Below are 57,046 nucleotides of genomic sequence, written 5' to 3' on the forward strand. Positions count from 1 at the left end.
CTTTTATCTGAACAGATAATACAATCAGAAATACACGATTGTTTCCCCATTGTGACGCGAGGCTTTGATCAACACAGTGTAACGTTACACTAGTCAATGAGAACAATTATTCGTACATTTCCTCGAACTGTTAATTAAAGGAAAGTCACTACCTAGATTTGAGCCAATGTTTTATGTAGTTCAACATGTTAGTATTCCAACCTCGTGAAAGCGACAAACACGTTTTAATTTTCGTCAGTGACGTCTGAAAACCCGTCCACAATGACTGAGTTACCACATTTATTCAATAAACCGTTTTCCCATAACGTTATCGAGCGAATTAAGGAATGTCGACGTAATTTTTAACAACATAGGCTAAGAAGCTACATTTTGTTTCCATCAAAATAATAATTATTGCGAGTTTAAAAATGTCGCAAGAGAAAATATAAATTAAACTCCAGATCATTTTCCATCAATGGGTTTCGATTTAACTTGTTTTGACTGCTATGATTAAGCAATAAGGGCAGACCTAATGGCTGTTCTTTGTGGTATATGCCCAATATACCACGGCTGAGGGCTATTCCTATGAACAGCCCTTAGCCGTGGTATATTGGCCAAACACCACAAACCCCTGAGGTACCTTATTGCTATTATAAACTTGTTATCAACGTAATTAGAACATTTCAATTTAAGTTTGTGTCATTCCCGTGGTACAAGTCTAATATACCATGGTTTTAAACCAATCAGCATTCAGGGCTCAAACCACCTAGTTTGATACATCCGACAGGAGAGTTTGAGTGATGAAAGTTGGACAAAGGATCTCGCAATCTCTGTACGAGAAACATTTGGATTAACTTTAAATAACGAATGTTGGGCTATTTTCTGGCAATTGTTCCGTCATATGCCAGATGTGATAACTTCAAACCGTTATAAATGGCCTATTTGTGAGATTTACTTGTTTCAATAGGCATAGGCTACTGACAAAAATCTGGGTTTATAATTGCAATTCAACTTCTCCATGGTTTTCTGAGCTAGATGCAGGTAGCCTATAGGCCCTGATAGGCCAACATCTCATTCCAGGGAAAAGTTCACAATGAAACTGACACTAAATGTGGAGGATGATACATTTGCTATAGAGCTGTGACCATGATCACAATTGATAACTTCCAATTTAATTAACTAAACATGGGCATTAATAATTGCATAATAACACAAGGTTACAACAACAGAGTTATAGGCTATTTATTAAATCTGTTTGCCAGCTCCAAGTGGCACGAATTGACTCCAGTGATATTGCCATTTCAATATATTTTATTGTATCAATTGGTAGGCTACAGTAGCCTGCAAAGGCATCGAAATGAATAGCCTACTTGATGGCCAACAGATGCACATTTTAATGTAATTTTCATTGTGGACTTTTTCCCCATAGAACTGAGCATGAGTAAAACCCATCGCTTGATACTGTTATACAAAAGAAAAGACAATTAGAATGCAGTTTACTTTAAACCATCTCTAAGCAAATTTATCTAAAGAGCTCTAGTGCGCCTAAAGTCATTTTCCATTGCTTTATTGCCGTTATATCAGTTCTAGCACGTTAACATGTTTTATGAAAAAAGGGTGGATCCATAATGACCAATCTAAATAGCCTACCTGCAACTGGTAAGAAGTTGTCACGACGTGTGTGTGTTTCTCTGTCTCCAGGACATGTTGACTACACCACTTGCGTTACATGCGTGAGCCTTGCAAATAAAATGCATGTTATTCAATAATTTCATCTAAACTGCTCGCGTGCATCAACGAGCATATACACGCGTGGCTGATTGAAAGATGAACCGAGGTCCACACTCCAGTCCAGTTGGTGGTGGTAATGCAACTTAAAGTTGGTTGCCAGCTGCCATATAAAGCCTGAAGAGGAAAATAAGAAGACTGAAGGAGGAGAGATTACTAGAAAGTAGCTAGGTTTACCCTTTTATCTGTGGATTAATTGTCGGAGTAGAGGACCTTGTGCATTGCAAAACATTTCATGTTTTATATCTCAGGACAAATTAGCTAGCAACAGCAAGCTAGCTAGCTAAATTGTAATGAATGTTTCATGCGTTTCAACCTGTCCCCAAATGAATATAGTTGGTTCAGAGTTTGTTTTGATATTTCAACCTGTGCTCTCCACCACTTACTCACACTTACTCACCCCCAGCAGCAGTAGCAGGTCACAGTGAATTATATATAATTTTTCAGAGAAATACTATGGCCGCCATGGTGCAATTTAGAAGGAGACCAAAATCCGCGACGAATACATTTTCGCCCGCGGCATCGTTTTCAAAGTAGCCCAATTTGGTGGAAAACCTGTGAGCATGGCATCATTGCTTTGAGTTGACAGCCTGCACATGCACATTTCTGCGCGAGACGACCGTTAGCCCCGATGACATATTTCTGCACATTCCCTTAGCTAGCCAACGTCGCCATGACATCGCCTACAATTGTGAACAAGATTTCTATAGAAGCAGTTTCTGCCTCCAATCTTCATTCTGTACTGTCTTTGACTGAGCTATAATAAGATCGAAATCAATCAGGTGGTTGTTCGACGAAACCAACGTCATTGATCACGTACTTCTGATAAAGCGATTGAGGCATTGGCACATTGCTTTGAAGTACAGTGCTTAGCGATTTTGATGATGCCTCGGAGCTCCGGGATCAAACGTAACATATGGGAATACAAGGTTCATATCTTGTCTAACCAAGCTTTACAATGTATTTGACACAACGAAATTAACAAAATAGCATGCAAACGTTACTCCACACCGAGTTCAATCGAATCGGGCCTGGCTAGCTATCTCAAGTATAAGTAGCTAGCTGTGCTCGTTTCACCCACCCGATGTGGTATTAGCTGGCAGCATGCATAATGCAAAGGTTGGTGTTAATTTAATTTACACAAATTGTTAATGTTGCTAGATAGCTTACTTGCTACTTTGCATTCTAACCAAGAATAAGAGTGGCAAGTGCTTCTAGTTGTAAGCCATGAAGTCAACGTGTCCTAGCTAGATAATGTTAAATGGCTAACAAAACCATGGCTAGCAAGCCCCAGAGCTAGTCCATTGCACTGACCCAGACCCATATATGGGCCTGTACAGTGACAACCCCGAGCACTAGGCACTTAGACTTGAATTAATTGTACAGGTAGCTAGGTATAGGTATTAAGCCTTTATAATCATTGTTTTTGCACCATGCCCTTGTTCATTATCAAACTTTTTCACAGGGCCACTGTTAAATCAACGTGTGGGACACTGAACTATGCAGCATGTATGTCTCCAAAAGGATCTCCAATGCCTATTTTGTCTGTGAAAGAAGGCCCACTTTGACCTCTGCCACAGAGACATGCCCACACAACTTTGCCGAAATGCTGCCCACGGAAATGAGCTTGAAGATTTTTAGTGAACTGGACATTGACAGCTTATGTAGTGCATTGTTGACCTGCAAACTGTGGCACCACATCATTGAAGACAGCGACCACCTCTGGAGGAATCATTGCCTGACTGTGCGAGCTTTCTGTCAACAGGAGATTGATGGGGACAGACAGTATGGACTGTCATGGAAGGTGTGTCTGTTGGTTTTTAAACAGCTTCACCTCAGTTATGCTAGACTACTGGAATACCTGCCTATAACATCATTGTCAGATCGCAAATATCATAGACGTATCATAGACATCACACTCCCCCCTTACAAAACGTTAATACGATAAATGGCACTCATCCAAAGAGCATTATCTCAATAACAAATGCCTTTGTCATTCTTTAATTATTTCTCATTAGGTCACCCTGGTGCGGAACTACAGGAGAGGTTTTCTGAAGAGCGAATGGTTAAGGGGACGATACAGCAACATTCATTCTGCCGATGAACTACTGGACAGGAACATGTGCTCATTGGATGTCGAGACTTGGGGCGAGATTCTGGAAGCAGAGCTGGAGAGATAGATGCAAATCCCATAAAGAGCTATGAATGAACCTTTTAGATTTTCTTTTATAATTATGTCTTAAGCACTTATTGATTCGTTTTATACCTTTTATACAGTTTTATGTGATTATGGTTAATAATCACAAACTTGTATTTCTTTTTTTGTTATACATTAATATATGGTAGGCTATATTCCAGGAAAATAACGATACCCTTTAATGAATTCCTAAATCAGTGATACAATTGGGCCTTCACCACACTGAATAAAGTGGGCTATTAAGATGTTAATTTGCATTTACAGTATAGCACTAAAGTTTAGCACTTTTACTACTTGGCAGTGTTTATTAGCTATTTAAACTCCTTTGGTTGACAGTGTGTATATGAGTTATACTGTATACAATAATACTCATAATGCACTGTATCAGATATATGGGGCTGGAGCACTATATTTTCTATTTTAATTAATTTTGACATGACTGTTCATGTGTTCACTTCATGTAACAGCCATGCATATTCATGTGTTACTCACTGTAGGCTATATCACCATACATTCATTGAAAGACATTATTTTGATGCACAAACACATTTGGTGTGGTGCATAATATCTTCAATAGTCTAATTCAATTATTGCAGATAGTTTAAATATGGCAATTGACTTTGTCTTTATAATTATGGTACTATCTGCCACTGTATCAAATTAAACGGCAATGAAACTTCGGGTTCTTTAACAAAGGTCCACTTTTTCAGCAGCATGGACAGGGCCAATTCAAATCAATTGATGGACTTTCTACGGTTTCTAACAAGATCCAATGTCAGCACTTCGGACAGGGATAGCTAACAATATTCAAAGGAATGGATTCAGACATTGAACATTAGGATAGATAGTTCACCCTATAGTGTTAATTGTTGATTTATAGTTTAATACAGTGTGTGGGCCTACATCCTGCTGGTATGTCCGTGCAAGCATATAGCAACCTAAAAACAAAATATACTGAGTGTACAAAGCTTTCCGTGACATAAGACTATCCAGGTGAAGGCTATGATCTTTTGATGTCACCTGTTAAAAACACTTCAGTCAGTGTGGATGAAGGTGAGGAGACAGGTTGGATAATTATTTTTAAGCCTTGAGACAATTGAGACATGGATTGTGTATATATGCCATTTAGTAGGTACAAGACAAAGATTTATAGTGCTGTCAGAAAATATTCATACCCCTTGAATTGTTCCACATTTTGTTGTGTTACAGCCTGGCCTGAATTAAAAATGGATTCAATTTTTTTTCTTACCCATCTATACACAATATCCCAAATTAAAAAATGTTTTTATAAATGTATTAGTATTTTTTTATATGTTTTATTTGCATACAGAAATATCTAATTTACATAAATATTCACACCCCAATAAATATTATAATCACCGTTGGCAGCGATTACAGCTGTGAGTTTTACTGGGTAAGTCATAAGAGCTTTGCACACATGGATTGTACAATATTTACATCTAATATTTTTTATTTATTCTTCAAGCTCTGTCAAGTTGGTGGTTGATCATTTCTAGATAGCCAATTTCAAGTCTTGCCATAGACATAGATTTTAAAGGAGATTTAAAGTCAAGACTGTAACTAGACCACTCAGGAACATTCAATGTCATCTTTGTAACTCCAGGGTATATTTGTCTCTGAGTGTTTGTTGGAAAGCAGACTAAAGCAGGTTTTCCTTTATGAGTTTGCCTGTGCTGGCTCTATTCAGTTTATTTTCATCCTAAAAAACTCCTTACTCCTTGCCGATGACAAGCCTACCCATAACATGATGCAGCCACCACCATTCTTGGAAATATGAAGAGTGGTACTCAGTGATGTGTTGTATTGGATTTGCCCCAAACAGAACTCTTTGTATTCAGGACATAAAGTACATTTATTTGCCACATGTTTGGCAGTTTTACTTTAGTGCCTTATTGCAAACACAATGCATGTTTTGGAATATGTTTATTGTGTACAGGCTCCCTTTTCACTCTTTCATTTGCAGTGCATTTGAAAAGTATTCAGACCCCTTAACTTTTTCCACATTTTGTTACATTACAGCCTCATTCTAAAATGTATTAAATGAATTGTTTTCCTAATCAATCTACACACAATACCCCATAATGACAAAACGAAAACTTGTTTGCAAATTTATCAAAAATAAAAATCTGATAACTTATTTAGATTAATATTCAGACCCTTTGCTCTGAAACTAGAAATTGAGCTCAAAGTGCATCCTGTTTCCATTGGTTATCCTTGAGATGTTTCTACAACTTGATTTTAGTCTATGTAGGGTAAATTGGACATGATTTGGAAAAGCACACACTTGTCTATATAAGGGTTTGTGTGTTGAATGAAGAAACAATTTTAGAATAAGGCTGTAATGTAACAAAATGTAGACAAAGTCAAGGGGTCTGAATACTTTCTGAATGCACTGTAGGTTAATGGAATATTTGTTTCTGTTATTCTGTTCCTTCTTTTCACTCTGTCATTTAAGTTAATATTGAGGAGTAACTACAATGTTGTTGATCCATCCTCAGTTTTCTCCTATCACAGCCATTCAACTCTGTAACTGTTTTAAAGTCACCATTGGCCTCATGGTGAAATCCCTGAGCGGTTTCCTTCGTCTCCGGCAACTGAGTTAGGAAGGACATGACTGGGTGTATTGATACACTGTCAAAAGCTAATTAAAACATCACCATGCACAAAGGGATATTTAATGTCTGCTTTAAAAAAAAAAGATCTACCAATAGGTACTCTTCTTTGCAAAACCTCCCTGGTCTTTGTTTATTTTACCTTCATTTAACTAGGCAAGTCAGTTAAGAACAAGTTCTTATTTTCAATGACGGCCTAGGAACAGTGGGTTAACTGCCTGTTCAGGGGAAGGACGACAGATTTGTACATTGTCAGCTCAGGGGTTTGAACTTGCAACCTTCCAGTTACTAGTCCAACACTCTAACCACTAGGCTACCCTGCCACCACCGTGGTTGAATCTGTGTTTGAAATTCACTGCTTGACTGATGGACCTTACAGATAATAGAACGTATGGAGTACAGAGATGAGGTAGTTATAAAAAAATCATGGTAAACAATATTATTGCACACAGTGAGTCCATGCAATGTATTTATTTTTACTCCTGAGCTTGCCATAACGGGGTTGAATACTTATTGGCTCAAAGACATTTCAGCTTTTCATTTCGAATGAATTTGTAAAAATATGTGAAAACATTATTCCACTTTGACATTATGGGGTATTGTGTGTAGACCAATGACGAAGCGTTGGACTAGTAACCGCAAGGTTGCAAGCTCGAATCCCCGAGCTGACGAGGTAAAACATCTTTCGTTCGTCCCCTGAACAAGGCAGAGTTATTAACCCACTGTTCCTAGGCCGTTATTGAAAATAAGAATGTGTTAACTCACTTGCCTAGTTAAATAAAGGTTAAATAAAAATTACGGCTGCAACAAAACACTTTTTTTTAATTCAAGGGGTGTGAATACTTTTTGAAGGTATGGTAAGTGCCTTTGAGCGGGGTATAGGCGTAGGCGCCACGGGTTTGAGTGGGTCAATAACTTTAACGCTCAACATTAGTAGTATATCAATAATGGTCCACCACCCAAATGACATCCAGCCAATTTGACACAACTGTGGGACGCATTGGAGTCACAACTGGCCAGCATCGCTGTCGACGCCTTGTAGTCCATGCCCAGACGAATTGAGGCTGTTCTGAGGGCAAAAGAGGGTGCAACTCAATATTAGGAAGGTGTTCCTAATGGTTTGTACACTCCGTGTATAATTACGTGCATTCAGATCAGATCTTTATTTGTAGGACTATATATGGCAGAAAGCTATGGATAATTGTAATCCGTATGGTGATTATCCTCAGTGAGGAACTGTGTGGGAGGGATGCAGCCATCATTGTTAGTGATTTTACCCTTTTCGCCAGCTGTACACGTCACAGCATCCTCTCTGGTGCGTTTGGAAATGCACCATCGCTGCATCATTCCGCTTTCTCTATAATAATTATAGGGGGCCCCGAGACCATAAAAGGCTACGTTTCAATCATGGTCGACGATGTTCCACCGATTATAAATATTGCCATCGCTCTAAAAATTCAACCGAATGATGGACCGGTGTTTTTCAAGGTGGATGGGACCAGATTCGGCCAGAGCAGGACAATAAAATTGCTTACAGGATCGAAGTATAAGGTTGAGGTGGTTATGAAGCCGGCCAATGCTGATGCCACGTAAGTACAAAACACTCTATATCAAGAAAACTACTGGAAATGTGCATTAGTAATATTGAATTCGTTTACAATACACACATTAAATTCACCAGTCAGCCTTATTATAGCTTATTACATTGCGTCTGTGGATGCAGCATGATGCATGCGCTATATCCTGCCTTCCCTGAGTGATCAAATGTTGTTTTTCTGACATACAGGCCAATGTGTCTGCATGGTACTGTACCACCAAATGGGTTGACTGCAAAATCATGTCTGCATACAGGCTATTTTACAATGCATAGGCTACAGCCTGGATGCAATAGCATAGGCTACAGTAGCCATCTGGGGGCCTACGGATATTCTGCGTTAATAAATAATGTGTTGTCACAGTGTGTGAATGCATTTTTAATCAAACCAAGGAGGGTGATGACAGAAAGTGTCCTTTGCTTGTTGATTCACATCTCAACAATTCACTGCCGATAGGAAATAAAACTAGAATAACGTTAAAAATGGGTCTACCATTAGCCTACAATCAGGTAAGCTACAGGCCCATTGGGTGGGGTTGGGAATGATGCCCACTAACTAAAGGGTCTGTTTCATATATTCCCAGCACCATGAACATCGGAGGTATCACCATCCCTCTAGAGCAGCAGTCCAAAGATGAGGAGTCAGTGGTGTACCATGGACAGTACGACACAGAGGGAGTGCCTCACACCAAGAGTGGGGACAGGCAACCTGTCCAAGTCAGCATAGAGGTAATCCAGTAGAATACTCCATCCTAATTGTTTAACTAAGCTGTAACTAACTGACTTGTTGATAATTAACTGGTGTCTTCTGGCAATATAAATGTATATTTTCTCATATTTAGACCTAACTCAAAATAGTGATATTATCAGCACTAATAACTCATCAATTCTCTTATCAAAACTCTTTTCAGACATTTCAAAATGCATTTGTTGTAAGAAATGTGCTATAGACAGTAAATACAGTTTGATTGATTTAAAGTCATCTACAACATCATCTGATTGAGGCCCCTTCAATTTATGTCTTTCTTTTCTCTGTGTGTTTTTGTGTCAGTTTGGAAAGGCGGGCCAATTCGAGACAATATGGCAGGTAAAGTACTATAACTACTACAAGCGAGACCAATGCCAGTTTGGGAACAAATTCACCAACATCGAGTATGAATGCAAGCCCAATGAGACGCGCAGCCTGATGTGGATTAACAAAGAGGTGTTCAATTGAGGAGCACCAATCAACTCCTCCTTCAAACAAGCAGAGGAGATGAGTTGCACACAATAACTATTTTACCATCAACTTAAGAGGAAAAAGCCTTACTGTAGGCATGCGTTTCAAGTCACTGAGCACCATAATTGTCTGTTTTAGAGAGAGGGAGGCAGTTATCTACCAGGCTGATCTCGGGGGTTGTTCGTAATTGGTTGTAATCAATAAACATAGTCAGGTTATTATCAGCAATATCATTGGGAATCACAGCTATACAACATCCGCTGTGTTGACTCTCAGCTCTGGCCACACGAGCTGAAGCTGTGGCCCTCCTGGACCAGGATTGAAGACAGTTGTGGGTGGAAATGTATATAACCTGACTTATTACCTGTGAGGTGTGTGTGATGTGAGTTGTATGAATAAATTGACATTATATTTGTGTTATCCTATGTGTTAGTTCTAGTGTTGTTTAAGCCTTTGAACATCTGTTTACTTCTGAACAGCACAATTGTGATTAGCCTATAAAGGGGGAGACAGTTTTTTTGTTAAAACTTCTCTATTATTTTATGGAAATATTCATATTCTTTAGTCTATTAAGTACTCTTGTTATGTTGTGGGTCACTATCATTGTTTTGTCTCAGTTTTGTCTATAAATGCATGGCTGAATAATCCTATGCCTAAAGGTTTTGTTCTTCAGATGCAGACTGATATCAGATTGCCTAAACTGTTCAGTTCTGTTATAAATGTCATTGAAAAGTGTGAAAGTAAATAAACCCATACCAGTTACTAGCGTACTTGATTAACATAATTGTGCATTAATTGGAATAAGTAGTTTGTTGTTGCTGTTGTTTAAATTGATCCAAGTGTTTACGATCCATGACTCATTTCAGAAGCCTGCTTATAGACTACAGTTGTGCCATTGCTTCCTTGTCCTCATTAGCAGTGTAAGCTCCCTTATTCACATGCCCACTTGCACATTCTGTTCCATCCAATCAGTTAGAATAATTAGGCCTCATCTTTTAAATCTAGTACAGTATGGCTATTCATGCCTGTGAAAGAGAGAGCTGCAATAGTCAATCTTACAACCGAACATCTTTATGGGCAAGTCCGTTGGTGAGGCATTCATATTCATTGGTCGATTTTTCCACATATTTAAACATTACTGTATAGGTCTACGTTTAGAAACTGGATGAGGACATAGGCCTACGTCGAAAATCATTAAACTCATCGCTTAAAAATTGCATTGATGGATAGGCTACAATTTTATATGAATGTCACAATACATGGTTGGCATACATACATTAAAAGAAAAAGACAGAGTACCCGGATGTACTGTATAGTCGCACCTCCCCCTATTCGCCTTTCAACCTCGCTCGCTCTCTACACCAACACAACCTCCTCTGCGGTTCCACGGTAGCTACTGCAGTGAATCCGTCATCCGTAAAGAGAAAAGGCGAGAGCAAGTCAAGCTGGTCTATATTTATTACAACTAGAAATATTTCCCTGAAACATAGTCTTAATTGATTGTGCAACGTCGTCCTTTCAAATTGTTTCCCTTGCTCACCAGGTGAAGACACCCAACCGACAGAATGGTAAGGAAAACTATAGCTTGCTATTCTCGTGTTGAACCAAATGTGTACAAAATCTTACACCATACGCATGCATAGCTCTCAAGCCTATCCTACATCTCGCATGCACTACGTACTATTCTTCTGACCAAATGAGCTTGAAAGCGTTTTGTCGCGTTACATTTTTGCACGCACAATTTCATGTTTACAGATATGACAATGTGGCCAACGTTGTGTTTTGGTGATTTATCGCATTCTGGTGTGTTCTGAAAAGCTATATTGAGACTTCTCAAATGTGTGACAAGTAGCTAAACCAACCACCTAGCCAGTTAGCTAAGCTATAGGCACATGAATAATGGCGCGAGCTCGAGGGGGAAACGTGAAACATCGTATCGTTTCTTCCGAACCCGCGAGCAGGCAACACTAACAATATCGATAGGCTATCACGCCTTCCATTTGCGCATACATTAGATGCGCTTGTCACTTTGTATCGGCAATATTCCGCTTTATAACGCAGGTCCAACTGGGCTGGACGAGCACTAGTTACAACATAGACACAGCAAATGGGCACTTTTCCTGGTTGTCACTTAAGAGAGCTGCACGGTATGTCAAGGTGGTCCCCAATCAATACAGCTAGCTAACTCCTCATGGAAATGTGTTAAAGAACAGGACCGTTATAGTTAGTAAGTCACTTTATAAATGTTAAACTACGTTTCCAGGAAGAAGCAATTGCTTCCCAAAGATCCACCTTATCGTACATGTTCTATATATTACCTCTCGTTACAATATTTTATTTTTATTTTTACTAGTCCTGGTACAGGGATCTGAAGAAATGGCTTTAAAATTACATGCATGGCAGAAGACCAGATACAGTTTCAATACTACCTCAGTCATATCAATTTGCATTGAGTTCCAATAAAAAATATTGATAGTTCACTGACCTATTACCATTTCCTGTTACTCCCAATTTCCAACAGTCATAGGCCTACATTAATTTGCACTTGCATAGCCCATGTATGGGGGGTTTGTAGGCCACTTGATTATTAAGCATGCATACCGGCCTTTTTGAAGCACCTGTGTTTTTAGCTCAGACCAAGTGTGCATAGCGGTTTCAGGAAAACCACAAATGCATCAACCACAAATAAATGCATCAACCACAAATACCCTATAGGATCTGAATAATTGCTTCTAACAAATATAAAGCAACATGTAAAGTGTTGGTCCCGTGTTTCATGAGCTGAAATAAAATACCCCCCAAATTTACCAAAAAGCTTATTTCTCTCAAATGTTGTGCGCAAAATGTGTTTACATCCCTGTTAGTGAGCATTTCTACTTTGGGAAGATAATTCATCCACCTGCCAGGTGTGGCATATCATGAAGCTGATTAAACAGCATCATCTTTACACAGGTGCACCTTGTGTTGGGGACAATAAAAGGCCACTCTAAAATGTTCCGTTTTGTCACACAGCACGATGCGGCAGATGTCTTAAGTTTTGAGAGAGCGTGCAATTGGCATGCTGACTGCGGGAATGGCCACCATAGCTGTTGCCAGATAATTCCATGTTAATTTCTCTACTATAAGCCACCTCCAACGTCGTTTTCGAGAAATTGACAGTACGTCCAACTGACCTCACAACCATCTGTAACCACGCCAGCCTAGGACCTCCATGTCCAGATTCATCACCTGCGGGATCGTCTGAGACTGGCCACCGGACAGTTGATAAAACTGTGGGTTTGCACAACCGAAGAATCTCTGCACAAACTGTCAGAAACCGTCTCAGGGAAACTCATCTGCTTGCTCGTTGTCCTCACCAGGGTCTTGACCTGACTGCAGTTCGGTGTCGTAACCAACGTCAGTGGGCAAATGCTCAACTTCAAATGGCACTGGCACGCTGGAGAAGTGTACTCTTCACGGATGAATCCCGGTTTCAACTGTACCGGGCAAATGGCAGACAGCATGCATGGTGTTGTGTGGGTGAGCGGTTTGCTGATGTCAACGTTGTGAACAGAGTGCCCTATGTCAGCGGTGGGGGTATGGGCAGGCATAAGCTACGGACTACAAACACAATTGCATTTTATCGATTGCAATTTGAATGCACAGAGATAACGTGACGAGATCCTGAGGCCCATTGTCGTGCCATTCATCCGCCGCCATCACCTCATGTTTCATCATGATAATGCACGGCCCCATGTTGCAAGGATCTGTACACAATTCCTGGAAGCTGATAAATGTCCCAGTTTTTCCATGGCCTGCATACTCACCAGATATGTCACCCATTCAACATGTTTGGAATGCTCTGGATTGACACGTACGACAGTGTTCTAGTTCTCGCCAATATCCAGCAACTTGGCACCGCCATTAAAGAGGAGTGGGACGACATTCCACAGGCCACAATCAACAGCCTGATCAACTCTATGCGAAGTAGATGTGTCACGCTCCATGAGGCAAATGACGGCCAAACCAGATACTGACTGGTTTTCAGTATCTGGAAACCACACCCCTACTTTGATTTTTTTATGGTATCTGACCAACAGATGCATATCTGTATTCCCATTATGTGAAATCCATAGATTAGTAACTAATGCATTTATTTCAATTGACAGATTTTTGTTACTATGAACTGTCACTCAGTAAAATCGTTGAAATTGTTGCATGTTGCATTTTATATTTTTGTTCAGTGTACTGTATACTCATAGGCTGTCGCTGTAGGCAGCCAGGACTCGGGATGACGCTGATTTGGTTTTAATGGATTCTATTGGTAGATGGATTGTACACTCAAAGCTATCTCTTTGAAACCACATTCCTATTGTAAGCAGGATCTCAGTGAAAAATGTATGAAGTTCTTTGCGCTTGACAGATAATGCTGTCATGATGCTCACAAGCAAAATGTGTAGCCTACTACCAGCCTTGGCATATACTCTAACAGTTTTTCAATACAATGCGTATCAGGAGACTGGCTTGCCTTTTCTTAACCCTTAATACAGATGTTTTAGATAAAACAAAGGGGATGGTTTTTGAAGAAAATACTCCTCACTTTCCAAACCCAGTTGTAGTAATGTGAGTGCTAACTGGTAACGATGTTGAATAGGCCTAGACATTTTTTATTTAGAATGATTGTTGACATATGAGTTGCCCGAAGGGAAGGATGTTGAAAAGAAAGTAACAAGATCATTGTTCTTTTTATGTTTGTGGTACAAATTACACAATTGAGTTAGGCCTAAATCCCACCCATCTGCCCTCCCACCATTTTGCAATGTTATAACTACAAAACTAGCTTTACTTCTACAACTCTACAACTCCCACCACACAGACATGACCTTACACCAAGTAAATGGTGTAATCCTAAACCCCTCAATCCAGTTTAATTTAATGCTCTGTGTGACCTGAAGTCAGAGGCACAGTACTATTGCAGCATCAACACTACTGTGCTAGTGATTGAAAACACTTTGGCTTCTTGGAGTTGAGGTTAGACGATATAAAATTAAGAAAATGTGAAATTCCATGTTGCTATTCGCCAAACCAAAAGTAACGTACACCAGTCGTAGTGACGTGTCGTAGTGACGTGTCGTAGTGACTAGTCACGCGCACTGGACGTTCGAGCCTAATAAGAAAATCCTGGTCTTGAAACAAATTGAATTATGCTTTTCTTGATATTTCCTTTTATGACTTCAAATGATGGGATATGGAGCCTATATGCATGCCATATTTTTGTTTCTATTGTATCCCAAGCTTAGCTAGATGGAAAGACTCATGGCCACGTCTTTCTGGTTGTCAATGATCAGTCTTGTTATGTCGGGCTTTGTGGTCGGCAGCAAGTCGAAACAGGTATCCTACTTTTTGCTGTTTTTGTATTCATCACAGAGAAAATAAATTTCAGCTTGAAATCCAGATTCAGATTTGCCAAAGAGTCATCATCAGCACATTCTGGTTGATGTGTGGATTTACACAATGTAGCCTCGCTAGCCAGTATAACATTTGGCAGACACTTCTATCCAAAGCAACTTACTGTACATAGATTTTTAGTATATAGTGCATTTGGACATTATTCAGACTCCTTGGCTTTTTTCACATTTTGTTACATTAGAGCCTTGTTCTAAAATGTATTAAATTGTTTGTTTTTTCCTCATCAATCTACACACAATACCCCATAATGACAAAGCATAAACAGATTTGTAGAAATGTTTGCAAATGTATTAAGTAAACTGATATCACATTTACATAGGTATTCAGACCCCTTACTCAGTACTTTGTTGAAGCATCTTTGGCAGCGATTACAGCCTCGTCTTCTTTGGTATGATGCTACAAGCTTGGTACACCTGTATTTGGAGTTTCTCCCATTTCTTCTCTGCAGATGCTCTCAAGCTCTGTCAGGTTTGATGGGTAGCGTCGCTGCTCAGCTATTTTCAGGTCTCTCCAGAGATGTTCGATCGGGTTCACGTCCGGGATCTAGCCGGGTCACTCATTGACATTCAGAGACTTGTCCCGAAGCCACTTCTGCATTGTCTTGGCTGTGTGCTTAGGGTCGTTGTCCTATTGGAAGGTGAACCTTCGACCCAAGTCTGAGAACCTGCTCCAGAGCGCTATGGACTTCATCAAGGATCTCTCTCTGTACATTACACCATTTATCTTTCCCTTGGTCCTGACTAGTCTCCCAGTCCCTGCTGCTGAAAAACATCCCTACAGCATGATGCTGCCATCACCACAGGGATCGTGGCAGGTTTCCTCCAGACGTGACGCTTGGCATTCAGGCCAAATAGTTCAATCATCAGACCAGGGAATCATGTTTCTCATGGTCTGCAAGTTCTTTAGGTGCTTTTAGCAAACTCCAAGCGGGCTGTCATGTGCCTTTTACTGAGGAGTCTGGCCACTCTACCATAAATGCCTGATTGGTGGAGTGCTGCAGAGATGGTTGTCCTTCTTTTTAAACTATGCCACTTTGTTTACATACCCTACATTACTCATCTCATATGTATATACTGTACTCTATACCATCTTGCCTATGCCGTTCTGTACCATCAATCATTCATATATCTTTATGCACCCTTTAGACTTGTGTGTATAAGGTAGTAGTTTTGGAATTGTTAGGTTAGATTACTCGTTGGATATTACTGCATTGTTGGAAATAGAAGGACAAGCATTTCGCTACACACGCATTAACATCTGCTAACCATGTTTGTGACAAATAAGTTTGATTTGATTTCTGGAAGGTTCTCCAATCTCCACAGAGGAACTCTAGAGCTCTGTCAGATTGACCATCAGGTTCTTGGTCGCCTCCCTGACCAAGTCCCTTTTCTCCCGATTGCTCAGTTTGGCCGAGCAGCCAGCTCTGGGAAGAGTCTTGGTTGTTTCAAACTTCTTCCATTTAAGAATGATGGAGGCCAGAGTGTTTTTTTGGACCTTCAATGCTGCGGACATGTTTTGGTACCCTTCCCCAGATCAGTGCCTCAGCACAATCCTGTCTCTGAGCACTACGGACAAATCCTTCAACCTCATGGCTTGGTTTTCGCTCTGACATGCACTGTCAATTGTGGGACCTTATATACGTAGACAGGTGTGTGTGGACATGATTTGGATAGAAACAATCAATTGAATTGTCCATATGTGGACTCCAAGTTGTAGAAACATCTAAAGGATGATCAATGGAAAGAGGAGGCACCTGAGCTCAATTTCGAGTCTCATAGCAAAGGGTCCGAATACTTATGTAAATAAGGTACATTTGCAAATATGTCTAAACCAGTTTTTGCTTTGTCATTATGGGGTTTTGTGTGTAGATTGAATTTCAGAATATTTTCCACAAAATGTGGAAAAGGTCAAGGGTTCTGAATACCTCCCCAATGCACTGTATATGTGACCCGAGCAGGAACTGAACCCATGACCCTTGTGTTGCTAATGCTTCTTACCAACTGAGCCACAGCAGTGCGCTAAGATATTCAGGAGATGATGCGTTAAAATGTTTTAACTTGGATTTAAATGGATAGTTATTTCGAGGCATTTAGTATAGTCCATGCCCCCTTTTGGCTAGATGTTCAGTCAAGGCCCAAGTCTTTATCTAATGAGGAAGTCAAAGCCTTCCTCTCAGCCTTTTTCAATTCCTTTCTGTCCCACAGAGATGCGGTAAGGCAAAGGCAATAGATTGCCCTAATTTTCAGCTCTGGTGGAATCCAGTTCATTCTGTTGTTCTCATGCATAATGGAGAATGCCACTTCTTAGGGATAAACAGAATGCCTAGAGTGGGCTGGACCGAGAACGGGTTTCAAATCTACCTGCCGTTTTAGGGGCAGCAGGATATTGTACCAGTCTGTTCATTTTGTTTCTCTATTAACGTACCAAGCTCACATCAACATATTAGCACATCATCACTTTCATGTGTCAATGTTGAGATGGTAGTATACAATCGTGTCTTTACATGAGATTGTCACCACTCAACAACAATTTTTCCTCTTTTCTTTCTAGGGAAACGAAGCAAGTTATCCCTTGGAGATGTGTACACACTGTAAGTTTTTGAGATTATCGCTGGCAACAATATCAGCTGTGGTCTGCCCTGTATGTAATGTTCATAAATGACTGGAGTTTAATCTTCATTTCTGCATGTAAATACATAAAAATGAATGTAAATACATTGACCGTTAACAATTTTGATGTCAAAAAGTTTAGGCTATTGGATTGCATTGTCTCTGGGTTTAAAGAGTGACCGCCCAGTCAACTCAAAGGCCAGAATCTACCATAGGCGTTGCAGTTCACATAAGTCTGGGACACTGGTCTGGCTGGGGGAATCAATATGACAGCCAACATTGAGCAGACCAATATATACATCACCACACGCTATACTGCATTCTTCAGGCCTCAGCCCTTCACCGTGTGACCCAGTCTCAGACGCTGCTGGGAGGCGTGAACACTTTGCTGCCACGGCTAAAAATGCCCCCCCCTCCCCTCATAAAGGTCAGTTTCAGGGCTGGTGGGAGAGCCTTATTTATTTTTAGTCTGAGTAATATTCCATTTTTAATTGGTTTGTCGCTCTGCTGCGCCATCCCTCCACCCTCATCAATCCACCCCCACCCCCCAAGAGAAAAGGGGGCTAATTAGAGTTTCAGGACTGAACTTTCAGGGTCTTTTTCAGGAACTCCCTCCTGTGGAGGATTGTGGCGTGCAGAGCCGGAGCTCGGACGTCAATGTTGGCCGGTGTCGAGTGTGTTCTGGGGGGTGGGAAACCGGCGCAGGGGGGCCACCTCTGCACCTCCCTAACGAGCTGTTACGCTAGGTGATTTACGATGGCACTTTTTACTTTACTTGCCTTGAAACCCAAAACAGTCTCCCTCTCTGTTTCTCCCTGCCCAGTCTTTTACAGAATGTGTTTGACTGGAAAAGCAAATGCCAAATGCTCGGTTTTCAGTCATTTTGAGAGACCTGACTATAATGTAGAGTGCAAGTAGACAAACTTTCTGGAGTTGATTTAGGGGTCCCACTTCATAAAGACTTGCCACTTTAATGCTGGCCTCAGTTGGATATTTTCTCTAACAGCTTGGGCTTATGGACCAGCTGACACAACCGCCATCATCAAAACGCACTTGTGTTTACAGAGTCACGTCTGGGTTGCGCACCTGCAGGACAATCAAAAACAAGAGACTTCGACAGGTGTCTCGAACCTCAGCCAGCCGATGGACTTCCCCACAGTGGGGTATTTTGGGGAGTCTCTTCCTCCCTCCCTCCTGGGAGCAGGGCGTGGGCAGCTGTTCACCATGTCAAGAAGGCGCACAGCCTTAAATCAGCTGTGCGCTCCGAACTGGCAGGGTCTGAACACTGGTAGCTCACCCAGATCCCTAGTCAGGGCGTTCATTAGTGGACCCCTAGAATGCTGGTCAGTTCAGTCTTTGATCCCGAATGGTGAAGGTTGGATATGGGGAAGCTTCTACTTGGGGGGTTAGGTGACTCCCTGTGCAAGGCTGACGCTGTGGCTTAGCAGACAAAAGTCCACTGGCCCTGCATAGACTGTTTTTTTTTTGCTTCAAGAAAACAACACGGTGACTCCCTGCTTAACACCTTCAATTGAGATGCAGACTTCTGTTTTTCTGTAGTAGTACCCACTGTTCAACAACTGACCTGCTCAGGTCATTCAGCACCTCAATCAGACCTTTTGAAGTAAATTGTATTGTGTCAAAACGATTTGAGATGCATCGAGAGTAAAAAGACTCGTCAGTGTTTATTCACCTCCCCCTCCCCTCCCTGAGAGCTTTGGTCGTAATGAGCACCAGTCAAGCATGGTGGTGCAGCATGGGTACACACACACACACACACACACACAAATATGCATGCATATACACAGAGGCCACCCTGTTCTTTGGAGCAATTCATGATCTGTTCTTCATCAAACTGAGTGTCTGCATCTATATAGTAGACAGGTTGTATTTACTTGTTTTTTTGTACACATAATCACACAGGCACATTCCAATCACAAAAACATGATGTATATACAACTAGATAATAAACCATCTAAATTGAGGTTACAAATCAGCACATCAAGACAAACTAACTTCCCATATATTGTAGAGCAGTGGTTCTCAAACGTTTTATAGTCCCGTACCCGTGCTTCAAACATTCAACCTCCAGCTGCACACCCCCACTAGCACCAGGGTCCGTACACTCTCAAATGTGTTTTTGTCATCATTGTAAGCCTGCCACACACACACTACATTTATATGTACACTACATTTATACTACATTTATATGATACACACTACATTTATATGATACATTTATTAAACATAAAAATGAGTGTGAGTTTTTGTCACAACCCGTCTCGTGGGAAGTGACAAAGAGCTCTTATATGACCAGGGCACAAATAATAATAATACATTTGGCTATTTAGCCATCTTATGTATAAAACCTTATTTTTTTAATCAAAAATTGTGAATTAGAAGGGTGTGTTTGAAACGATGCACATAACTCTGCAATGTTGGGTTGTATTGGAGAGTCTGTCTTAAATCATTTTCCACACACAGTCTGTGGCCAATATTTAGTTTTCATGCTAGTGAGGGCTGAGAATCCACTCTCATAGAGGTACGTGGTTGCAAATGGCATCAGTGTCTTAACAGCTCGATTTGCCAATGCAGGATGCTCTGAGCGCAACCCTATCCAGAAATCTGGCAGTGGCTTCTGATTTAAATTACATTTTCACAGAACCGCTTGTTGCAATTTTGATGAGGCTCTCTTGTTCAGATATCGGTAAGTGGACTGGAGGCAGGGCATGAAAGGGATAACGAATCCAGTTGTTTGTGTCGTCCGTTTCGGGAAAGTACCTGCGTAATTGCGCACCCAACTCACTCATGTGCTTCGCTATATAACATTTGACATTGTCCGTAAGCTTGAGTTCATTTGCACACAAAAAATCATACAATGATGGAAAGACCTCATAGCCTCAATTTTGTCCCGCACATTGAATATAGTTGTGGAGAGTCCCTGTAATCCTAGATTCAGATCTTTCAAGTGAGAAAAAACATCCCTCAGGCCAGTCGTGTGAGAAACTCGTCATCATGCAAGCGGTCAGTGATGACTAAATGATGGTCAGTAAATACTAAGCTCGTCTCTCAATTTAAAAATAGTGTCAATACTTTGCCCTTGATAACCAGTGCACTTCTGTATGCTGTAAAAGCATTACTTGGTCGCTGCCCATATCATTGCATAGTGCAGAAAATACGAGAGTTCAGGGGCCTTGCTTTAACAAAGTTAACCATTTTCACTCTAGTGTACAAAACGTCTTTTCAAGCTTTCAGGCATTCCCTTGGCAGCAAGAGCCTCTCGGTAGATGCTGCAGTATACCCAAGTGGTTGGATGCTGCAGTATACCCAAGTGGTTGGATGCTGCAGTGTACCCAAGTGGTTGGATGCTGCAGTGTACCCAAGTGGTTGGATGCTGCAGTGTACCCAAGTGGTTGGATGCTGCAGTGTACCCAAGTGGTTGGATGCTGCAGTGTACCCAAGTGGTTGGATGCTGCAGTGTACCCAAGTGGTTGGATGCTGCAGTGTACCCAAGTGGTTGGATGCTGCAGTGTACCCAAGTGGTTGGATGCTGCAGTGTACCCAAGTGGTTGGATGCTGCAGTGTACCCAAGTGGTTGGATGCTGCAGTGTACCCAAGTGGTTGGATGCTGCAGTGTACCCAAGTGGTTGGATGCTGCAGTGTACCCAAGTGGCGTCGGGAGCAACTGCTTGCACGCACGTTACCACTCCACTAGGTCTCCCTTTCATGGCTTTTTGCACCATCAGTACAGATACCAACACATCTTGGTCACAAAAGTCCATTTGATGTCACAAAGCTGTCCAGTGCTTTAAAAATATCCTCATGTTGTTCTGGTTCCCAGTGGTTTGCAGAAGAGGATGTCTTCCTTAATTGACCCCCCATAAACGTAAGGGAGATCTACCAGGAGCTGTGCCACGCCTGTTGTCTCATCCAGCTGTAACGCATAGAATTCACTGGCTTGTATGCGAAGCAGTAATTGTTACAAAGCATCTTCTGCCATGTCACTGGTGTGTCGTGAAACAGTGTTGTTTGATGAAGGCATTGTCTAGTTTTTTTTTGCCTTTTCCCCCCAACATTGTCCCAGCCATATCTGCGGCAGCAGGAAGAATTAAGTCCTCCACAATAGTATGGGGCTTGCCTGTCCTAGCCACTCAGTTGCTCACCATATAAGACGCTTCTAGCTCCTTCTTAATGGTATCTTTTATACATGTCTTACTATTCGAAAGTCGTCTTAATTCTCGCTCAAAAAAACTCCCGTGGCTTATTTTTCAAACTGCCGTGTTTAGTTTCTAAATATCTACGCAAGAGTGAAGGTTTCATCGTGTTGTGAGATAGTACTTTTGCACATTTAACACACTGTGGCTGAGGAAAGGCACTACTCCCAATATAAGTGAACCCCAAATCAATGTAGTTCTCATAATTTTTGCCCCTCTCCGATGGTCCAGCGTCCCTGTCTGTTGTTGGGTGTTTTCCCGGGTAAGGGGACTGTAGCTCTTCGGCTGCATCAGATTCACAACTGTAAGTGTCCATGCTAACTGGGCTAGCAACAAATGTAGAATTACTGATGCTAACATTGGATGTGCTCGTGGAAGCAGAACAACTTGTCGTCGACAGGTGCAGGTGTAGTACTGCTGGTAGTAGCAGTACTATCAGTAGAGTTGGTATGTGTCTCTATGGACGCGGGCCTTACTTATTTAACCATCAATAAACATCCATTTTCGAGCAAACGGAATGAGCTGCAGCTATGTTTGGCTACATAATGACCGTTAGTGGAATTCCCTGAGAGAGTAACGATTAATGTGATTGGATGTAAATTATTTTACTAGGCTACCTGTATTTGACACTGTTGTTATTTCGCTGAACACTAGATGTTTCACTGCCAAAAATAAATTTTAACCGAGGCTACTCTGTGAAGAAAAAAAATCCCGCCCAAATGTTTAGCCCCGTTGGAAAATCTAAATGGACTGTTTGAAAATGTGAATCACATTTTTATTTGGCGTACCCCCAACGGCATTGCACGTACCTCCGTTTGGGAATAGCCATTGTAGAGAGAGAGCTGAGAGTATTTATTTGGCTGTTTGGGAGAGCTGCAGTGCTTTGATGCGCCCCAGTGGGAGCTGCTTTTTCAGTAAGATCAGCGGCGTGACTGGCCCACATGTAGGAGGGGTTGTGTTTCTGCGGCAGAGATGGCAGCCCATTGAGATGGCACTCATCGTAGCCCCTTCACGTAAATGGCAACATAGTCACCGCTACTGGCTCATTATCTGCCTCTTTTCAGACGCGTGTTTGGTTCATAGGTGTGCTGTTGACTAGCTCGTTGGCTAACTTGCATAGCCCGTTATATCTCTCTAAAGGGGGACATTATTTGTTTACAGGTCTCTAGAGCATGCCGGTTTCTAGAATGACTATTTAGACTCTTATGGGGCCAAATCTTGACACCTGCCTGAATGCTAGTAACACAACAAATGATTGATAAACCCATTTGTAGAGGTAACCCTGTTCCTAAAATACCATAACCTGGGCTTGATTCATGAGGACTCGAAGACGCACACTCAAGCGCACACTTGACTGCACTGGCTTCCGCATTCACTTCCTTGTTGTTGTGTAGGTGTGGTCATTGGTTGTGAGGGAGATGAGGCCCAGTGAACCGAATTATGAAACCTATGTGAATGTAGCACATTGTCTCCTTCTGCAGCTCAGTTTGTGTTGAAAGCCTCTCCAGCTGGCTGTCTGACTGCAGCCCTCAAAATACCCTCCCCCCTTCTGTATGTTAGCTAGCTGGGTTTCCTTGTTGCTAGGGGTTTCCCGAGGGGAGGGCAGCACCAGCCGTTTAGCTGTGTGTGGAGTGAGGGGTGTTTCTCTCTTCTCTCTGCTATAAATACTTTTTTCCCTCTTATCTATTTGAGCTACACTCGTGGATTGTATACACGGACAGAATGGTACCCGGCGCTGTCTGGTATATGCTGTTGTGCCCGTGTAATTGAATTAATGCAGTGCTGTTGGGGCCTGTACCTCTGCAGCTACATTTTTTGTGTATCCGCTAAAGAGGTTATGTCAGGGGAGGGGCTATTGAGGTATTTTAAATCTTTTCTCAGTTCGTCTAGCAACTTGAATACAAGAGTTAGTCCATCATTAACACTGATTTAATTTATAAGTAAAAATCAGTTTAACAAAAAATGGGCTGGCTATATCCAAATTATTTTCAATGGCATCCTTCATTGTCTCCATGTTGGACTACTACAGAAGGGATTTTGGGGGCTGGAAAAGAGGGCATAAGGATCACTTTCTGGCTTATATTGATTTGTCTTCAATTCATTTTCCATATGGTGAATACGGTTCTTGGGGTAGAGATATGAAATTACCAATGCTTAAGCACCTGTTGCCTGGTAGTCTCACATAGCCATCCAAAACGCCTAGAATGGGCCGCTTAATGAAGCGGCTACATTTTGATTGGATGTTAGATTTCAAGAACCCTCCCCCATATGCCTGTAGAAAGGCACTGCGTGTTTTATGTTTTCCAATTTGGTAGGACACATTTTGCAGAGACTTGTTCCGTATGCTAGTTTGCAACATTGCATAAAATGGAAGAAACCCTAGAGAAGAAACTGAATTATGTTTTGCTAGAAGTGTGCTCTATACACACAATCGAGCCGATGAAGCCATTACAACTTCTCTGCATGAACACTCTACAAAAAAAAAAAAAAGAAGAATTTCTAAGTTGGCATTTTTTGGAGCTCCGCCCAAGCAAGGCATTTGATTGGTTGGACAAGTGAGACGTCACTGTTTCCAACAATTGTTTTGCTACTTTCTACCATTTGACTTCACCAGGCCTTCCGTCTAGAGAAGCCTAGTACTCCACGAAGCTATTTGCCCAAAAACAAGTGCGGTATAAATTGGACAGGTTCTAGCGTTTGTAAAAGAAAAATGCTTATGTATCCATCTAGCTGGAAGCAAGCATGAATATTAACCAAGAACCAAGCAAAATTGACAATACTTTTAAAATAGATGTTCTACTTCTCTTTAGCCGGAGTTGAATTGAAGCATTTTGTTTGAATCTGTATCATTTTAGAATTAATGCTGACCTTGAAATCAGCGTTTGGAACTGAAGCACCCCCTGGCACTGAGGAATCGCCTATGTCTTTATTGAGCAATGCCCTGCCCACGTCGTAAGGTGCTGCTAATATTGTTGTCTCACCCTACAACAGGAATTCGGGGTGACTGGGAAATATCTAATGGCCGCAAACTAAGCTGTCTATGTCATAAAAGCCAGTTCATTCATAAAGGCCGGCCACTTAGCCATGCTATGCCCAAGGGAATGCTCACATATAGATGTAGAAGGGCATCAGTTTTCAGTGTAATGCTGTATTGGCAGCGCACACACAGCCACCATAGTATTACTGGAGTTCTCGTGACACCCCACTCACTTGTTGTGGTGGGTCTCGGTTATGGCAGCAGTTGGTTCCTACTTGTTAAGCCTGTCATCATGGTACAACGCTGCTGACTAAGACACAACTGGCATGTTGAGGTGCCCAGAGGAGCGGCTCAGCAAACCCAACCCGTATCGGATCAGAGAGAAACTTGGCATTGTCTGTAACTGTCAAATAAAACTGACCTAAAAGACTGTGTCTGTAGATATGATTTGTGCCACTAAGACTGATAGAAATATCTTGCTATTTACAATGAGACTCAGCAGGTGATTTAATACTATTGCGAGGCTGATCATGTTAACAAACTACTGGAACATTTATCATATACACTACTGTTCAAAAGTTTGGGGTCACTTAGACATGTCCTTGTCTAGGAAATATAGTCAGGACGTTGACAAGGTTATAAATAATGATTTTTTAAATTGAAATAATAATTGTCCTTCAAACTTTGCTTTCTTCAAAGAATCTTCCATTTGCAGCAATTATGGCCTTGCAGACCTTTGGCACTCTAGTTGTCAATTTGTTGAGGATATCTGAAGAGATTTCACCCCATGCTTCCTGAAGCACCTCCCACAAGTTGGATTGGCTTGATGGGCACTTCCTATGTACCATACGGTCAAGCTGCTCCCACAACAGCTCAATAGGGTTGAGATCCGGTGACTGGCCACTCCATTATAGACAGCATACCAGCAGACTGCTTCTTCCCTAAATAGGTTGTGCATAGTTTGGAGCTGTGCTTTGGGTCATTGTCCTGTTGTAGGAGGAAATTGGCTCCAATTAAGCGCCGTCCACAGTGTATAGCGTTGCAAAATGGAGTGATAGTCTTCCTACTTCAAGATCCCTTCTACCCTGTACAAATCTCCCACGTTACCATCACCAAAGCACCCCCAGACCATCACATTGCCTCCACCATGCTTGACAGATGGCGTCAAGCATCTTTTCATTTTTTAGGATCAGAATACCTCAAATTTAGATTTCTGTCCATAACACTTTTTTCCCAATATTCCTTTGTCCAGTGTCTGTTCTTTTGCCCATCTTAATCTTTTCTTTTTATTGGCCAGACTGAGATATGCCTTTTTCTTTGCAACTCTGCCTGGAAGTCCAGCATCCCGGAGTCGCCTCTTCACTGTTGACATTGAGACGGGTGTTTTGCGGGTACTATTTAATGAAGCTGCCAGTTGAGGACTTGTGAGGCGTGTGTTTCTCAGGCTAGACACTCTAATGTACTTGTCCTCTTGCTCAGTTGTGCACCGGGGCCTCCCACTCGTTCTATTCTGGTTAGAGCCTGTTTGCGCTGTTCTGTGAAGGGAGTAGTACACCGCGTTGTACGAGATCTTCAGTTTCTTGTCAATTTCTTACATGGAATAGCCTTCATTTCACAGAACAAGAATAGACTGACGTGACGAGTTTTTGAAGAAAGTGCTTTGTTCCTGGCCATTTTGAGCCTGTAATCGAACCCACAAATGCTGATACTTAACTAGTTTAAAGAAGGCCAGTTTTATTGCTTCTTTAATCAGTACAACAGTTTTCAGCTGTGCTAACATAATTGCAAAAGGGTTTTCTTAATGATCAATTAGCCTTTTTAAAATGATAAACTTGGATTAGCTAACACAACGTGCCATTGGAACATAGGAGTGAGGATTGCTGATAATGGGCCTCTGTGCGCCTATGTAGATATTTCATAAAAAATCATCAATTTCCAGCTACAATAGTCATTTACAACATTAACAATGTCTACACTGTTTTTCTGATAAATGTTATGTAATAGACAAAAAAATTGCTTTTCTTTCAAAAACAAGAACATTTCTAAGTGACCCCGAACTTTTGAACGGTAGTGTATATAGAATTAAACATAAAAAAATGATATGGTGTTTAAACACTACACAGAGAACAGGATCAAGCATTGTGCACAGAGCAGCACCGGGGGAAAGGTTAATTCTGTGAAGTCCCGCCCTCATTACAGCTCACACTTAAGTCCACCTCATGCTGTTGTGTCCACGTTACGATTAATGGATATCAGTCCAGTGATTAGTGTGTTAACGAGGTGTCACATGACACAATGAAAGAGCTTAGAGTGGGGATCCGAGAGGTATGCTGCTACTGTAGCTCAAGGTTGGCCACCAGTATCAAACTACACTAGGTGGGCGGTAGCTTGGGACGGCTATGCTATGGCCAGCGCTCGAAAGAAATCGGGTAAGAATCAATCGGGGACAGGTGAATCGATTCTAAAGGCAGCAAAGGACCATAACAGCAGATGTAAGTGGCCGAGCCAGCCCGTTGATTTCTTTTCCCCATGTGCTGAAAGTGTTCTTCCCGAAACCCAGTGGTGGTGGTAGATCCACAGCAGACTCCATTTTCTAGTGTAAGTTTTGTTCCCTTATATGTGAATAGGACTGTTTTAATTCTGCCCTTCTTGCTCTCTCCTTTTCTATTTCAGTTGATGCTGATGAGATTAAGAGGCTAGGAAAGAGATTTAAGAAACTCGACCTAGATAACTCTGGCTCCTTGAGCGTGGAAGAGTTTATGTCCTTACCGGAACTCCAACAGAATCCCCTTGTACAGCGAGTTATCGATATATTTGACACAGATGGCAATGGGGAAGTCGACTTCAAAGGTAAGACTGATATGGGGTTATTCACCTTTTTAAATTATAACTTCAAAAGAGCTTTTGTTGTTTGGTGTCTTTGTGTAGGCTATCCTTGTGGATAACGATAGGTGCTGTTTCACCTTGAAATTAAATCATCAACCAAATGCTTAAATGTATCATGTTTTTTTCTAGTAAGTGTTAGCCTGCAATATGATTTTATGCTGACCTACTTAAATCAGAAGTTGTGAAAGAGTTTGTCGTGCATTTTCCTCAAACACCCTCTAGCTCTTATACAACTGAGTGAATGGAATAATGACCCGCTGTGTATTCGTGTCCTTGTTATGGTCCTTTTAATTGTTGGTTGACTCAAAATGGCTTCACATTGTTTTGACAGAATTCATTGAGGGTGTCTCCCAGTTCAGTGTCAAAGGTGATAAAGAGATGAAATTGCGCTGTAAGTATAATGCCAACAAATCTCAACTGCTTTCATTGTGAAGTTTCCTCAATTTAAAAAAATGATTACCCACCTTTGATACACCAATGCAGAACTCATAAAGCAAATGTTTGTGATTTGATTGCCTGTATGAACAGGTATCCACCTTTCTCAGAAGTTCTTCCTTCAAAAACCTTCGAAATGTGCATATTTTGAAAACCTATTCAAATAGGTCTGACCCAATCTTCCATCTTTCCCTTGTCGTATAGTTGCCTTCAGGATCTATGACATGGACAAGGACGGCTACATATCCAATGGCGAACTCTTCCAGGTCCTCAAGATGATGGTGGGAAACAACTTAAAGGACACCCAGCTCCAGCAGATTGTTGACAAAACCATCATCAACGCAGACAAAGACGGCGATGGGAGAATATCTTTCGAGGAGTTCTGTGCGGTGAGTCGAAGAAACAAAGTTTTACTCTGTGGTAGGGTTGCGAATTTCCTGAAACTTTCCATAAAAATGTTCACAAGTTTTTGAGAAATCCCATTTGGAGGATTTCAGGAACCAGTAGGGATTAATCAGGGAGGGAATCCTCCAAGTATTTCTGCAACATCAACAAAAAAACTCCAGAACTTTCTGAAATGTTGCAATCATATTCCCATGATCGCAGTATATCACTTCTGTTCAAATTGAAAGGTGTCTGTGGCGTCTGACAGTTTCTTGCCCCTCTGTCTTCCATTAGGTGGTGGGAGGATTAGACATACACAAAAAGATGGTTGTGGACGTGTGACTGACCTCACGGGCCCCCTCAAAACACCTTTTCGCTTTCTTCTCCATTTCTGAGGATCTGCTCGAGGTGTCATTCAGCAACGCTCTCTGTGTATTTTTCAATGGAAGTATTTTCCTCTGTGAAGCCACCTTTTTTTCCCCAACCCGAGCCTTCTGAAGCCAACCATTTGTAAGTGTTATTGAACATGAATTCTCTCAATAACCCGGTGTAGCACTTTAAAAGCCTGAAGGACAGATTTTTATCGTTGAGTGAGTGTTTCAGTTTGGTGGAGGAAGGTTAGTGTGTTTCTTTTTCTTTAATTTTGAGGCAGTTGGGATTTTGTCATATTTATTTTGGTCTTGGCTTTTTGGGGGGGATGCGTGTAGTTAACTGTGATGTACTTGATTTCAACACAACACAAAAATAGAGCATGAAGTGCCAATCAGAACATATTATAAACCTTTTGAATATAATGGTATATATATCGTCTATCGAAATTCGGTAGAATTGCTTATTTCAATGTGCCCAATGCACGATTCAAACAATCCGATTTACATTTTCAAGGCTAATGCTTTTCCTTCTACTTTCACTCAATATTTTGAACAGCTAGGTTTAAGACAGCTTTTTTAATAAAGGGGGGGGGGGTTGTGCACTATACATGTTTATATTGTCAGGGACATCGATCATCTTGCTTTTGAAGATGCAGTGGGTTAGAGGAAATAATATTTACATTTATGCACATACAAGCTTACGGTCTACTTCAAGGACAAGTCTTTTTTGAGTCACTGGTTGGTTCTGCGAATAATAATCACCATAGTCTCTTATTCCAACAAAAAGCACGTCTTCATTCTGGATGGTATGACCTCACAGGCCGTTAGAATAATGTGTTTTGTATTTATTGCTTCAACGTCGGCCATGTCAAGTTGCAGATGTGGATTGGTTACAGACTATCATATAGAAGTAGAGATGAGTGCTTTTGGTTTAAATGTTTGTGATATGGTAAATGTTTCATTTAACTACAGGCAGAGCTGAGGTAACTTACAGTAAGTAGGCTATAGTTGGGACATTGAGGGATGTTAAGTTGGTTAGGCTTATGAGAGGCGTTGATTTCAACGTACACATTTTGCCTTCTCGACAATGTCATTTGCTTATTTCATGAACATCTTTAATTCGGTTTCTCAAACATTGTATGGACTCTTGCTGTGAGTTTTCGTAATAGTGCAAGGTCACAGGTGTGCTGTCCCTCTTCCTCCCTACCTCTGACCATTCTTTTTTTTTTTTTTCATGAGTTTTGTTGAAGATGCAACCAACAAAGGCATTTTATTACAAAGCTACCAATGTTTTTTTTTACACAGAGATAAGGGACACGACAGAACAGGTTTTTATTTGTATCTATAAATTTTATGAAATTAAACGTATTTCAGTTTGAGGCTCTGCTTTTTTTGCTCAACTGAATGCACCAACGGGCGGGTGATCAAGTGCGTGATCCTGTGCCGCACGCGCCCGCCAACCTCGTGCCGCTGTTTTCATCGACGGCGTGCCGCACGACGATGGTTCTTATCAGATCCTAATAGGCCCCGAAGTCTTGTGATGTGCTCGCATGACACGGAGGGCTATCTCTCTTGTTTTCCTTTTGCATGTAGATCCATTTTTTTGGAAAGCTCTGTTTACATATGAATCTTAATGTTAATATATTATAACATGAATGAAAATGACATATATGGATGTTGCCAAAAAAAAAGATTGGTAAATGTTGAATTAATATGGAAATGACTAAAAGTAACTCCACTACATGTACCTGTTATTCTAAACAACTATAATCTTTTGGATATTTCTGTCACTTCTATTCCAGCAAAGCTTCACTTATACCCCAGAGTAGACTACCAGCTCCGTTTCAGGTGGAAACCATTCAAGATGGGTTTTTTTGTGTGTGTTTTTTTTTACAGATATTTGTTATACACACGGTAGTATTAGTGCTCCCTCCTTAGTATTTTTTATTTTTAGGTTTGTGCTAAATATGTCCACTATTGGATGAAAGGGATCTCTGTGTGTGTGTGTTTTATTATGGGGTGGTATAGGGTGGAGGCAAAAACAGTTTCAGTCTTAGGTTTTACTTTTCTTCTTATCCATCTCTGCATGCTGCATCTGCTGTGGGAACCATTGAAACTTCATATATGAAAAAGAGAAATAAAAGATTTGAAAGTTGTTAGAGGCTGTGAATTGTGTGACAATACATGTACTATGTGCATTATGACCGTTGCAAGATGGGGCTTCGGTTAGAACGTATGCAGTTGTGATAGCACGCTGCAGAATAAGTGTGAATGCGCTTTAATAGAATGCCAGACGATTTGTTAAAAGACCAGCAGCAAAGGGATATTTGTCCTATGAAAGTAGGAGGTGAAATGTGTTTTATTGATGATTAGTATCCCCAAATGTACAGCACTGTTTTTCATAATAGGACAACCTAATTCTATTTTACTAAAAAATGCACTCAACCAAGCAGGAGCAGAATCCACAGATGGTCATATGGGTGTTATTGTTACTCTAAAATGACCACTAGATGGCAGCATAAGGCCTAAAATGTTGCTATTGAGTGTGGGTGAATCTCAAAAATTGTTTCCTTGTGTCCTCTCTCCTTGTCTCCTCACAATGGTTCCTTCTGTCGGGCCTTGTTTTTAGGTGGCGAAAAGACGTGTCTTCAGTGTAGTGTTTATTATTAGTTACTGAACGGCTATCACGAGCTTGCCCCGCACTTAATATCTTGACACAAGATCCAAAATTCCTTAATTAGACTTACTAATGAAAGATTAAAGCGGCATCATCTTGAGTGCTGCATCTTCCATTCACATTGCCTTATGTTACATGCAAGTACTGCACCCTACTGTTTGGTATATAAAAAAAAGAGAGAAAATGTCTCGGAAGCTGGGTTTGATTTCAGGCCACTGGAAAACCATCAATTTGTAATACCCTTTATTTTACACAACAAGAAATACCCATGGATGTGTGCATTCACACACATTTCACCAGTGAAATAGATTCCCCTTCCCTCATACGTCACTGTTTCCTGGACAGTCCAAATTGAGCTCATGCAGAATGTGGCCGGTTGTGCCCGTCGCTGCCAATTAAAAGTCCCATTTGTATTCATCAGCCGAGCCACACATGGACCTGCGAAAGACCGCCATTCTCATGGAACCTGCTCATCTGTTTGTGATTTTGAACTTTCAGCGAGTCTCCAGATTTATTTATACACAGCCCAACATGAAAGACGCAATTTTGGCCCCTCCAAATAATCTTGCCAAATGGCTGAACCCTACACAAATACAATTACGACCCATGTGTAATTTCATACACTTTTTTTGTGGGGGGGGGGGGGTAAATTTCCCTTGATTTCAACGGGTCTCGAGTGTTTTTTGGGACAAATGTGAAGTCAATTCCATTGCATGGTTCTTTTAGATGAAGGATACAAGGAAAATGTACCTGATACTATGAATAATGCATAGAAAAGGTACCATAAATGCAGTTAAGTTTGTTGGAACGTTTAAACATTTAGCATCTAAAAGCTTTCATTGAACATTCGACAAAGACCGTAGTTGTTAGTAAATCCCAGCAGTACTGATATGGCCATGGATAGAACCTGTGGAAGAAGCGCCAACTGTTGCACCTTTATTCTCATGAAAGGAACCCGTACTCGATTTGAACCTCTGGTCGATCTAGAGGACCTTTTATACTGTAAGGAAAACCTCTGGGAGACTTAGTAGCTCAGGTTACTGAAAAGGGACAGCACAAGTTGGAATGAACTCCAGACATCCTACAGCTACGCTAGCATGGGGGGAAAATCTGCCTCATTTGTACAGATGTCATAATCAATTTCTCTGAGGTGTGAACGACTAAACCAGAACTTCTAGACCAGAACTTATAGCTCAACCTGAAGCAAACTGTCGCGTAATAGAGAAGTAAGTGTAGGTTGGCTTTGGAGAATATAGAAAGTTTGGTGAGAGTTGCTTGACAGGGTTGGGGTGGTCAATTATTTAAATGTAAAGTACAAATTGTTGGTCGTAATGGAACTACACATCTCTTAGCCTTTGAGAAAAGTAGCTTGTCATTCTTGAATCGTGTGATGGAATTCCCTTCCAAAAGAGAATGTATAGCTTTCCAAAAACCCAACTCCCTTGGTGATAGATTCCCTGTTAATGAAAACCACTCTCTGACCGATCTCCCAGTGGAGCTTCATGTGGTTCTGATTACTCTGAGCTACTTAGTTCCACAAAATTTCATGCAGCCCACTAGTGTTTTCATGATTATGTCGGTTTTCCAGCTCTTAATGAGGTTCGCTCGTAAGTAGCCTGTGCCCTATGGGTGTTCAAAAGCCATTCATCAAATCACCTGTATATTTGTTTGCTGTACAATAAAATGTTGGGTAATAAGAATTACTGATTGAGCCTTCAAGATTATTCACCTTGCATGGGAACCATGTTCGTTAATATCCAAAATGCTTATTTTTGGATTAGTTTACTAAATTCAACTCCATGGTGCAGAGTTTCTGATTAACTCCAGCGCCGTTGTTGAGCAGAGACCAGGTTTTGTGTAATTCAGCTCAGACTATATCGATTTGCCCAAGATCAATACTTTTAAAAAAAAGTCAATTATTTAACGCTTCCCTTGTACCTATGTTTGTCCTTTTATAGTTGCGTGCCTTTTTGTTTGCTTAAATCCATACTTTTTAAATGAACGTTAATCAAATACAACCGACTGTTTGCTAGTTTCTATTTCTCGAAGATGGCAACAGTGTGAATGTGCCAGTTGAATCTCCAATTACGCAGGTCTGTCTCCAAATACTCATAAAATCATAATCTACAGATGGTGTAAAGTTGCCATCTTCGAGAAACAGAAACGAGCAAAGTGATTAACTTTTAATAAAAAAAGTATGGATTTCAAAACATAGGTAGAAGGTAAGCGTTTCATAATTACATTTTTTTTTTTAAGTATTGACCCTGGGCGAATCAATATATTCTGAGCTGAATTCCACAAAGTCTGGTCTCTGCTCAACTCCGGTGGTGGAGTTCATCAGAAACCCTGCACCATGGAGTTGAGCTTAGTCAGCAAATGTTGTACCAAAAGTCTGTAGTTCCTTGACTATGCAGCGTTAAAGAAACCAAATACATTAATTACCATCTATCAAGACTAAACTTGGTCTCGGCATCCATTCTAATATTAATCCAGTGAGATAACACCGTGTATCAACATCCCATGTCGATAAGATTCGATTTGATGAAGGAAGCCTCGAAGTATCAGTGTCCTGACTGATTGGGATGAGACTAATTAATGGAACACTGAGTTGGGGCAAAGAAGGGGTCATTGGGAGTTCAATGCAATTCTCAGATAACGTCATTTGACCTGAAGCGATTGTCAGGTGGCTGCAACAGGGAAACATTATCGTCAGTGAAGACTTTCGTCTATCTTGTTCTAAGTGTCAGGTGGGCCATAAAACCACAAACTGTTCCCCTTTGGTATGTCGTATAGGTGAAATCATTACAAAACATTTGCAATAGTGAACTGTGAAATATTGTTATTTACATTTGGCAAGAGGGTTTAGTCAAATCCCTTTACAGATATATAAAAAATAAACAATAGCATTGTAAGTCCAATAGGTAGATTGGCATCTTGGTGCCACTGATTTGCAGCAACAATGCTGTGCACCCAGACTACCGGTAGAGTTACACACCAGTCTGATGATAATGCGACTCTCCTTACATGCGCCCCAGCCGGGGTGGGGAGCAAGCCTCTCCATCAGACAGCTGCCAGCCTACTAATGATTGGACCCGACGAGTCCGTCCGGATGGGTTGACTGCATAGGGCTGGGCTGCTGAGCAAGGTGCCTCGGAGCACTCCTCGAATGAAACTGAAATGCACAGTGGTGTGTGTGCTGGGTTGAATGGTTTGCCAAACTACAGACTTAGATGCAGTCCCGGATCTTAAGCACTTACAAATTCACAAAATATATATTTTTTAAATGTTTAGCTCATAAGCACTACCTCCAAAACGACTATGTGAAATTATACAAAAGCCCTGGAGCATCACTTTAACAGTAAGATTCCCTCAAGGTTTTGAGTGGTGTGTGTCTATCTGCACTGGATTGAAGGGTTTACCATATACATTACATTAAAATTCCTTTGTCTCTAATGTCTATGGTTTGTCCCATCAACATGGTGAGCAGAGCTTGCAGGCAGACCAATACAGCTCCTCGAATTACCGAGTGTAAAGGATCTATGTAATAAAGTGATACATGGTGTGGATGTGATTGAAGTGGGGCCAAATCCAAATGAGCGGACTGTTCAGATCCTGAGGCTCCCACAGTGCAAACTGAAATTCGACTATGGCTGAAGGATTCATAAGATCCCAAGTTACAGGACGCTGAAAGGGTTCAGGTCTCTACTCACACGCTCTACCAAACTGCATGTATGGTGTAGTCGAAGGCTAACCGCTTTCAAACCTTCCCAAAGCCCTGTTTATACCTGGTTCTAACAGGTATAATTTGTTATTTTCTTGTCCACATTCTGATTGTGCCCACATTTTTAGACAGGTGTAGACAATTAAGACACACATTGTTATCTAATTGTGATCAGATCTTCCTGACCAACTCCGGAGGTAGTCGGGGAACCATTGTAGCTGGATATCAATCAAGTGTAAACAGATCTGGATGATGAAGCCATTGAAATCATCATTATACAGGTCTATAAATTAATTGTCTTAAAATTAACAGATTGACATTATTTTGAAAGAATATCCGTAAAAAAACATGTACATACAGGGAACATGTACATACCGGGATATCTGGTCACCATGTTGACAGACAAGACATTTTACTTGCATGTGTAGATGCAACAGCTATGTGGATAATAAGATCAAGAAAGGTATAAACCAGGCTTAAACCATGTGTGCATCTTAAAACGGCACACCACTCCCTATTTAGTTCCCTATGGGCCCTGGTCAAAACTGGTGCACTACTACTACTACTACTATTTGCACTACAGGGTGCCATTTGGGGACGCAGGCCATCTCTGTTGAAAGCACTACTCATTACTGTGTATGCCGGTCCTAAAGGAGCTCATTGTACTGCGTTGACTGTTGCATCATACTGGTTATTTTGTGCGTAGTGACAGTAGTTTTGTTACACTCAATTGTTGTATTCCACAAGGAGAAATGATGGTGTGCTAAAGGAAGCGTGACCTTCCATGACACAGAAACAAAAGGACACTAGATGTCACTGCTGTACACAACACAGTATTGCCTGGAAAGGGGGGGGGGATTCTTTTGCAACTTTAATATCTGTGTGCCATCTTTTGAGGCAGTTTCATTATTGTGCAAATGACAAACATATAAACAATGTAAAAAAACAAGATAACATATATAAAACATGAGTTTTTCTGACTGAGCACAAGGCGACTCGTGTTTTATGTCAGAAAAATGCTCATTTTGTGATGCTATGTAATTTACACAACTGATATACAATATAATGAAAAGGCTTAGCCTACTCTGCAAACACAACTGATAACATACTCCCTGAAAAGAGGTTAGTTTATTTTAAAAAAAAGTTGCTTTATTAACAGTTGTGTTAATACATTAATCTAAATAACATTTATATTACTACTACTAAAATCTTATTCAGGAATGGATTGAGTGATGTAAATTATGAGACAAAGGCACAGCAGCTCTAGCCTCGTACAACCATCCTGGACTAGCGATCTTACATTCTGTTTTGCTAAGGGATCATGATGGTAGTACGAGGCTACAACAACTATATAGTAGAGCTCTGTATGGTCAGTCTAGCACAAGTCAGCGTTTAGAGTAGCGTTTAGAGTAAGCCAACACTGTCCAACTATAATTCGGAATCTTCTTGTATATGTGCACTGTACCAGAATCAGGTTGGAGCCCTTAGGTTGTGGGCCGTCTGCATCCGTTGCCGTCTCTTCTCCTTGGCCTGCTGTTTCTTCAGTTCAATCTCCACCACAGAACATTTCCCAGCTGCTTGGGTTGAAGCGAAAGCTGGAAAAAAATTATAAGCAGATGAGTCAAGAGGAGGGTTACACCATCATTGACTCTCAGTGAAGTACAAGTCTAATGAATATTACTATTTTATCACAGCAATAGAAGGGCTCAGTATTCTGGGGCGAAATTAATGTGAGTAAATGTTTTAACATCAACAATTTTCTTAAATTTGAACCTTTATTTAACTAGGCAAGTCCGTTAAGAACAAATTCTTACTTACAATGACGGCCTAGGAACAGTGGGTTACCTGCCTTGTTTAGGGGCAGAACGACAGATTTTAGCTCTGGGATTCGATCTAGCAACCTTTTGGTTACTGGCCCAATGCTCTAACCACTAGGCTACCTGCTGCCCCAAATAGCATTAACCTCATAAAATAAGCATTGATGTCAAATGCGCTTACACGTTTCAAGTTGAGATTCGTGCCCTTTTCACAGCTGCATAACACATTTCTTTGCCGTCTCAGACAACTCACGGTAGCTTACCTTTGTTGGTCACAGGGATGGACGTGCAGCCAGACGGTCTCTTAAAGGTGAACCGAGTGGGGGTTTCAGTCACATAGACAGGTGACGGGAATGACGACAGCCGCGCTCCACTCCCAGTGCCTTGTTGATTAGATGTGCTCCCAGCTACACAAGTGCTTTTGACCCGAGTACTTTGGTATGGCCCTTCTCCTGCTGCAGGGTTCTGTAGCCTATACGTGGAGTTAGCGGTAACATTTCCAGCTGAGGAATTGTAACTCTGTCTTTTACAACCAGAGACCACAGTAACAGGTACTTTGTCGTTATTGAACGTGTTACCGTTCCCGGGGGCCGATTGTGAATAAACTGAAATGTTGGGATATTTGGATTGTGTGGTCTCGGTCGTTTGATTTACATTGGATCTGCTGCTATTCAAAGGCGCAGAGACAGGGACAAACATCTGTCTTTCCATCTGATTACTGGGCAGGGATTGGGTGTGTGTGATAACAGGGTCCTCCATGCTCTGTACCTGGCTTTCCAGGTTATCACATGCTTGACACAATAGGTCATCGTCTTTGTCATCCCAGATGGAGTCAGAAGCAAAGAGAGAGTCCAAGTCGTCCTCTGGAATGACAATGTGGCTAGCTGGGGCCTTGATGACACCTGTTCCCTTCATATTGTTGTTCTCTGTGGGCTTGTGGTAAGAGCTATTATCAACCTGAAGGGGCCACGTTGAATAAGAGGTGGATATTTTTGTGCTTGAGCTGGTTGAGATCGATGTACTTTGAAAAAGAGGCACCTGCGGCCAAGCCTTTATTCCATTAGACTGGTGCTGCGTTTGCTGGCTTAGTTGGTTACTGGACTCCATAGACAGAGCTTTGTTGATTGGAACGAGACTTGGTTGGTTTTGCAGTACGTTCCTATGTGGTGTTGGTTTGACAGTGTCGGGGACATTCCCTGCTTTTGGTAATGCTTCTGAGGGGATACTTTTTGCTTGTACATTAGGATTTGCTTCAAGCGTGAAGGATTTTCTGTTTTTCACAGTTTCATTCTGTCCTTTAGACATAGCTGGTTTTATGTCTCTACTTCCTTGAAGAGCATTTTTGGAAATGGCTGAGGGGTTGATGTTTTCATGTTTTGTTTCATTTGACCCTCTTTGGGTTGAACAATGATTAGGAGTGGCAAAGAAGTCTGGGTTTTGGGTAATCTCAAAAACCAGCGAGTCATCCAGCAAATCATCATTTTCCCAGTCATCGTCAAAGTTATTATTTGCTGAGCTTCTTTTGACAGGATGCGATGAGGAGACGGTCGAAGTGTGGCCATGTATGGAATCTGGATATTTTCCAGGAATGACTTTGGAGGACACAGTGGGAGCAGTCTTCACCTCCAAGGACCGAGGCAATGAATTCTGACTTAAGTTACCACTTATGTGTTGAGTTGGTCCATCAAATAAAAAATCCATATCATCTTCCATCTCATGGTCAGGGGGTATCTGGTCTTTGGAGTTTCCCGTGCTGTTTGTTGTAAGGGCGGACTGTGTGCTTTCAGGTGTGACATTACTCAGTAATGGCGGAGGCTGGTTCTCGTTGCCATCTAAATTCAATATGTCCTCCGAATCTGACAGAAGCTCCAAACTCTGCTCGTGCATATCATTGACTCGTTCTTCGTCTTGCCTTAACATGTTGAAATCAAACTGTTTTGCCAACTTTAAAAGGTCATCCACTCTATTTGGCCTGTAGGGGGGAAAAAATACAAATGTAGATATTTGCAAGTGACAAGCTCTGTTCTAATAACTGTTATGTTGTCTTGGGGATTACCTTGGAGATTTCTTCTTGGCCCTGGGCTGCTGCATCTCTGGGGTGCAGGGAATAGCACTGTCTCCAATCCACTGGAGCAAGGATGACTCTGGAACTACAGGTCTCCCATGCTTAAATAAGATCAATTATACCAAATATTACTACAGTAAATATTTCAGAGCAACATAACATAGTATCTGTGAGTATTGAACAGCACTATACTAAGAGAGCCCAATGAAGAAGATTGGCTATATGATGAAGTATGAGAAATCACATCACTGGGTCTAGTAATGAACATTGTTCTAGTTTGAACATTAAAAAAAATGTATTTGATGGCACACTTGTGGCTAGCTAGCCAGAGTGTTACCAACCTTGGGAGCTATCCTGTTGACGATTTCAGAAATGTCCACAATTCCAACATTTGCAGAGTACTTCTTGCCTCTTTTGCTAACTAAGAAGGAACATGAAAAAAGTTAAGACAAATAAGCTGAGGTAAACTTAAAAAATGTAACACTGCTTAGCCCGGCTACATGTATAGTTATATTGACATGTAAATATAATTACCTGTCCTAAGGGGTGAAGGGGAAGTGGCATCCCAAATGATATCCTGTTGAAGTTCTGATTCATTCATTGGTGACTCTCCTTTGTTGAATACATTGCTGTATCTTGATCTTGGCACACGAGTTGGCGTCTTGAAATCTGATGTTAGATATGTGAATGATTATGTAATTGTAATTGGCACACGTGGTAACAGTTAGCTAACTAACTAGCTAAACTAAAAAAGTAGCTAGCTACATGCCATTAACTCCTAGCTAGTTAGCAAACTAAAGTTCATTCAACATGGAGTGAAGTTTACTCAGCTACTAGCTAGCTAGCTTTGGGCACCATCTAGCTAGAACATAGGTAATGTTATATACGCTAACTAGCTAGCACAAGTAACATTAGTAGATCAACACCGTGCATTAGCTAGGTACGTTACATAGCTAATACGCTGTTTTCATAGCTTACGGGCTACAGGAATAGCTATTTAGCTAGCTACTTAGCTGAATCAGTGGCTGGTCATTTCAACACATCATTCGTGGCTTGCAAGCTACTGACCTTCACAGGTTTTTGGAAAATCAATGAGAGATGGAGTTGCTTGCGTTTGTTTGGGGCTTCTTCTCAGTCTGTTTGTTTTCGGTTTCCCTCCACCTTGCTTGCTCTCGTCTGTCATATTGTTCGCAGGGACAGTAACTGGCATTTATAGTGAAACTTTATATAAAGATATGTAGGTACCAGAATGTATTTAAATACATCGTGTAATAGCGAAATGTAGACAAGTTGTTTTGGAACAACGTCAGAGATTCAAACATTCCGCCATGTTGTTCCCAAGATTCAGTTCGACTTCCGTTTCAGAACGTTTCCTTTTTCCAAGGGAATCCAATTTGCGTTGTTGCTGCGCATCAAATACAAGCATGCATAGAGATACAACGATAACATACAACTAAAATAGCTACTGTTCCGAATTGGAAATGTTAGATTTGTTATGAATTATTTTGTTACATTTGGTTAAATAAAGGATACATTACATTAGTATTATTATTATTATTTATGTATATATTCAATAGCATAGTCCATGTGTATTATGTGGTCTAGATCTTTATGGCACAGCTTTCTCTGAAGCCATGGTGTCCGTTTATCATCAAGCCCCATCTTCCCACCCGCCCCCTTTACTTACTACAGTTGGCCTACTGTTATTATTATTTATTTTTTTATGTAACTTTAATGTAAATATTTAACGTAATATTATTTTACATTTCAAACAAGCAATGGACATTTAACTTTTTTCCTTTTTTGTTCTTGAAAAAAAATTACTTATGAGGAATTGTATGAATTGTATTTCCATTTTTGTCGGTGGCTCCTATAATATTTTTCATATGGGCCTCATCAGGCTCTTTCTCAGAAAGGTCTGGAGGCAATGTCTGCTGCTACAGCATGGTGAAAAGTCACAGTAACACCTTCTGTCACACCAATGTGAACATTCCGCCCAAATGATAGTGAGATGAAAGAGCAGGGGCCATAGGCCCGTCACTTCCAATTTAGGTATGAAGCGTCAAACCCACAGCCAGGAGATGCCTTGGTGGCCTCTTTTGTTGGAAAATTCAAAACCAAAATGTCATTTGCCTTGGAGGGAATACCATGACTGTACAGAGCCCCAAACCTCAACACATTGACCGTACTTAATTTGTTTATCTAGCCATAGGTGATTATATGGCACCTAATGGCGAAGCACTAATTGGTGAGTTCATTAGGGGAATGTCATTGGTGTGAATGGAGTATATTGCAGATCACAGTTGTGATAGTTTGGTGGAATTTCTGAGCGAACTCCAGCACTGTCTGCTCCTCTTGTGCCTGAGTGCTTTCCACTGGCAGTGTGGGGGTTCATCAGAAACCAGTGGGCATAAATTTGAATGGCAAGATATAAGCATACAGATAAATGTAAGTCCTTGCAGGCTACAATGGGTGATAATCTGGACATATAGAATACGCCAAATATTTGCTGGCTCCTCTAGGCTACTTCTGTGTGTTTACACACTGTTGAGCTTCCAACGAGGGTGGAGTTAGTTATGTATCCCTTGGTGATTCCGGACTGTGACGAAACCCCTAGCATTCATCAACATCCCTTCACTTTGAAATGCCATACCACTGCAACTGGCTTCTGTCCAAGGACAGATATGCACGATATTTCATGGAGGGTGCCTCGGAATAGAATACCCTGCTGTGCTAAAGAAAACTTTGTGTTTCTATGCACTGAAAAACAATCCATCGCCGTGCTGTCAGGGGGAAAAAGGTACATACCTGTTTTTTGCATTAGAGTGGGTAGGCTTCTATTGGGCTAAATAATATTTTTCCCCAAAAATATTTAAAATATGAGCCGTGACAATGGCCCAGGCTCTAATTTAAGAGCACAGACCTTTCAGGTTAGCAGATCTCTTTAGAGCCACCTCAGATGATGTTTTGTAATCTATACTCAATCATTGTCTACTTAGGCCTACACTCTTAGGAATAAAGGGTTCCAAAAGGGTTCTTTGCAGAGAGATAGGGTTCTACCGAGAACAGTTTTGATCAGAATAACCTTTTTTGGAAGACAAGGGTTCTTTGTAAGGCAAAGGGTTCTACCTAGAACCTTTATCATCATAAGAACTATTTTTTCTGATGAAGGGTTCTTTGATGATTCTTTGGAAGGTAAGAATGGTTCTACATAGAACCATATATAATATTTCCCAGCATGCTCTATTGCAGGGAGATTTTCTTAATTGTTTGTTTTACTGTAGTATCTGTGTTTTTGCATGTACATTGATTGGTTGATATGTTTTATGCTACACAAATAAATAAAACTATAAATAACAGTTTTCTAAACAAATCCAATCAGTTGGATTTATTGCACACGTTACTGACATGGTTGTTCCAGTTTAGATGATTGAGGTAGTCTGTATTTAATCTTCCCTAACCGGGCAGTCATTCTGAATGCAGGTTGCGGGTAATTAACAATTCCAATTGTTGCATATCCTAACTCTGGCTGGATTCCAATAGGAATTGCACATCACTTTGCAAGCCAGCATAATGTGACTTGCAGGACTAGTGTGGCCTGTAAACCAGGAGATTCCTAACACCACTGTGTTAGGGTTTAACTAGGCCCCTCAAAGAAAGGCCTTATGATATATGTAATGTATTGTCATAAATAATCACATTTTAAAGGATAATAAGGCTTGTGGGAAACTGTTCATAGAGGGTTCTAGGAAGAACCTTCCAACGATTAAAGGGTTCTTGGTAGAACCCTTCATAGACGCTTCTAGGAATAACCTTTAGATGATAAAACGGTTATTTGTAGAACCATTCATAGAGGGTTCTAGGTAGTACCATATTAATTATTTGATTAACCCTGCATAGAGGGCAAAGCCCCCCTCTGAGCAAGGCCCCAACCACCCTATTGTTTCAAAAAACAAACAACTTTACAGATCATGAGTGGTCTTGTTGCATTACATGTAATGAGGACATGAATAAGTGTTGCCATACAACACTCCTTCCGGGCCTTCCAACTGCTCTTAAACGCTAGTAAAACCAAATGCATGCTTTTCAACCGTTCGCTGCCCGCACCCGCCCGCCCGACTAGCATCACCACCCTGGACGTTCCGACCTAGAATATGTGGACAACTGTAAATACTTAGGTGTCTGGCTAGACTGTAAACTCTCCTTCCAGACTCATATTAAACATCTCCAATCCAAAATCAAATCTAGAATCGGCTTTCTATTTCGCGACAAAGCCTCCTCCACTCACGCCGCCAAACTTACCTTAGTAAAACTGACTATCCTACCGATCCTCGACTTCGGCGATGCCATCTACAAAATAGCTTCCAATACTCTACTCGGCAAACTGGAAGCAGTCTATCACAGTGCCATACGTTTTGTTTCCAAATCAACTTATACCACCCACCACTGCGACCTGTATGCTCTAGTCGGCTGGCCCTCGCTACATATTAGTCGCCAGACCCACTGGCTCCAGGTCATCTATAAGTCTATGCTAGGTAAAGCTCCGCCTTATCTCAGTTCACTGGTCACGATAACAACAGCTACCCTTGGCACACGTTCCAGCAGGTATATCTCACTGATCATCCCCAAAGCCAACACCTCATTTGGCCGCCTTTCCTTCCAGTTCTCTGCTGCCAGTGACTGGAACGAATTACAAAAATCGCTGAAGTTGGAGACTTTTTTCCCTCACCAACTTTAAACATCAACTATCTGAGCAGCTAACCGATTGCTGCAGCTGTACATAGTCCATATGTATGGACCCACACAATCTACCTACCTCATCCCATACTGTTTTTATTTTATTTACTTTTCTGCTCTTTTGCACACCAGTATCTCTACTTGCACATCTGCTCATTCATCACTCCAGTGTTAATCTGCTAAATTGTAATTATTCGCTCCTATGGCCTATTTATTGCCTACCCCCTCATGCCTTTTGCACACACTGTATATATACTTTATTTTTTCTACTGTGTCATTGACTTGTTTATTGTGTTATTGGCTTGTTTATTGTTTACTCCATGTGTAACTCTGTGTTGTTGTCTGTGTCACACTGCTTTGCTTTATCTTGGCCAGGTCGCAGTTGCAAATGAGAACTTGTTCTCAACTAGCCTACCTGGATTAAATAAAGGTCCTTGTGGTATAGCTGGCCCTGCTCATTCCTTATTATATACCAAAGAAAAATATAAATGCAACATGCAACAATTTCAATGATTTTACTGAGTTACAGTTTATAAAGGAAATCAGTCAATTGAAATAAATTCATTAGGCCCTAATCTATGGATTTCACATGACTGGGCAGGGGCGCAGCCATGGGTGGGCCTTGGAGGTCATAGGCTGGGAGTCAGGCCCAGTCAATCAGAATGAGTTTTTCCCTCCAAAAGGGCTTTATTACAGACAGAAATATTGCTCAGTTTCATCAGCTGTCCAGATGGCTGGTCTCAGACGATCCCGCAGGTGAAGAAGCCGGATGTGGAGGTCCTCGGCTGGCGTGGTTACACATGGACTGCAGTTGTGAGGCTGGTTGAACGTTCTGCCAAATTCTCTAAAACAGCATTGGAGGAGGCTTATGGTAGAGAAATTAATATTATGTTCTCTGGCAACAGCTCAGGTGGACATTCCTGCAGTCAGCATGCCAATTGCACGCTCCCTCAAAACTCCAGACATCTGTGGCATTGTGTTGTATGACAAACATGTGCATTTTAGAGTGGCCTTTTATTGTCCCCAGCACAAGGTGCACCTGTGTAATGATGATGCTGTTTAATCTACTTCTTGATATGCCACACCTGTCAGGTGGATGGATTAATCTTGGTAAAGGAGAAATGCTCATTAACGGTGATGTAAACAAATTTGTGCACAGAATTTGAGAGAAATAAGCTTTTAGTGTGGGACATTTCTGGGATATTTTGTTTCAGCTCATGAAACATGGGACCAACACTTCACATGTTGCGTTTATATTTTTTTTCAGTGTAATTTAGGATTTTAGACCAATCTGACGGAGTTAACCAAATTTCCGGATACATCTTTTAGGAATCCAAGTTTTGAGAGAAATATTCTTTAAAGTCACAGAGTGTCACGCCCTGACCTTAGAGATCCTTTTTTTCTCTATGTTTGGTTATGTCAGGGTGTGACTCGGGTGGGAAAGTCTATGTTTTCTATTTCTTTGTTTTTGACCGTGTGTGTGTGTGTGTGTGTGTGTGTGTGTGGTTCCCAATCAGAGGCAGCTGTCTATCGTTGTCTCTGATTGGGGATCACATATAAGTTGTCATTTTCCTTTTGGGTTTTGTGGGATCTTGTTTTCTGTTTAGTATCTGAGCCTGACAGAACTGTGCACTTTCATTTTTTTGTCTTTGTTATTTTGTTTGGTGTCATCAATAAAAATATGATGTATGCCTACAACGCTGCGCCTTGGTCTCCTACAAACAAGAGCCGTTACACAGAGGGCTATTGCTAGAAACTATATAAGATAATTTGTCAGTTAAAATCCATTATCAAATCTAATTTTATTGGTCACATACACATGGTTAGCAGATGTTAATGCGAGTGTAGCGAAATGACTGTGCTTCTAGTTCCGGCCGTGCGGTAATATCAAACAAGTAATCTAACAATTTCACAATAACTACCTTATACACACAAGTGCGAAGGAATGAATAAGAATATGTACAGTGGGGCAAAAAAGTATTTAGTCAGTATTTAGGCACCTGTTTGAACTTGTTATCAGTATAAAAGACACCTGTCCACAGCCTCAAACAGTGACACTCCAAACTCCACTATGGCCAAGACCAAAGAGCTGTCAAAGGACACCAGAAACAAAATTGTAGACCTGCATCAGGCTGGGATGACTGAATCCGCAATAGGTAAGCAGCTTGGTTTGAAGAAATCAACTGTGGGAGCAATTATTAGGAAATGGAAGACATACAAGACCACTGATAATCTCCCTCGATCTGCGGATCCACGCAAGATCTCACCCTGTGGGGTCAAAATGATCACAAGAACGGTGAGCAAAAATCCCAGAACCACACGGGGGGACCTAGTGAATGACCTGCAGAGAGCTGGGTAAAGTAACAAAGCCTACCATCAGTAACACACTACGCCACCAGGGACTCAAATCCTGCAGTGCCAGACGTGTCCCCCTGCTTAAGCCAGTACATGTCCAGGCCCGTCTGAAGTTTGCTAGAGAGCATTTGGATGATCCAGAAGAAGATTGGGAGAATGTCATATGGTCAGATGAAACCAAAATATAACTTTTTGGTAAAAACTCAACTCGTTGTTTTTGGAGGACAAAGAATGCTGAGTTGCATCCAAAGAACACCATACCTACTGTGAAGCATGGGGGTGGAAACATCATTCTTTGGGGCTGTTTTTCTGCAAAGGGACCAGGACGACTGATCCGTGTAAAGGAAAGAATGAATGGGGCCATGTATCGTGAGATTTTGAGTGAAAACCTCCTTCCATCAGCAAGGGCATTGAAGAACGTTGCTGGGTCTTTCAGCATGACAATGATTCCAAACACACCGCCCGGGCAATGAAGGAGTGGTTTCGTAAGAAGCATTTCAAGGTCCTGGAGTGGCCTAGCCAGTCTCCAGATCTCAACCCCATAGAAAATATTTGGAGGGAGTTGAAAGTCCGTGTTGCCCAGCAACAGCCCCAAAACATCACTGCTCTAGAGGAGATCTGCATGGAGGAATGGGCCAAAATACCAACAACAGTGTGTGAAAACCTTGTGAAGACTTACAGAAAATGACCTCTGTCATTGCCAACAAAGGGTATATAACAAAGTATTGAGATAAACTTTTGTTATTGACCAAATACTTATTTTCCACCATAATTTGCAAATAAAATTCATAAAAAATCCTACAATGTGATTTTCTGGATTTTTTTTTCTTCTCATTTTGTCTTTCATAGTTGAAGTGTACCTATGATGAAAATTACAGGCATCTCTCATCTTTTGAAGTGGGAGAACTTGCATAATTGGTGGCTGACTAAATACTTTTTTGCCCCACTGTAGGTATACCTCTTGTCCAGATGGGTTAGGGCATTGTGCAGTGTGATTGCGATTGCGTTGTCTGTGGACCTATCGGGGCGGTAAGCAAATTGGAGTAGGTCTTGGGTGTCAGGTAGGGTGGAGGTGATATGATCCTCGACTAGTCTCTCAAAGCACTTCATGACGGAAGTGAGTGCTACGGAGCGATAGTCGTTTAACTCAGTTACCTTAGCTTTTTTGGGAACAGGAACAATGGTGGCCCTCTTGAAGCATGTGGGAACAGCAGACTGGGATAGGGATTGATTGAATATGTCCGTAAACACACCAGCCAGCTGGTCTGCGTGTGCTCTGAGGACGCGGCTAGGGATGCCTTCTGAGCCGGCAGCTTTGCCAGTTTTTAGAATTTTAAACACTTTTTTTGGAGAGTTTGTAACAGGAGATAAGGAGATAACCAGGGTCTCTCTGCACACATCAACAACTGACATCCACGAAGCATCGTTACCCATCGCGCCACAAAAGCCACGGCCCTTGCAGAGCAAGGGGAACAACTACTTCAAGGCCTCAGAGCGAGTGATGTCACCGATTGAAACGCTATTAGCGCGCACCACTGCTAACTAGCTAGCCATTACACATCGGTTACACAGGCATAGAGCCGACATGGAAGTGAATAATATTGAAAGTATTTAGAAAATTCTCAAACAAATCTTTTCCATTATAAAATTATCCCAAATGTAAATATGAATCTTAAATTATGCAATTAAATCACATTTGCTCAACTGTAAAATGAAAGTTTCCCTACCAAACAAAGATTGTCCAACTTTCAAGAATCTCTGAGCTAATTTCCTGCGATTCTATATATTTTGCCATGAGCCTTAAAGTGAATTTCCTCTAATTCTAAACAATTCTTTCTTGGCTTATGACATGTCCATATGCTATCTGGGGGGCCTGACCTCTGTGGGGACTCCAACCCCTTTCCCCCCCAAAAAATATATTTTTATTGTGGGTTGGGTGCCCCCAAAGCTTGTGGGACGTAACTATTGTCTCATAAAGTATATCAACGTAATGGTCTCTGTGGATGATAATTATTCCGGAGAGCTGCAACAGGTTTATTTTTTGATTTTCCTGGTATTTTTAAACAAGCTGCCAAGAAACTGTCAATGTGTTTCGGTCACATTTATTTGAAGAATAAAATGAGAGAAATTAGGCAATTTAACAGTTATGAGAAATAGGGTGCTTTGTTGAGAGAAAAAAAAGACAGTTTAGCAAAGGCCGCTTTTGCGATTTGCTGCCTTTAAGAATCTCAGAATTCCCCCAAAACTGGAAAATGTCTGCTTCCGTGGAAACATTTGTCCCGAAATTGTGTCATCCAGAACGAAAGAAAAAAATCATTTCAAAGTGATCAGGAAAAAATATTTCCTAATTCAAAACAGTGGAGTCATAACTGCTGAAAAACAAGGATATTTCTGGAAAGAATGTCACTTGAGAAAAGCATGAAGCACTTTTAAATAGAAAAACATTTAACTTAATGAAACATGGGGGTTGGCACTTGACTCAGAGAAGAAGCCAAATGAAGCTATATAAAAATAAAAAAACGAACAGACACGATGTCACAACCGCATTGAATGTCTTCCTTTGACTATCGGAATCACTTTTAATGGTGGGAGATGTGCAGCTAAACCCTTGGCCACGCTTGAAACGGAACATCATCGGTAAACACATTTGTTAAGTCTCCCCGAGCGCCAGCGTACCGTTTACCCACACTGCACTTGAAATATAATGTTTCGAGAGCCCCCTTTAGATTTCCACTTCAACACACACTTTTAATGTGTGCAAATTACTCTCGACTACAGTTTCATTACCGGACCATAAATTATATAATAAGTGGTTCAGTCAGATCCAACTGAAAGCCCTCCAAAAAGTTACCCCTGAAAGTGCCCACTTATTCGCTTCATTGTCAAATATGCGTGTGTTTAGGTTGCGTTTACTACAGCATTTATTGACACTGACTGGTCTGAGCTATTGTAATGTAATGTAATGCAATGCATGTCATATGGCTTTGAGTTCCGAGTATTGTGGGAAGTATGAATGGGAGACACGGAACACAGCTCAATAAAGTTGTGTGTCCTGAGGGAAAAGGGCAGCATTTGTCAGTCATGTCAAGAGGTGCCAGTGAGATCTCCAGCCATCCTTAAACCATGCTTAAAGCAACGAACACTGCATGCACAGTGATTGCCTTATTGTGTTTGAGTTTGGCTAAAGCAGTACTCCTCCACTGAAAGCAGGAAATGTCCAAACTTGACTCTTAACAGAGCACATAGGTCCTACATGGGATGGATGATTGAGAACGTGGTTCGTTTAGGCTTTGTTTCATTTCCTAACATGGAAATCCTAGGATACGTTAAAGTACAGCAGCAGAACCCATTTCAATCAAATGAGCTTGTTAGGTCGTTCTTAAAAACAACACTGTAATAGCAAGGGTCTGCAATAAAGCATGTTCATGAAGCACCGTTATTATTCAACCTCCAGGCCACCTGTCGTGCGATGATCTTACACCTACCTGCATCCATAAAGCGTTTCAGGAAAGGAGTGCTAATCTAGCACCAGTTTTGCCTTTTAGATCACAATGTATGATATTACAGGGGAGACCTGAGTGTAGAACAGCACTCCTACTCTGAGTTGCTTTATGAATACAGACTCAGGTCTACTCTGAGTTGCTTTATGAATACAGTCTCAGGTCTACTCTGAGTTGCTTTATGAATACAGTCTCAGGTCTACTCTGAGTTGCTTTATGAATACAGTCTCAGGTCTACTCTGAGTTGCTTTAGGAATACAGTCTCAGGTCTACTCTGAGTTGCTTTATGAATACAGTCTCAGGTCTACTCTGAGTTGCTTTATGAATACAGTCTCAGGTCTACTCTGAGTTGCTTTATGAATACAGTCTCAGGTCTACTCTGAGTTGCTTTAGGAATACAGTCTCAGGTCTACTCTGAGTTGCTTTATGAATACAGTCTCAGGTCTACTCTGAGTTGCTTTATGAATACAGTCTCAGGTCTACTCTGAGTTGCTTTATGAATACAGTCTCAGGTCTACTCTGAGAGGTTCCACTGAGCACTGTGGTCTGTACAACAGCATAACTTGTTTCCCAGACTCATTTCATATCTGGTTCCCGGGACAGTTCCTTCGGAGGCAGAGTGAAGCCTGCTTGGCTGTTCTAGGCCAAGGGCTGTTTCAATTTATGGAGAATCTTTACTGGACTATCGGGAACCGGCCTGCAATCACCGCACCGCAATGAAAAGCTGAGATGATCCCGTCTTTGGCAATAGTTGCTTTTATTTTGACTGTACAGATTTGAGATATTACATTTCCCACTACTGTCATATTGGTCTTCATAAGACTGTTTCATCCATCTGTGCAACTTTTATGGACACTATTTCTCCACTTGCTTGCGCCCCTGAGAGATGAACGTAAAGTGCTCTACCATCAGAGAGATGTAAAAAGTTAATGGAGTTGAAGAGGACTTTCAGAACAGGGGTGTTGTCCTGCTACAGCCTACAAACATCTTGCAGCATAATGCTATTGCAACAGGTTTAGGTATCTAATGGTACATGTTGTGCCGACTCATCCACCAGCCGGATCTTTATCTGGAATAGCAATTAGCTTGGGGACAAGGTTACATGTGATCCCATATCCATACATTAGTAAAAAAAAAACTTTAAAAAACTGCCTAAAAATAAATGACAAGCAATACAATAAACTTAACATGGATAGTGCATCAAAAGCTGCTAAGATCTACCTTGAGATGCATAGAACGCTTGCTCATCAAACCATACACACTACATGCCTTTCCCCCGTTTGATACAGTCAAAGGCTCCACAAGCTTTCCTTCTTTCAATATCACCTCCATATCGCAATCAGAGATTGCAGAACCCACCACGGTGACTCTATTTCCTGCAGGGGGTGCGGCGGCGGCTGGCAGTGACCAACTCCGACAGGGGTCATTATGACTGTTTATGTCTCTTCCATCCCGGGGCCGGCCCGGCTCCTGTGTCGCCATGCTTCGCCTGCGCCCCACTCCCATGATGGATGACAAAGCGAGGCAGTCTTATTGGAAAAAGGCTTGATTTACAGCAAGGCTGTCTGCCACCGGGCTAATGGCTTAATTTCTCTCTCTACTCCGCTCGGCCTGCACGTGATGTCATCAGCCCCAAGGTCGTTTGTTCGTTGAGCCCCGATATGGCTCTTTGTTGTGGTGTCCAGAGGAGTAAGGGGGGAGGGGATAATGTGCCTTTGATCAGTGGTACTTGCGAGACCATGTGTGTGCGTGTGCACTCTACGAGCTTTTAGCTTAATTACCTTGATTCTGGTGATTATTTATATATGCAGAGTCTTATTATATACTGTATTGCACTTGTGTTACAGTCACCCCCCACCATTGCCCCCTTCTATTTGCCTCCACTCATTCACCCTTGTTGAGTGGCTATTTGAACTTACTGGCGGCATGTCGGCCTTCTACTCCCAGTCCCACCTACTTTAAATTAGTACCATCAAACAAGTGTAGTATATTCTCAGCATTTATGATATCCAACCTCTCTAAACTCACATTACACTGCAGACGACAAAAGATTAATACTCTTCTGGGATATTTGGTTTCTATTGACAAAGCGACTTGCTTTTGAGCTAACTACCTTACCTAATTGAGCCATCTCTAAAGGTAAATGGACTAGCGTTGGGCCACGGCACTCAGTGTCATTAGTAAGATTAATTTGAGTTTCTCCGCATGCCAGTTTTCCTCTTAGCTATTGATTACTTGTCATTTGGTGTCATTAGGTGTATTGGTAAACAGGAAAAATGAACGGAGTCTAGACAGACTGGGAGTGCAAACAAAGGAGGAATCATTAACTGGAAGGGATGGTGATTTAGATGTGCCAATGAATAGCGGCCATTCTGAACTGCACATTTCTTGTGAGCTCTTTAAACTTGTAATGCTTTTTTCCATAGGCATAAACATGGAAACTTAGGTTACAGTAACACACACTAGATAAGCTTAACATCAACATCGTGTGCCATGACACTCTTTAACAAGTATAATGGTAGCTTGTGAATGGTTTCTGAAACTATTATATATTACATGTGTGAGGACTTGACAAATTCTTCATATAGACGGATTGGCTGACAATGTCAGGCAAATTGTGTGCGTCTATCAATGGGGCCGGAAGCCGTGTGGTGTTACGATTCTGAATAGTCAGATAGCTAGCAACAATGACAAGAAGCTGCCAATGACAAAAGCTGCCACTAGCTCAAACGAGGTGGCTCGTATCAGATAGTTTTACCTTGTTCTTGATACCATGTCTTGTTTTGACATGTCATGTCTATGCTAATGTGGCTAAAATTGTAATGATGTATTTGAGAGACAACAAGTGCTGATTGTGCAAATGTATTTGTGTTTTCAATGAACATCTGGAGACTAAATCTAGTTTACATGTTGTCAACAATCTAATCCAACCCTGTCTGTTTTGCCCCGTAGTTGCACAGGTGTCGGTTTGTTGCTAAACAACCAACTTGTCTATAAGCTTTATAACGTCTTCTTAATTTCAAACCACACTCTGCCACTGCAAGGACCCTGTACCGCTGCCCTCTGTATGCCCTACAGCAGGTATTCAATGCCGTCTGGGCTACGCCAAATAAAAACGTGATTCACATTTTTGTATTTTTTAATTCTTCACATTTTCAAACAGTACATTTATATTTTCCAAAGGGGCTACACATTTGGGTGAGTATTTTTTATCTCGCAAATACAGGTAGCCAAGTCAAATAATTAACATCCAATCACATTAACCGTTACTCTCTCTCAGGAAACCTTCACTCTTTCGCAGACTTTTAGAAACGAAACATGACAATTTGAAAAAAATAAGCCATTTAGGATATGTTTAAAGTAAGCGACAGCTTTGTGACATCAAATGGACTTTGCTGGCCAAGATGTGTTGGTATCTGTACTGATGGCGCAAAAGCCTTGACAGGGAGACATAGTGGAGTGGAGCGTGCGTGCAAGCAGTTGCTCCCAATGCTACTTGGGTACACTGCAGCATCCACCGAGAGGCTCTTGCTGCCAAGGGAATGCCTGACAGCTTGAAAGATATTTTGGACACTACAGTGAAAATGGTTAACTTTGTTAAAGCAAGGCCCCTGAACTCTTCTGCATTTATGCAATGATATGGGCAGTGAACATTTAACGCTTTTACAACATACAGAAGTGCACTGGTTATCAATGGGCAAAGTATTGACACATTTTTTTAAATTGAGAAACAAGCTTGAAGTTTCCTTTCTGACCATAATTGTCTGACCGCTTGCATGATGACAAGTTTCTCACATGACTGGCCTATCTGGGTGATGTTTTTTCTCACCTGAATGATCTGAATCTAGAATTACAGGAACTCTCCACAACTATATTCAATATGCGGGACAAAATTGATGCCATGATTAAGAAGTTGGAGTTCTTTTCTGTCCTCATTAACAAGGACAACACACAGGTCTTCCCATCATTGTATGATTTTTTTGTGTGCAAACGAACTCAAGCTTACGGACAATGTCAAATGTGATATAGCGAAGCACCTGAGTGAGCTGGGTACGCAATTACGCAGGTACTTTCCCGAAACGGACGACACAAACAACTGGATTTGTTATCCCTTTCATGCCCTGCCTCCAGTCCACTTACTGATATCTGAACAAGAGAGCCTCATCAAAATTGCAACAACTGGTTCTGTGAAAATTGAATTTAACCAGATGCCACTGCCAGATTTCTGGATAGGGCTGTGCTCAGAGTTTCTTGCCTTGGGAAATCGCTCTGTTAAGACACTGATGCCCTTTGCAACCACGTACCTATGTGAGAGTGGATTCTCGGCCCTCACACACAGGCACAGACTGTGTGTGGAAAATGATTTAAGACTGAGACTTCAATACAACCCAACATTGCAGAGTTATGTGCATCTTTTCAAGCACACCCTTCTCATTAACCTGTGGTGAGTTATTCACCATTTTTGTCACTTCCCATGAGCTGGGTTGTGACAAAAACTCACACTCATTCTTATGTTTAATAAATGTATCGTATAGTGTGTGTGTGGCAGGCTTACAATGATGGCAAAAAAATACATTTGAGAGTGTGCTTATCCTGGTGCTAGAAGGGGGAACTATAAAAAGTTTGGTAACCACTTCCCTAACCACTTCCCTACAATCAAATCAAACCAAATCCAATTGTAACAGGTGTAGACCTTACAGTGAAATGCTTACTTACGACCCCCTAACCAACAATGCAGTTAAAAAAAATATGGATAAGAATAAGAAATATAAGTAACAAGTAACTAAAGAGCAGCAGTAAAATAACAATAGCGAGACTATATACAGGGGGTACCGGTACAGAGTCAATGTTCGGGGGCACCGGTTAGTTGAGGTAATATGTAAATGCAGGTAGGAATGTCAGCCATTTTTTATATGTTTTCCTTTGGTGGGTAAATCATGGTAATTGTTCCTTTAAATGTAGCGACTTCCTGCTCACTGGGTCAATGTCTCCCGTTGGGGTAACCCGACCTCCCGCCTTCCTCTCCCGGAGGTAACCATGATCCATGCATCCCTGGATTCCTTGATCCTCTGTCCGTCACCCTATACCTTCCCCCCTCCACTGGCGCAAGGAGGTACAACATTTAATCCCATCTTAAATTAAGATTGTAATTAAGAGTAATAAATTGTCCCAAAATGTTTCGAACGCACTTGGATTCTACAGGCGGCCGGGAAACGTCCTAGACTTTCGGAGAGACGAAGATGTTGGACGCTTTTCAAGAGTGGGAATGAGCTCATGGCGAGTGTTACTCTAAAGCAGACTATTGATGGGCTGGGTCACGCACCCAGACCAAGACCTGGAGGAGTGGAAGGGGAAAACCTTGCTCTTTAGATTGATGCCTTGCTGGAATTTGGGTATGTTCAGACTAATGTTGGTTATGGGAGTCCAAATTAGGAGCTGCTTTGTTTATATAAACCCCTTACCTCTCTCTGGGCTCTTCGCCTATAGCCTTAGAGGGGTCATCCCATGGGCACTCACTACTCCCATCACTCCGAAGGCATATGTATCTCCGTCTGTATCTCTCGCATTCTTTCCTATTGAGCGAGCGCACAATGCGGGGAGAAGGGCCTCAGAGCGTTGCTTCAAATCAAAAGTTCACCACACACACACACATGCATGTACTGTACGCACACACACACTGACATGTGCACATGTGAACCCACGTGCACATACACACATACACACCTCTCTCCCTCCCGCCACCCCAAAGCCTATTGAGTACGACGTAGCTGTCAGACCAGAGGCCGCTGGGGGACTTGTGGAGGGAAAGTGCCTTATGGAGAGAAGTCTGGAATGCACTTGCCTTTAGCGTAACCGGAAAAGCCACCAAAAAAGAAAACACGGCAAACCTATTAATTATCCGTCCCGTGACACTTTTTTCCAACACCGAGACTAGTAATATATCTCCATACCTCCTGGGCCAGTGATTACGTGTGCATTACCGATTGCACTCTTGCGAAAGGGTGACAAAATCCCATCATACACCCCATCAACTCTCATTGACTAATTATCTGTAGGAGAGGACTATAGGTTTGCAATGTACACACTGTGGTCTGTGTGCCAAATGGCACCTTATTCCCTATACAGTGCACTACATTTGAACAGAGCCCATAGGGAAAAGGGTGCCATTTGGGAGGCACACTGCATGATGTTTTGACTGCCTGTATCGACATGCCTCCATACCACAGCATTAGCAGAGGATTAGAAAAGCAACTGGAAAAGTATGCTGAAGTAAGTGTAGCATGAGTGTGGCTCATCCAAGTCAGTGGAAGACATGACGTTACATTGAAGCTATTCCATGGACACTATTCTAGAGTCACTAAGGTGTGTCTGGAATGGCACACCATTGTCTAGTGCACTACTTTTCATCCGAGCCTTATGGGCCCTAGTCAAACGTAATGCACTACACAGGGCTCTGATCAAAAGAAGTAGAAAAAAGGGGCTGAATAGCACCATATTTGTATTAGTATTTGTATTTATTATGGATCCCCATTAGCTGCTTCCTGGGGTCTTGCAAAATTAAGGCAGTTAATACAATTTAAAAAACATTACAATACATTCACAGATTTCACAACACACTGTGTGCCCCCAGGCCCCTACTCCACCACTACCACATATCTACAGTACTAATTCCATGTGTACGTGTGTGTATAGTGCGTATGTTATTGCAGGTGTGTGTGTGTGTGTGTGTGTGTGTGTGTGTGTGTGTGTGTGTGTGTGTGTGTGTGTGTGTGTGTGTGTGTGTGTGTGTGTGTGTGTGTGTGTGTGTGTGTGTGTATGCATATGTCTGTGCCTATGTTTGTGTTGCTTCAAAGTATTTTTATCTGGTTTTTTAATTTAATTTTACTGCTTGCGTCAGTTACTTGATGTGGAATAGAGTTCCATGTAATCATGGCTCTTTGTAGTACTGTGCTCCTCCCATGGTCTGTTCTGGACTTGGGGACGGTGAAGAGACCTCTTGTGGCATGTCTTGTGGGGTATGCATGGGTGTCCAAGCTGTGCACCAGTAGTTCAAACAGACAGCTCAGCGCATTCAACATGTCAATACCTCTCATAAATACAAGTAGTGATGAAGTCATTCTTTCCTCCACTTTGAGCCAGGAGAGATTGACATGCATATTGGCTTGTCATTGTTGATAGACAACAATCATTTGTTCACCTCTTCCACACTCACTTTACGGAATTCAAAATGACAATGCTTGTCTTTCATAATTTGCTCAGATATACTTGGATGTGTAGTGTCAACGTTTGTTGCTGGCATGTCAAGCCTAAGTTTGCTGATCTTGCCTATGAAAAAAAAAAATCAAGTAGTTGGCAATATCAGTTGGCTTTGTGATGAATGAGCCATCTGACTCAATGAATGATGGAGCTGAGTTTGCCTTTTTTCCCAAAATGTCATTT

The 57,046-nt window shown here is 41.4% G+C and overlaps 4 protein-coding genes across 6 annotated transcripts in view; 3 read left to right on the forward strand and 1 right to left on the reverse strand.

Annotated features, from left to right (window-relative positions):
- Positions 1-4,643, forward strand: part of LOC109889782 (F-box only protein 48) — a 4,783-nt gene extending 140 nt beyond the window's left edge. Inside the window, exons 1-3 of one of the 2 annotated variants that reach the window (XM_020481506.2) lie at positions 1,972-2,886; positions 3,233-3,571; positions 3,786-4,643. In XM_020481506.2, the coding sequence (XP_020337095.1) occupies positions 3,275-3,571; positions 3,786-3,947 (459 nt within the window). In that variant the 5' untranslated portion in view covers positions 1,972-2,886; positions 3,233-3,274 and the 3' untranslated portion in view covers positions 3,948-4,643. Of the gene's footprint in view, positions 1-1,971; positions 2,887-3,232; positions 3,572-3,785 lie in introns of those variants that run through there. The other variant, XM_020481498.2, reaches the window with a different exon arrangement.
- A 2,802-nt stretch (positions 4,644-7,445) lies between these two features.
- On the forward strand, positions 7,446-10,180 carry LOC109895443 (CB1 cannabinoid receptor-interacting protein 1). Its single transcript, XM_020489161.2, has 3 exons — positions 7,446-8,186; positions 8,776-8,920; positions 9,243-10,180. The coding sequence occupies exons 1-3, from the start codon at positions 7,810-7,812 to the stop codon at positions 9,405-9,407; spliced, it is 687 nt and encodes a 228-aa protein (XP_020344750.2). The 5' UTR covers positions 7,446-7,809; the 3' UTR covers positions 9,408-10,180.
- Positions 10,181-10,706: 526 nt separating this feature from the next.
- Positions 10,707-30,890, forward strand: LOC109889776 (calcineurin subunit B type 1). 2 transcript variants are annotated; one of them, XM_020481485.2, is made up of 6 exons: positions 10,707-10,978; positions 17,409-17,448; positions 27,332-27,508; positions 27,876-27,935; positions 28,184-28,368; positions 28,658-30,890. In XM_020481485.2, the coding sequence occupies exons 1-6, from the start codon at positions 10,976-10,978 to the stop codon at positions 28,703-28,705; spliced, it is 513 nt and encodes a 170-aa protein (XP_020337074.1). In that variant the 5' UTR covers positions 10,707-10,975; the 3' UTR covers positions 28,706-30,890. The 2 variants fall into 2 exon arrangements, with proteins under 2 accessions (XP_020337074.1, XP_031684860.1); XM_031829000.1 differs by lacking the exons at positions 10,707-10,978; positions 17,409-17,448 and adding an exon at positions 26,876-27,150.
- Positions 30,891-35,985: 5,095 nt separating this feature from the next.
- Positions 35,986-40,444, reverse strand: etaa1a (ETAA1 activator of ATR kinase a). The gene is made up of 6 exons (XM_020481473.2): positions 40,083-40,444; positions 39,549-39,683; positions 39,356-39,435; positions 39,006-39,115; positions 37,213-38,921; positions 35,986-36,727 (listed from the first exon to the last, which is right to left on the reverse strand). Exons 1-6 carry the CDS (start codon positions 40,222-40,224, stop codon positions 36,603-36,605), a joined length of 2,301 nt encoding a protein of 766 aa, XP_020337062.1. The 5' UTR covers positions 40,225-40,444; the 3' UTR covers positions 35,986-36,602.
- Positions 40,445-57,046: the final 16,602 nt, after the last annotated feature.

Source organism: Oncorhynchus kisutch, linkage group LG1, assembly GCF_002021735.2.
Source record: "Oncorhynchus kisutch isolate 150728-3 linkage group LG1, Okis_V2, whole genome shotgun sequence".
Taxonomy (NCBI): Eukaryota; Metazoa; Chordata; class Actinopteri; order Salmoniformes; family Salmonidae; genus Oncorhynchus; species Oncorhynchus kisutch.

Coding starts and splice junctions, on each gene's coding strand:
- LOC109895443 (XM_020489161.2), top strand. CDS start 7,810: ATGGTGATTATCCTCAGTGAGGAACTGTGTGGGAGGGATGCAGCCATC. Junction 8,187..8,775: donor CCGGCCAATGCTGATGCCAC/GTAAGTACAAAA, acceptor ATATATTCCCAG/CACCATGAACATCGGAGGTA. Junction 8,921..9,242: donor CTGTCCAAGTCAGCATAGAG/GTAATCCAGTAG, acceptor TTTTTGTGTCAG/TTTGGAAAGGCGGGCCAATT.
- LOC109889776 (XM_031829000.1), top strand. CDS start 27,063: ATGGCCAGCGCTCGAAAGAAATCGGGTAAGAATCAATCGGGGACAGGT. Junction 27,151..27,331: donor AAAGGACCATAACAGCAGAT/GTAAGTGGCCGA, acceptor TTTCTATTTCAG/TTGATGCTGATGAGATTAAG. Junction 27,936..28,183: donor TAAAGAGATGAAATTGCGCT/GTAAGTATAATG, acceptor CTTGTCGTATAG/TTGCCTTCAGGATCTATGAC.
- etaa1a (XM_020481473.2), bottom strand. CDS start 40,224: ATGCCAGTTACTGTCCCTGCGAACAATATGACAGACGAGAGCAAGCAA. Junction 39,116..39,355: donor TCAACAGGATAGCTCCCAAG/GTTGGTAACACT, acceptor ATCTTATTTAAG/CATGGGAGACCTGTAGTTCC. Junction 36,728..37,212: donor CATCCCTGTGACCAACAAAG/GTAAGCTACCGT, acceptor ATTTTTTTCCAG/CTTTCGCTTCAACCCAAGCA.